General features: G+C 36.2%; 1 protein-coding gene and 1 pseudogene across 2 annotated transcripts; one reads left to right on the top strand and one right to left on the bottom strand.

The window, feature by feature from the left end:
• Positions 1-339: 339 nt before the first annotated feature.
• Positions 340-33,360, bottom strand: LOC149841158 (protein decapping 5-like). 2 transcript variants are annotated; one of them, XM_090003625.1, is made up of 8 exons: positions 32,868-33,360; positions 24,624-24,724; positions 22,802-22,873; positions 21,765-22,670; positions 13,947-14,021; positions 1,115-1,312; positions 911-1,021; positions 340-807 (listed from the first exon to the last, which is right to left on the bottom strand). In XM_090003625.1, the coding sequence occupies exons 1-8, from the start codon at positions 33,013-33,015 to the stop codon at positions 658-660; spliced, it is 1,761 nt and encodes a 586-aa protein (XP_089859751.1). In that variant the 5' UTR covers positions 33,016-33,360; the 3' UTR covers positions 340-657. The 2 variants fall into 2 exon arrangements, with proteins under 2 accessions (XP_089859751.1, XP_089859750.1); XM_090003624.1 differs by having other exon boundaries at positions 1,109-1,312.
• Positions 33,361-64,532: 31,172 nt separating this feature from the next.
• LOC149841159 (protein MIZU-KUSSEI 1 pseudogene) lies at positions 64,533-65,324 on the top strand (annotated as a pseudogene).
• Positions 65,325-72,089: the final 6,765 nt, after the last annotated feature.

Raw genomic sequence — 72,089 nt, forward strand, 5'->3', positions numbered from 1 at the left:
GCTTGTCCTGTAGGAGCAGCTAGTGCACGTCACCTTGTGTTGTTGGGACGCTGCAAGTTCAAATCCCAATAGTATCGTTGTATAACTGGTAGGGGTCTGCCTAACCCCAGCTTGCCTTAAAAAAAAAGTGAGGCCAGTTGAAGTCGTCCATCAAGTGGCTCCAATTGTCTCCAAATATAATGCCATTTCCCCCAATGAAAGAAACAACGAAAATGAATTCCAGAAGAGAAAAATACAACACGGGTTCGAAATTATGCCTGCAAATAGCTAACCCTTCAGCTGCAGATCATTTTGATTTTATGTACATGGATCTATGCGTCAAACAAACAAGACAGATTGGAAACTCCATTTTCATCATTTGACAGTTATCTATTTAACTCGAGAACATCTTCAATAATCTTAATATCTGCAAATGTTCAGACACTGGAACTGGAAGAAATTGACGCAAGGAACACAATAGAACTTATAGCCAACCTAACTGTTCAAATAACTGTAGAAACTAGATCAGATAAGCTTATTTTCCAGACACTATGGAAACAGGATGCGCTTATTCTTTTCTGAGTAGCAGGGAAGCAGGCAGTCAAAATAATTGCTTGGCGGAACAGAAGACATCAGCAGCAAAACCACAATGCCCATCTCCCATTGTCACAATGACATCTATTGACCACGGGTGGACACCATGTGCCCACGACCTCTCCCTCTATAGCCATATTCTCTTCCTCCATAGTATGAACCCCTGAAGTTCCCACGATGACCAGCTCCACGGCCACCACGGCCTCCTCTGTGCCTAGAGAAATCGCCAAAAGTCTGCAAATCGGAATGTTGGAAGGAGATAAATAACAATCTCCAACAGAGTATTGGGGAAAAAAAACATATACAAGAACATAATGAAAACCAAACTAAGAGATACTTCAGAGTCTTTCTTCATTTGCTCAGAGAATTTAGTTCTGCCATTTCGAGGTCCTTGATCCAGTGCATTGCAAGAAAGTGAATCAAAAAAGTCATCCTTGACATAAACAGGCTGCAGAAAGAATCGTACATAAAATCAGAAGCAAGAAATCAACATCAGTGCACCGGCAAATGTAGCAAGTATATTAATGATAGCCACCTTAACCTCAATCCTTGAATGTTGGGCATCATCTTCTTTATCCTCAAGATCATCATCATCAGCATTATCTTCCACTAGATCTACGGCCTTGTCCTTTTGTGCTTGAGTTTTACCAAGATGACCCCATACCTCATCCTTTTTGAACCTTTCATTCATTGCCATGAAATCAAAGTCTTCTGTAAATTGGGTCACAGTACGTGCAGCCTACAAGAATCAAAGAATTGTCTTACTGAGTCTGAACAGGCAATCAATGTTATTAACAACATTCTGCTAATGCATGTTCTGACTATCAGGAAAGACAAAATGGTAAAGCTCAAATATATCATTCGTACTAAATAAAGAATCTGCAATGCCTTTGAATAGATAACAGCGACTGAGTTCAGCAGAAATTCCACCATTCTTTTAGAAGTAATGAAGCCAATACTATATATTTCTAAATATAAGTTCCAGAAGCAGAAGTTATCCGACCATTTAATGACTCAATCATATACAGGCAAAAACCAAGCCCATCCCTTGTTATAAGAAATGATTGCCACTGCCAAAACTCATGCTGACAAATTTGAGCATATGCACCATGACAAAAATTTGCAAACGCAAATAATATAGCTTCTTGGATATAAAAGCCATCAAACCAAGTGTAGGATATAAATGCTAAGATCAAGTGTAGGATATAAAAGCCACCAAACCATTCAACCAAATCCAGTCATAAAGAAAGCCAGCATCCCCAAAAGAAATGATTGATGCATCAAAAGTCGTGCTGACAAATTGAGCATATGAACCATGATATCAAAGTCGCAGACACAAATGGTATGCCCTGCTGTGACATTCTTATTTAGCTTAGAGAAACAATTCCACGTTTCCAATTGGAGAAACAGTAATCAAGAAACTATTAAAAGCAATCAAGTTAACAATATGCAGATTCTTCTGTTAAATATATATATATATATATATATATATATATATTTCTGTTTTATCCAAAATACTCGATAAGGGTATTTTGGTCTTTTCACAATGTAATATAAGTTGTGTACAACCTATGTCACAAGGGTGCGAGTGCGACACGGATGCGGCGCAATTCCAAAAAATTTGGACACGGGGACTCGGCTATATATATATATATATATATATATATATATATATATATATATATATATATATATAAATTCTTAACAACACAAACTTACCAAAATATAACAAGCTTGTGAGTGTGATAAACAACAAAACTTATCATAAATCTGCCTCATCATTTGAATTAAAGGGAATAACAAGATCGAGGTAGTCCATGTTGAGAGTATGCAAATTATGTTCTCCCTCCAAGTCAAAATCTTCTGGATTTACATCTCAATTCTTGGATGGTCCACAACTGCATCAAAAAATGACTATATTAGTATCTAACTTAAAACTTTGAATACAAATATTTAAATACAAACTTTGAATACAAAGAAAAAAAAGTACCTATACTCTTCTTTGGTGCAACGAAAAATTAATCGTAGATTTGAGTGAACATAAACCAAATCCTCTGCTCTTTTACTAGTAAGTTTGTTTCTTTTAATGTTGTGAATTTGAGCATATGTACTTCAATTTCTTTCACAACAAGATGATGTAGCAGGTTGGGATAACAACTTCATTGCAAGATGTTGCAAATTTGGTGTCTCTGATCCATATGTTGTCCACCAATTAAGGGGATCTTCCCCGTCCCTTGCCACGAGTGCTGGTAAAGAATCAAATATCCCAATAGAAAACTTGCCAAACTCACTACTTACAACCTTAAACATGTGAGGATAATTAAAAAGTCTTCCCAAACATATCATTTTATTTCTTGGTATCTCAGGATCTTCATTTGGAGAAACACGACCAACACTTGCTGGGAACTATTTTTTGCATAGTATTTTGGATTGAGAGAGTGTGTCATGCAATACAAAGCAAATGTGTATTGCTTTTATCCCATATTCTCACTAAAACTGAATGTACATGATTGTAAAATTCTGAATCATCAAGTGCAATATCTTTCTTCTCATGTTAAAAAATGATACTTTAAACTTTTTCAATCATATTGTCCCACATTTCATAAATTTTATGAAGCATGGGTACATCTCTGTCAACTTCTCTCAACATTTCCCAAATAGGCTCTGTAAATTCAACAAAATATGTAATTTTATCCCACCAACAATCATCACAGATGCATTTTTTGATAGCTTGAGCCTTGACATCATCTTCAGTACGATAAAAATCCCAATCTTGATCAGCCACCATCATCATCAATGCATTCTTGAGTTGCTTAATTTTTTTCATCATAACAATGAGAGAAGCAAAATGAGTTTCAACAACTTTCAGTAACTTGAGATCAGAATGCCTATTAAATATAAAAAAAGCATGATGATGGTTTACAACAAAATTTTTAATATTTCGAACATCATGTTCTATTTCCTTAATCCATAAACACATTTCACGTGCATGTGTATCATCTTTTGATGGATTGCATATACTCTTAAGTGCCAAATTTAAACTGTGTGCTGCACAAGGAGTCCAAAAAATATGTGAATATGTATCTTCACTTACCAAGTTCATTCCTGCACGACTGCAAACTTGAGCATTGTCAGTAATGATTTGCACCACACTTTCTTCACCCACTTCTTTTATCACTTCGACAAATAATCTCTTTAACTATTCAGCATCTTTATACTCTCCAGATGCATCAACAGTCTTCAAAAAGATTAACCTATTAAGTGAGTAAGCAATGAAGTTTATCAGTGGTCGCCTTTGTATATCAGTCCACCCATCAGAAACAATCGACACTCCATGTCGTTTCCATGCAAATTTTTGGGTCTCTAACAAGTCTTCAATTCTATTTTTTCCCTCTGCAAGAATGACTGTTCTTAGTTTTTCTGAACTAGGAGGCACATAACCACTCAAATTACAATTAGCCAAAGATGTAATCATATCTTTCCAGTATGGACTTCTAGCTACATTAAAAGGAATTGAGCTTGAGTAAAAGAATCGACTAATCTTTTTATCAATTTCTGCTCTTGCCATGTTTTTGAATGACGCTTGTACTGTTTTATTGCTTTCCATCTTTCTTTTCTTTAAAAGCTCTTCTTATATATCACTAGCAATAGGAAAAGACAAATTAATCGAATCGCTTCTCATCTCTGCAATTTTCTTCTTTTCAGCTTCCTCTTGTTCTTTTTTTAATTGCTTTAACATGTCTTTGTCAACCCCAGAACATGCCCTAATTTCTTGACCACGAATATGCAAAAGATGTGCTTTCACACGCGTATAAGAACATGTAAAAACAGTCTTACATAGATTACAATGAAACTGCACATTCCCACCACCACCACTACTAGCTTTTACCCCTTTTATCACAAGCCTCAAAAGTGATTGAGAAACTTCTAATTCAGGGTTAGAACTTGAACCAAATGTATTAACACTACCGCTAGAAGTCGCCATTATATCTGAAAAGTGAAAACTGAAAAGAAAATAAGTAAATAAAATAAAGTTAATAAACACTTCAAAATAATAGTAATAGGAGCTCCAGGTTCGTTCCCCCTGTGCAAATCAGGTTCAAACCAGGCCCTCCTCTGCAAACCAGGTTCGAGATAGGGGGCCTACCCCTTATCTGACGCAAAAAGGAGGGGCAGGGCAAGCCCCTGCTGAACCTTATCAGTGGCAGGGGCTTCACCCTTGCCAAAAAGCTAAAGGCAGCAGGGGAAAAGAGGAGGGGTTGAGCCCCTCCTTATTTCCCTTTTGTTCGGTAGGGGTAAGAAGGAGTGGGGGAAGGAGGGGGCCTGGCTGACAGGCCTTGCCTTGCCACGCCGGACAGAAGGGAAACGAGGAGGAGCCGAGCCCCTCTTGGGGCAAGGCTCAGCCTGTCAGCTGAGCCCCCTCCTTCCCCCACTCCTACTTCTTACCCCTGCGATAAAAGGGAAACAAGGAGGGGCTGAGCCCCTCCTCTGTGAATCGGAGGCACAGGGAGGGACCGAGCCCCTCTTCTGCGAGCAGAGGGTGGAGGGGGGGGGGGGCTGCCTGACATAAGCGAAACGAGGAGGGGCCAAGCCCCAATAGGAGGCACAGAGAGGGGTCGAGCCCCTCTTCTGCGAGCAGAGGGTGCAAGGAGGGAGGCTGCGAGCAGAGGGTGAAGGAGGGTCGACATACCTGTTGAGTGTTGACGGAGGGGGAGACGGTGGCTGACACCTATGCGTACCGTCGCCAGAGTCTGGATCGCCGACGTGGGTATAGGAGAAAGCTACAGGGGCCGAGGGGGAGAGGAAAAATCGAGAGGATAAGCCCCTCCCCCTATCGATAAACCCCTTTTAGGGTTCGTCTGCATATGAAATTTGGATCTGGGTCAAGTCCGGACCCGACCCGGATCCAAAATGTATTTTAAAACTCAAAACAGACATTTTTGGACTCGGTCAAAGTTGACCGAGTCCAAAATGTGGACGGACTCGGCCTCGACTCGTTGACCGAGTCCGACTCGACGTTGATCGAGTTCGGGCCGAGTCTGAAGCCGCACCCGTGTCGGGGTGTGTCGACTCGGGTGCGACACCTCCTTAGCCGAGTCTGTGTGACTTAGTATACAACTTATTTATTTTTTTTTTATTTTCTTAATTTTGAGTTTCTTCTTTTTATTTTCCCCATTAATGGGACCATTGGGGCCTCCACTTGTATAGACGTTGGGGCTCCCCAATGTCTATCTATTGGGAGCCCCGGGGTTTTCTCCCCTCATTCATGTAAAGGTTCTCACACATTCTCTTAATAAAATTATCTCCTTTGCCTTTTGCATTACCCCATTGTGGGTTTATGTATTTGCACTTTATGTGCTTGTAATTTCCCCTTAGTGGGTTTGTGTATTTGCATTTTATGTGCTTATGATTTCTTGTCCATTATTAGACCTTTAAGTGTTATCACCTATGTCACATAGGTGCGGGTGTGGGTGCGGGTACGGATGCGGATGTGGCACTTTAAAAAAGCTTGGGTGCAAGGGTACGTGAAGGATATATATATATATATATATATATATATATATATATATATATATATATATAATATAGATAAAAATGGACTTGATTAGGGTTAATTGAATCTACTTTGGGATAGAAATGGACCTCAGTGGGGTTGACTTCACTTAACATAAAGGAAGTTGTGTCCAAGTGTCGCACCCGCCTGGGTGCAGGTGCGACGCCGGTGCGGTGCCCTGTTAGAAGAGTCTGTCTGACATAGGTTATCACCTGTTATGTGTATTTCCGCCTATTTCCTAACATGGTATCCGAGTCCTGTTGTAATCAAGCTGTTTTTTGGTGCATCGGGAAGCGTATCATTCAAAATTTAAAAAGGTGGTGAAGTATTCGTTACCTTTCCTTTCTCTTATCCTTGGATTTACTCGATATGAATTTTACAATTCTTAAGAATTCCTTGTGTTATTTAGCTCATGCATTACGCATGAGAAAAACATATATTTTCTTTATCATTATGTGTGTATATATATATTCTTTATATTATTTTTTCTTAAATTAAAATAAAAACAAAATGTATGCTTTGAAAATTTTAAAATGGTATTTTAATTATCGTTGAACTTATTTTTCTTATCTTTTTTGCTCATCATAAGAAAACTAGATATATGTATTATGTTTGAATCTTGAAAAATTTCAAAACTCGCCTATATATATATATTATTAACCTTAGATGGTTCGTCAATCATGTTCGTATCTTAAAATAATTTGATAATAATGTTGTATTTCACAAAGTATAATCTTACTTAACTTGTGTGTATAACAATAATAATGACTTTAGGTGTTTTGAACTTATGATTATGTTGTTGACCGCACGCCTTGCATGTAATTTAAATATTGTATTGCATCCATGATGGACATGCATGTTCATGTTTAAAACCCTTGACTTATTGTATATTTAAAATATAAAATTTTATATAATGACTTTAGTACTTTAAATTTATCACTTGCATATATGCTTATGTCCTTTGTATGGGATATGTGTTAAAATGTAAAACTATACATATATATATATATATATAATATTATATTATATATATATATATATATACAATTTTCATTTCTTTCTTTTCTGTAATTTTTTTCCATTATTTTTATTTTTTGTCTTTATTTGAACTAGAATGATGATTGCTAGTCAAGTCCTGTCCAGACTTGACTAGCAATAGAGCTGTTGGACGGACACATTCCAACAGCTCTAAATAGAGTTGTTGTACTGTGTCCAACAATGCTATTGAGTCCTCTTTCAGCTGTGTATATAAAGGGGTGCAACCCCTCTTGTATATTATTTCAATGCTTCTTAAGCAATTGGTTTTTCATATCAATAAAGAATATATTTTTTTTATTTTGTTTCCAGTTATACCCTTTTTAAGGGTTATGCTTTAGTGTCATTCTTGAAACTTGCCCTTGTGAATCTAAGCTCGTGTTTCTAAGATCCCCATTTCATTTCATGGTATCAGAGCCGCGAAAGTACTAAATCTTGAGGAAAAGCTGTCTCGGTTTCCGTGCCTGTTTGCAAAAATGTTCGCCACTTGAAGAGAAGTGTTTTATCACTTCGTTGGGGAAGATTTCACATCTTTTTGTATTGTTTTTTTCTTCTTTCTTTTTTATTTTCCTTCTTGTTTGATAGGTTTAACTCAGTAATGTTGAAAAATGGTTTTTCTTCTTGCTTTACTGACACTGCTTTGTTTGTTAGAAAATTCAATGCAGGGATTGTGATTTTTTTGTTGTATGTGGATGATATGCTCATCACTGAAAGTGATTCTAATGGGGTTAAGAGTATAAAATCAATTTTAAAAGATAAATTTGAAATGTCTGACTTGGGTTTTCTAACTTATTTTTGGGGAATTGAAGTATCATACTCTCATAGAGGGTATTTCTTATCTCAAACTAAGCCTGCTTCTGAGATCATTGACAGGTCAGGTATTATAGATGAAAAGGTTTGTGAAACTCTTGCCATAGTGGGAACTAAAATGAAGGTTGATGATGGTGTTCCTCTTTCGGATCCTACTCCCTACTGACAACTTGTAGGATCATTGATGTATTTGACTATTACCAAACCAGATATCGCTTATGCAGTGCATACTGCAAGTCAGTTTCATCATGCACTAACATCCGTCCATATGAGTGTTATCTTACGAGTCGTAAGATACATTAAGGGTACTCTAAACAAGAGAGTTTTTCTATCATCTTCGTTTGATTTAAAATTAATTGCTTATACTGACTCTGATTGGGGAGGTGACCCAAATAATCGTCACTAAACCACTAGTTTTTGTGTGTTCTTAGGAGATTCGCTAATTTCATAGAGATGCAAGAAGCAACAAAAAGTGTCTCTATCATCGACTGAAGCCGAATATCGTGTCATGACAACTACTACCATGAAAATTGTATGGATTCATCAGTTGCTGGAAGATATGAGGATCACAATCGAAGAACCTACCAAGCTATGCTGTGACAACAAAAATGCAATTTATATTGCTAAGAATCACACTTTTCATGAGCGGACCAAACACATAGAGATGGATTGTCACTATGTTCGTGAGGCATACCTCAAAGGAGTCATTGACCTTCCATATGTCACGTCAGAATATCAGTTGACGGATTTTTTCACCAAAGTTTTGTGTGCTCCACGCTTCAACTTCCTTCTTAGCAAACTCTCGGTCATACTGCTCTAAGTTTGAGGGGGGGTGTTAAATTATGTAATCTAATCATGCAATGTAATATATATATTTTATATATATAAGGTAATACATATATATATATTAATATATATGTATCTACTTATTATATATATAAAATATATATTTCTAACTGTTTAGCCATAGGGGTAGTTTAGTCTTTTTACAACATATTCTTTTTAGAATATGTTTTTGTAATTTCCTTTTTTTTTTTTTGCCTTTTGTAAAAGGTGGAAAGCACCTTGGAGGGGCCCACCATCTGGTCGTTGGACACCTTCCAACGGTCACATTTGTGACCGTTGGAAGGGGCTCCAACGGCTAGAGGTGAAGACTCTCCAAGGACTCCACCTCCTCTATTTAAAGGGGCTCTCCCCTTGTGTATTTTTCAACCTTTTGGGATTATAGCCCAAGCTCCTTTTCAATCTTATGACTCTTAGGTATGCTTTTGCGCATTTGTGAGTTTGTGTTGTGCTTTTGGTGCACAAGTGTTTCCAAGTGTTCTTGTTATGCGTATGTGTACGCATTTGTTTCCAAGAATATTGTAATATTGCTATTAGTATCTTGTTGAAGATACTTTTACAGTTTGTTGGGGTGAGTTGTGTGCACCTCGTTTTATATCATTTTAGATTGTAAACTTGTAGTTTGACTCTAACTGATAGTTATGTGATATCTGATTGTGAGTGTGTTGTATCACTCATTTGTTCTTTGGCCATTGACTTTATTATGAATACTTTTAATTATGTGTATTTGTGATGACTATCTATTTTTTGAAACCAAGATGTTTCGAAATGTGGTTAAAATTGATATTGATTGCATTAGTGTGTTTCTATTACAAGCCTTCTTACCTCGGTTGTCTTTTTCTTTTTTATGCATCTTATCTAAGTGTCATTATATGTATACAAGATATGTTTATTCACACCTTTGTGTGTGATTTTTAGCCCATTGTTGGCTTTGTACTCTTGTTTTAATCGATGATACACTTGTTTTTATGTGTCATTATATGTAGACAAGAGATGTTTATTCACATCTTCGTGTGTAATTTTTAGCCCATTGTTGGCTTTGTACTCTTTCTCTAGTCGCTGATACACTTGATTTTGAGTATCATTATATCTAGACAAGAGATATTTATTTACACCTTCGTGTATGATTTTTTGCCTTTCGTTGGCATTATGCTCCTGTTCTAGTCATTGATACACTTGTTTCAAGCGTCATTATATGTAGACAATAGGTGTTTTTACACACCTTTGTGTGTGTCTTTAGCTCTTTAGTGGCATGTTGTTTATGCTTTTGGTCTAGCTGCTGATACACTTGATATTTGAAGTTTGGAAGACTATGAGGTGATTGCTTGTGATGGTTAAACCAATGTTCTAATTTAAAAAATTCATTCAAATGTTTGAGAATTTTTTACTCTACTCAAAAAATTGTCTAAACCCATCTTCTCTTTCACGAGAAATGATTGTTAAAATAATTTCATGCATCTTGCATTGTATTATTGAAGTTTGCTCTTGATATTTGTGAGAATGTAATTTTTCGCAAATTAGTGTTTATTTGCAAATACCATTTTTCTTTATTATATAAGATTTTTAAAAATCGCGCTTTGAAATTTCTAAACTTTTACTACTTGTTTCTTCCAACACTTGTGTATTGTTACGCTAGGGACGATTTGTTCATAACTAAAGCAACTAGATTTGTTATATTAAATTCATGTTTATTATATGCATTTTATTGATAAAATTAGTTATCTTTTTATTGTTGTTTCATGTGAATTAAAAATGCTTTAATTACATGATGCATATATGTGTTGACATAATTGTATGCATGAAGTTAATTAGCTCTTTCTAAATCTTTTGTAATGCTTAATCACTCTCAATAAAGATTTTTTTTTATGCCTTTGTGCATGTTTGCTCCTTTGTGAGCAATTTCTTGTGCCTTTGTGCACATATCTTTCTTTGAGAATATAGTGAGTTTATCAAATTGTTTTTTAGCTTGATCATCTTAATGATATCTTCACATGGTGCTTGATTGAAATGCGTAGAATGATTTTTATGCATCATTGTTTTATCTCCATGATCAATGTTATAGTTTTTTGAAAAATGAGATGATTCAATATATTTTGTTTGAAATATTCTATTCTTGTTTTCAAATTATATTCGGCAAAGATATTTTTCTTGTATACTTGGAGCTCTTTGGTTTGTTTCATAGGTTCTTAAAGATGAGATGGAAGAATACCTTTGATACATCATGGAAATAGTCAATGAAGGTGCTTGGGGATGATCACCATTAAAGACAGTTGAAGGTTGACATTTGCAAAATTCCCTGATATGCTATAAAAATGACGATTTCCATTGAAGACTTGGAATCCTTACTTTTGCATTTTCAAATTTTCCGTCCTCCCTACGTAAAGTTTGAAGGAGCGTGTTATATATATACATATATATATATATATACGTATTTTTTTGTTTTATCCAAAATACCTGATAAGAGTATTTTGGTCTTTTCACAATGTAATATAAGTTGTATACAACTTATTTAGGTTTTTTTATTTTCTTAATTTTTAATTTCTTCTTTTTATTTTCCCCTTTATTGGGACCATTGGGGCCCCCCACTTGCATAGACGTTGGGGTCCTGACCGTGGGGGGCTCCCCAACCTCTATCTATTGGGAGCCCCAATGACCCCTCTTACTCTATCTTTCATTATGTATATAAAGGGGTTTTCTCCCCTCATTCATGTAGAGGTTCTCACACATTCTCTTAATAAAATTATTTATTTTGCCTTTTGGCATTACCCCATTGTGGGTTTATGTATTTGCACTTTATGTGTTTGTAATTTTCCCTTTGTGTATTTGCACTTTATGTGCTTGTGATTTCTTATCCATTATTGAACCTTCAAGTATTATCACTTGTTATTTGTATTTCCGCCTATTTCCTAACATCTTCGTACTCGTACTGTATGACTAATCACTACATACAAAGTACTCTTTCCAGTAAATCTACATTTCTCTTGTATTGAATAGGCACAAATATATTATCGAGCATAGAAAAATTAATAACTGATAATGTAATTGGCAAGAGATATTTATGATTTAGAATCAGAGATTTTCATGTATCTTTTCTGTAAAAAGCAAAACTTCTTTTCTACTAATGCCTTAGAATGAAATTTTCAACGCTTACTCTTATCATCTTTAATTCAGCAAAGAGAATACCGTTCTTGTATACAGTAAAACTGCATTTATTCTGAAGAAATTTATTACGAAAAAAGGAACTTAGAAACCAAGTGTTGCAGTACAGTACCATTTTAAATTCAACCATCAATCCCGTGCTTATATCGCACAATCATTTCTAAACAGAATAATTGTACATATGGAACAGAAATTTCATAAAAGACAGCTAGAAAAATATAGATGCCATAATATCCAAAGCAAAATGAACTAAAAAAGGAAAAAATGTAATGTTTTGTCTCTACTTCGACATCCTATTCAAAGGAACTTCCAATACACTATAATGCTCACGTCCTTTTGCATTTGAGAGTGAAACATTATTTGGTGTACTGTCCATTTCCGAGAACCAAATGCCATGTTAATGGTTACTGAATTAGATCAAAACTTCAGATATTCAATCCAGCCTCAATGCATAATTTCTATAACCGTGAAAAAAGAGCATTTTAATCTTTTAAAAGTTTCTGACATATCTTCATCGTTTTTCCTTTGCTCTTAAGTAAATCCACTTTCCTTAGAGGTTCCCTTTTCTGTTCTTCCAGTTTAATGTGTCCTCAAAATCTCAGGCCTAAACTATCATTTATAAATTATAATAGTCCAACTTCAATGTTAAAGAAAGAAGAAACAAATTATAATGGTTCATTGTGTCAGCAACCTTTGGTTGGATACTTGTAAAAACAGAAAACTAGATGCTCAATGAGACGCATTGCATTTTTTTTTGTTCCTTACTATTGATTCTTTAATTATCAAGTTATATAGAACATGTCTGTTCTTCATTTTCCCATTTTTAATGAAATAAAACAGTTTTTAACTGCATCTGTTAAACAATTCAAATTTGAAATTGTTCTATTTTTCTTGCAAACTAGTCTATGTTAATTAAAAGTACCAGACTACCAATTGTAGTCACATATCTCCAAAACAAACTTCACACCAAAAAAACAAATATCAAAACTTATTGTTGAGTTTTAACAGAAAAACTTTATCCATGACACTCCAAACTATGCACAAAAGGACAAACACAGTAACACAAGTTTAGCGATATGGTCATGTTTCCAACCATTTGATTATAAGACTTCCACATTTCTCGAGATTTCTACAATGAAGAACCTATCGGTCACATTTGCAATAGGACAATGCACTTTTTTCAAAGGTTTGCTTCACGCAATGCTCAATGGGAAAAAGTTCGCCAATCACTTCTTTTTTTAGGAGGAAAAACAAAAAATGCCTCTTTCTAAGGACACCTCATATGGCCGTTGGACCACTTGTAAGGGTATGCTTCGCATGAAGCCCAAATGTACACACATATTATCAACTGTTTTGGGGCTTTGCCCCAAGTAAAATAGTTAATTTTGGGCTGTAGAGGAGGAGCGGTCAGATAAGCTGAACAAGATAGCCCAAGCCTACTAAAAAATGCATAGTGATGAAAATAGCTAACCAAATTCACATGACGTAGCAGAAATGAAATGCCTAAAGGTTCGCATATTGTTCTAAAATTATATATGTACACTGGTAGTTATCCACAGCAAATTTTAGTACAAGCAATCTTGCATCCAAGAACAGCTTATATGTATCACTTTACTATATCAACACTTACGCTGGAGTTCACATGCAAATTCTCAGCTTTCAAAGTAACCATTCCATACTTCAAGCGTGGTTGTACAGCAGCAATCAAAATAAATAGTACATGATGATAAGTATGAATGTGAACAAAATTAATAAAAAAGTATAATTGCAGAAAGCACAATTCCTCTGACAAACCTAAAACACAAAGCCTTGCAATCTTTAAGAGAGAACCATGATATGACAAAGATAAATGAAGCAGCAATACAGTACCCTAAGCTTTAGTTGTTTTCAGGAATCTCTTGTGTGCACATGCCAAAGTTTTAGAAAAAGAAAATTAATCAAAAGCTCAATGGTGGAACCGGAGAAGCATTACCCCACGTCCCTCATGTCCTCTTCCTCTTTCACGCCCTCTATTGTTAACAGGAGAAACTCGAAGAGCTCCATTTATCTGAAAAATAGAATCCATCCTTTGTTAAAATCATTGTATCTAAATTTATTCAACTTATAATAATTGTACACAACAATATTATGCAATAAGCTATGTCACACAGACACTTCACTTAGCATGTGCATCCTGCATCGACACGATACGACACTCGGACACTTCATGGGCACAGTCAAACCAGTTTCACACGGTCAACATTGTGTCATTGACTTTATCTATTTTCTTTTATAACCGTATTTACTTATTTCATGTTCACTTGCATTCTTTTTCTTTCAAAATTTGTCATCAATTACATTACATTACATTCTATGTCACAAGGACTCCGCAAAGCAGGTGCCGCATCCGCGTCGACGCGACGCGACACGGGTGCGGCACCGGGTGCGATCAAAACGACCCTGGGTGCGGTCAACGCACCCAGGGTCGTTTTTGTCCACATTTCGGCCGTTAAAAAAAAAACCGATGAAAAGGAGTGATTAGGGCAATTTTTTTTTTGCCCAAATCACTCCTCTCCCACGCAGCCCTCTCCTCCCGACGCCCCAACGCCACCTCCGAAGCTCCTCCTCTCCCTCGTCGCAGGTACGTCTCTCTCGCTCTCTGCTTGTGTCGGCAGGGGAGGGGCCGAGCCCCCCCCCCCCCCCCTGCGCCCTCTCTTTCTCTTGTTGGGTCGGCAGGGGAGGGGCCGAGCCCCCCCTGCTCCCTCTGATTTCGGCAGGAGAGGGGCTATTTTTTATCTCAAACTAAACTTGCTTGTGAGGTTATTGACAGATCAGGAATCATAGATGACAAGGTATGCGAAACTCTTAAAATAGTGGGTTCAAAGATGAAAATTGACGATGGGTTTCTTCTAAAAGATCTGTTAAAATACACATGTAATCGATATATATATATATATATATATATATATATATATATATATATATATATATATATATATATATATATATATATAAGTATATTCACCCATACCCGATAAGGGGTATTTCTGTAAAATCGCCCAATAGGGGCAGTATAGTCTTTTTCCTTTATTTTTTACTTTTTCTTTTCTTTTTCCTTTTTCTCTTTTTCTTATTTTTTCTTTTTCTTTTTTGTGCATTAAATGCACTTTCATTGGGGGCCCCAACAAAGAGTCGTTGGGCCCCCAACGACACCTTGTTGGGTCTCCCAATGGTGCCTTTCCCTCTCTCTTCTCTAAACACTCTCTCACTCCTCTCTTGCCTATAAATAAGTGGGGTCTCCCCCTTTGTAATGTGCGGCTTCTTCAAGCCCTTTAGTGCATTTATAAGATTTTATGCTTTCTAGCCATTATTGGCTTTTGTGTATGTCCTCTTTTGGACTTGTTCTTTGATTTCTATGTGTGAATGTCCATTGTAGGACATATATTTCTTTTCCGCATATTTCATTACATGGTATCAGAACCTTGGTTGTGCTCTTGATTCATATTGCTAGTTGTCTTGTTCTATCTCTCTTTGCTTGTCCTCCATTGTTGATTATATAATGGAAGGAGAACAAAAGATTGATCTCTCCTTCAAGCTCAATGGTACTAACTACATGATGTGGGCCGCCGCCATGGAGAACAACCTTAAAGGTAAAAAGCTTTGGGGATACGTTATGGGCACCATTAGGGAACCTCAACTTCAACTTACAAAAATTGATGGTGATCAAGAAAAAGCTCTAGAAGAAAATGCTCGCATGAAGGCTATTGAAGATCACCAATCCAAGGTAGAAGATTGGGAAAGTAAGCATGCAAAAATTCTTGCATGGTTCATGAACAACGTGGAGCTAAAGATTTGTGCCAACATTGCTAAATTCCGCCTAGCAAATGAAGCATGGTTCTTTATGAAAGGTATGTATACCCAAAAAGACCTTGCTCGTCAATTCTTTATCCAAGAGAAAATCCGTACCATTAAGCAAGGTGAAATGAGTGTAAGAGATTACTATAGCACTCTTGGCCCTTTGTGGGATGAGCCATCCCTTCTTGAACCCAAATGGGTATCAAGTGAAGATGTGGAAATGCGAAGAGAACAAATGGAGAAAGAACACTTTTTCCAATTTTTACATGGGCTTAGGCCCGAATATGAACAAGTGAGGTCCTCCCTCCTTCATAGATCCAAACCACTTCCTTTGGAAGATGCCATAGCCGAAATATGCCAAGAAGAAACACGTCTTGGCATGATTAAAGGAGGAGATGAAGTTCTTGCCGTATCTAAACCCGGCAATCATATGAAAGCCTACAAGCCTCCACACTTTGGGAGGCAAAATAACTATAATGGCAATTATAGGAAAGCCATTTGCCATCATTGTCAAGAACCGGGTCATATAAGACCTAATTGTCCAAAGATAAATGAACCTCCAAAAGGTAAAGTTGCTATTATTGAAGAAATCCCGCAAAAGAAGGAGGAGCCAATGAAAGGGAAAGAATCCTTCTCCCTTGCTCAACTATCCGAAGCACTTCAAATTCTACTCAAGTCACCATCAACTTCGGGAGCCGCCATTGCCTCTTCTTCTCCTCCAGGTACGCCTTCTTGGATTCTTGACTCTAGAGCATCTTTTCATATGACCCCAAATGAAAATGAACTATCCAATGTATGTAGCAACTCCAAAAATTCTTTTGTTTCCACCGCCGATGGTACCTCTTTACAAGTTAAAAGTTTTGGAACCTTAGATTTTTCAAAAGATTTTTTTGTGCCAAATGTAAGAGTAGTACCTCAACTTAATTTAAATCTTTTATCTGTCTCTCAAATATGTGATCATGGATGTGAAATCTCCTTCTCAACCAAAGATTGCTCTATACAGGATCTCCAGTCCGGGAAGCGGATCTCAAGAAGATGTAACTCCCCACGTAGAGGAGGTTTCTATTGATTTAGAGGATATTCCTCTTAGTAATGTTGAAAATGGAAGTAATGATGTTGAAAATAGGTCAATTCAAACCTATGCTAGGCGAGGTCAAGAAACTCCCATTAGTGCGTTAGAAAAATATTCTCAAAGTTCCAACATAGAGGAAACCTCTTTAAGGAGATCTAGCCGGATCTCCAATCCACCAAATAGGTTTGTTTCCTATGAGTCCCTAACACCTAAATATAGGGCATGCCAAATTGCATTACACTCTTATCATGAACCATCACACTATAATGAAGCCAAAAACATTCCTCAATGGGTTGAAGCCATGAAACTAGAACTTAGTGCCCTGGAAAAGGCTAAAACTTGGGAAATAACTTCATTACCCACTGGAAAGAAGTCTATTGGATGTAGATGGGTCTTCAAAATTAAAACTAAAAGTGATGGGTCATTAGAACGCTATAAAGCTAGGTTGGTAGCCAAAGGATATGCTCAAGAGTACGGAATAGACTATGAAGAAACCTTCGCTCCCGTAGCTAGAATGACTAGTGTTAGGACTCTTATTGCGGTTGCATCCGTTAAAAAATGACCTATCTATCAATTGGATGTTAAGAATGCATTTCTTAATGGCGAATTAAGTGAAGAGGTCTATATGGATCCTCCACCAGGAGTATCTATTGGTGAAAACAAAATTCTTAAACTAAACAATGCACTATATGGGTTAAAACAAGCTCCGAAAGCTTGGCATGACAGATTTAGCAGTGTAATGACTAGTTTGAATTTTCGTTCATGTTATACTGACACTGCGTTGTTTGTGAAAAGTGCAGGATCTTCAGTAGTGATTTTACTACTATATGTTGATAATATGATCATCACTGGAAGTGATGAACAAGGAATCCATGATATTAAGAAAATTTTAAAAGAAAATTTTGATATGTCTGACCTTGGTTTCTTAAGATATTTTTTAGGTATTGAAGTAGCCTACTCTCCCCGAGGGTATATTCTCTCTCAGATGAAACTTGCTGCTGACATTTGTTCCAAATCTGGAATTTCCGATGATAAGAAGGCAGACATCCCTGAGGTCATCAATGCAAAGTTAAGGTTGGAAGATGGAACACTTCTCGAGAATCCTACTCCCTACCGTCAACTTGTTGGGGCTCTGACATACTTATCCATCACTCGGCCAGACATAGCTCATGCAGTTCACTCAGTCAGTCAGTTTCAACATGCACCTACATCTGTGCACATGAGTGCAGTCTTAAGAATAGTCAGATACATTAAAAACACCATAACTAAGGGAGTTTTTCTTTCCTCTTCATCATCTCTTGATTTAATTGCTTATACTGATGCTGATTGGGGAGGAAATCCTAATGATAGAGTCTCAACTACAGGTTTTTGTGTTTTCTTAGGTAACTCTATGATCTCTTGGAGATGCAAGAAGCAACAAAATGTGTCATTATCCTCAACTGAAGCGGAATATCGTGCAATGGCCACTACAACCATGGAGCTTGTATGGCTTAGGAGTCTCCTCAAGGATATGGGCGTAATCATCTCTAATCCTTCGAAGATGTGTTGTGATAACAAAAGCGCCATTTACATTGCAAGCAATCACACTTTCCATGAGCGAACTAAACACATAGAGATGGGCTGCCACTATGTTCGAGATGAATACTTAAAAGGAACCATAACACTGCCCTACGTCACATCCGAGTACCAGTTGGTGGATTTCTTCACTAAAGCTCTTGCTGCTCCTCGTTTTATGTTTCTTCTCAACAAGCTTTCGGTTGTATCCTCATAAAGCTTGAGGGGGGGTGTTAAAATACACATGTAATCGATATATTTATATATATATATCTATAAATATATATATATAAGTATATTCACCCATACCCGATAAGGGGTATTTCTGTAAAATCGCCCAATAGGGGCAGTATAGTCTTTTTCCTTTATTTTTTACTTTTTCTTTTCTTTTTCCTTTTTCTCTTTTTCTTTTTTGTGCATTAAATGCACTTTCATTGGGGGCCCCAACAAAGAGTCGTTGGGCCCCCAACGGTCACAATTGTGACCGTTGGGAGCCCAACGACACCTTGTTGGGTCTCCCAATGGTGCCTTTCCCTCTCTCTTCTCTAAACCCTCTCTCACTCCTCTCTTGCCTATAAATAAGTGGGGTCTCCCCCTTTGTAATGTGTGGCTTCTTCAAGCCCTTTAGTGCATTTATAAGATTTTATGCTTTCTAGCCATTATTGGCTTTTGTGTATGTCCTCTTTTAGACTTGTTCTTTGATTTCTATGTGTGAATGTCCATTGTAGGACATATATTTCTTTTCCGCATATTTCATTACAAGATCTCACCCCTTACAGGCAACCGATTGGATCATTAACATATCTCAACATTACCAGACCTGATATCTCTCATGTAGTACATGTTGCTAGTCAGTTTCAACATGCCCCTACTACAGTTCATATGAGTGTCATTCTCCAAATTATCAGATACATCAAGGGAACTATAAACAAGGGGGTATTTCTATCTTCTTCCTCTGAATTAAACTTAATTGCTTATAGTGACTCTGGTTGGGGAGGTGACCCAAATAACCGTCATTCCACCACTAGTTTTTGCATCTTTTTAGGAGAATCCTTAGTTTCTTGGAGATGCAAGAAACAACAAAAAGTGTCTCTCTCATCCACCAAAGTTGAGTTATAAAGTCATGGAAACCATTACCATGAAAATTGTTTGGATTTGAAGATTGCTGGAAGATATGAATATACAAGTTCAAGGGCCCACAAAACTATGTTGTGATAATAAAAGTGCAATCTATATTGTCAAAAATCACACATTTCATGAGCACAAGAAGCATATTGAGATGGATTGTCATTATGTTCGTGAAGAATATCTAAGAAAAGTCATAGATCTTCTTTATGTAACATCCGAATATTAACTGGCAGACTTCTTCACCAAGGCACTGTCTTTTTACATATTCTTTTTTGAAAATATGTTTGTAATTTTGTTTATTTTTTGTGTATTTTTATTTTATTTTTTCCTTTTTTAATTCTTTGTTTAGCCATGAGGGGGGCCACAACATATAAGTTGGGGCTCCCTCCAACGGTTATATTTATAACAGTTGGAGAGGCTCCAACGTATATGTTGGAGCCCCCCCATGACTCCCACATTGTATAAATAGGGGTTATCCCCTTTTAGTTTCTTCATGCTTTTTTTAAGCCTTTTGGTGTTCATTCAATAAAGAGGTTATTTATTTTTTATGCCTTTGTGCATATATATATCCGTGAGAGTTCTCCTTGTGCCTTTGTGCACACTTCTTATTTTCAAGTATTGTGTTTTATTACACATACTTTCTTTATAGAGATTTTCACACCTACCTCATGTGTTCAATTCTAAATTAAAGCAGCAAGAAATGAAGACTCAAAATTGAAAAGGAGGGGGTCACATAACCATGCTTGCCATCTTCTCAAAGTTGCATGGCATATGGAGAACCAAAGTATTAATGATAAGAAAGGAGGAGAACTAAATATACATTTTTACCATATTTATATTTTGTTGGTTTCATTTTTAATATTAACTTCTAAAACTAGATTTATTAAATGTCTCAACCCAGACGGTTCAGGCCAAGTTGACTGGTTTAAGGTGAGTTTCAGGCTGAATTGAAGATGGACTTCAGGCCAAAAAAAATGAGTTACTCTTGTTAAGATAAATGTATTTTTTGTACATATTCTTTGTATATATACAATATATATGTATATATATTTATATATATATGTATGTACATATACGTGTATATATATATATGTATATATAATTAACATTTAGTCAACTAAAGTTGACTTTGACTAGGCATTGGGAGCTAGTCCAACGGCTAGTCATTTCAGCCGTTGGAACCAGTCCAAAGGCTAGAGAGTCCTCCCTCTTATCTCTTTACTCTCTTTCTCTCATTCTTCATCTACTTCTATAAATAAAAAGTGGTGTGTGCATGTGTAGTTGAGAGTGATGGATAGTTTAGGTGTGTGTATGAGTGTATTTTGTAGTGAGGTTGAATGTATTTTTTACTTATTAATGAAATTATTTATTCTCAAACTCTTGTATTCTACTTTTGTTTTTTTGTCTTGTTCATATCCAAGATATGGCATTTGGATTTCATTTGCCTAATAAGATTAATCTTTTTGGAGTATCTTTGGTTTTGCACCATTTTGTGACAACTCTCAATTCATCAATCATTCTGTAACTAAACTGGACCGAGTCACCAAGTCAACCGAGTTGACTTAGCAAGTTTGCCAACCTTGGTCTTTTCTTATTTCTCCCATAAATGTCATACTGTTGGGATGTTTCTGGACTTCTGTGTCATGTTACACATGAGTTAGGATGTTGTAAGGTCATCAAGAATGAGTATGATCTAGATATCACTCAAATCGAGGCATACTGAAAGAGTGAACCTGATCATAGGAATTAATCTTCAAACAAACAAATAACTAGCAATGCATCATATGAAACCATTTGTTGGTTCAACACAAAACAAGAGAGAACATTCAGGTATGATCACTTCATATGAATATAAAGAATAATAGCATTATGAAGAAATCATTAAATAACTAAAATACTCTAAAAAATTAATCAATTTATCAATTATCAGTAATAGTATTTGAGTTCATCTTACGTGGACAGAAGAATTCTACACAGCATACCAAATGTAAACAAATATAACAAATCATATCCACACAAAGATGTCCCATTTCCCTACAAACTAGCTTTCTGCAATAATTAGTAATAATCACCCTTAGCACAGATACATTTTCCAAAGATCAATGTGCAAAAAAGGAGAAAATCTCACAAGATATTTCCATGAAAAGAATAATGAAAAGTTGTGGTGGCCCATAATGAACATGATATAAGAGAATCCTGAACCTTTTGATCGGAAGCTTTAGGCAGTGGCAACAGTGGCCCTTTCACATCAGTTGAAATCAAAGCTGGTGATTCTGTTGATGTCGATGATGATACTACCACCTCCACATCCTTTTGCCCTGTATGTGATGACTGATTCAATGAAGATGAAGGCCCAGGCTGCAAAAGTTGATCCGGTGTGATCAAAGAAGGTACAGAAGTTTCTGAACGCGCTGATGTAGAAGTCCCCATAATGGATGACATGGACTGAGACACAGTCTGGTAAGGCAAAGTTGATGCTGGGACTGACTTTGGTCTAGTTGGAATTGGCGTAACAATTGCATTTATTTCTTGAGTAGAGGAAGTTAAAGAAGAAGCCAATGGTAAACCTGCACTTGCACCAGCTGAAGAAAGAGAGATCAAAGGAGCCTTGTTCGAGATGAGACTGGGTGATGTTTCAGAAACTAATGCTGCAACCTGGGCTGGAGCCAATGTTGAAGGCAGGGAAATTGAGGCTGAAATCACAGAACTGACAGCTGGCTGAATAGGATTTGAAAATTCTGGTAAAGTTGTAGAACTTGTCTGCAAGGGTGCATTCAAACCAGGGTATGGTATATGCTGCATGGATTGGGGAATTGCCAAGCCAGGAGGTCGAAAAGGCATGGGTTGCTGTTGGATATGAGGAAGACCATTTGACGGTCCATAAAATCCCTGCCAATACATTGGCATAGCAAGACCACTACCATTTGCATTTGAGGGTGGAGCTGACGATCCCCATGAACCTACGCTGCCATCAGGTTGGTACAAGGGCAAGCCACTTTGAAATGTAGGTCTGGCTAAATGTGCTCCATGAGAACTAAGTTCCACAACAGACCCACTGCCACCTGAACCCATGCTTGTATCTATTGATGCTGGGCGCGAAAAGTGAGACTGAAAGAAAGAGCAAACACTATTAACCTTTCTTCAGATAAAATTATTTGTGAAAACTTTTAGCCATAAATGCACATAAAGTTGCTCTCTTGGAAAAAAAATGCACATAAAATTAAACTTTCTTCACTTGCTTGTATAATAGCAGGGTCATTGTGTATTGGAGGTGTTGCCTGTACAGGTGGGGACGACTTGACCTGTAAATCCTGAAGTAACAGAAAATGAAAAGAAGATTATAATCCAAAAATACAATCATAGAATAGTTCATCACATCATTGTGTATAAGATACAACCAATAGCAGGAAACAATCACACCCATGCGCCTGCAAATGGGAAAACAGTTAACAATTTCAATCAGTTACTATAGAAAATCTTCACCCGTCTACCTCAAACCAAGATGGATCTAATGCATGATACTTCTTTGGATAAGGCATGCTATATTACAAGGTCTCTCTCTCTCTCTCTCTCTCTCTCTATATATATATATATATATATATATATATATATAGTGTCATGAAATTTGATTGGGTGCCATCGCATTTCTAACCAAACCAGGCACAACAGTGCTGACGTACTTTGTTGATTTATGGCCTTCTGAACAAAGAATTGGTACAATATATATAAATATATATATATATATATATATATATATACATTGTGCAATGTTAACAAGTTCACCACAAATTTACACCCTTCATTAAATTTAAATATAACTTATGGTTTTCATCCATTAACTGTCACTATCACAGGCATTTTGGTATTTTTTAAAAACAGTAAATTGGTTCAATTATTAGATGCACTTGAAAATGCACACCTTTTAGTTTTTCATAATGCAACGCAATTGATGCATCAAAACCACCATCTGCTTTTTAGAATGTTAGGGAATATAAATTTGTGGTGAACTTGTCAAAAACCAGAAGAAGCTGTATTAATAGTTCTCCCACCTTCCCCCATACACACGTAATGCATGTGTGTGATGACACAGGCAGTTTGTTCAAATGTCATCATGCACAACTACTAACAATAATATCATCAACACAAGAAAAAGGGATGAATTCTTCCTAATATTGCAGCCCAAACACATTGGTGGAAACACAAATTTAAAGACAACAAATAAGTTAGTATAGAGCATGTCAACCATTCAGTCCTTTAATTCAATTATTAAAAAGAATCATGAAAAGGTGTATCCATTCCACTCCAGAAGTAACTATACTGTAAAAGAGATACATTCTTGTAAATGTAAAGAGACTAATAGAGATGTTTTTGGATCAAGATTACATGTTCTTCTTTATTACCTCTAGGACCTAGGAACTATTTAGAATTATTTATAATTAAAATTCATCCATTAAAAGAGCTTCACAAACGATATTTCTTTTAAAATAGTCACCCACCTAGCACCTTTCCTTTTCTATTTATTTCCCTTCCATAAAATAGACAACTGTAACTGAAAAATTGTAAATGAACAATGAAATGCAATCGGGCCAGCTATGTCATACAGCTATGGGTGTTGGTATATTGTACAACAGAAGTTCAGTTGGTACAGCATGTTGATTTTTCAATAACGATGGTTCGGCTGGGTTGTGTATATTGTACACATAGACATACATAATAAATATACATGATGCAAACGAAGAGTTCCATTACAACATAAAGAGCAAATATGGAACATATGAATGTTTATGAAACCTATACATGATATGCTTGTGTGGGAAAAGCCAGAAGCAGCACTTTGAACTACCCATGATGCATTGGGTGCCTGGAGCTCAAAGCAGAGCCGGTTGCTTAGCTTCAAGATGGGATCGCCTCGAAACATGTATGATAAACATGGGCCAGTCTGGTCCCTTAAGTGAAGCCAAAATGAAAAACAAAGTTTTAAACCTTTTAAACACAATATAACTCCAAAACAGTAAGAACCTCAAAGTCTTCATATCACCAAACAAAAGTCCATATGTGTACCTTGATATCACTTCCACGAAAAAGTATATACTCATAAACTTTGTCGCTTGGAGGAATTTGTGGGCCATCTTTTTTCCGTCCTTCAGTTCCAAATGATCTCACTACAAAGCAAGGACACCATAAGCACATTCAAGCTCAGATTTCATCAGCCATGTGGAAAAGGTGCAGAATAAATGGCACGATGTCACAAAAGCCATGCACAGAATACAACAATCGGATCTCCATATTGATAATGCACGCTTGCATGTATTACAGAAAGATCCAATCCAGCATTTTGGTGCATTTATTGGTTGAAATTTCAAAGCACACAGTGACTATGAGCCTTAAAATGTCACAAAAATGTCCTAGAAACAACAAGCAATTGCTCAATACTCTAAATCAGCAAACATATTAGAAACCCAAAGTTATGAAATAAGCAACATAATCTTAGCAGATTCTACATGGGCCCAAAACCAAGACAACTATGTAAAACATTATGAAATAACTAAAGATAAAATTACTGGCATTAATACATGCATTTTGATATTGTAAAGGCGCAAGCTAAAGAGTGCATGAAGAAAGGTCCAGAAAAAGACAAACAAGAGTGTTATCCCATGAAATAGAATAGTACTTTTAATTGTTACATATTTGCTATACGAGGCAGTGATTGTCCTGGGCTCCTGCAAACAATTGGTGATGGAGAAAATTTACAATCAATTAATAAAAGAAAATTGTAGCTTTAAAACTAATACCCCAAAGGCCCAAACCTATAAGAGGAAACTAAAAAATGAATGGAAGAAGATTGCCAAAGAGGGAAGCAGAATCGAGAAGCAATATAGGAAAGAGAGAACGAGAAGTGACTCTTTTAGAAGTGATTACGCAACAAAGTAAAAAGCATCAAAGCTGTCAAACCAATATGAACTTTTTTTGTTGTTGAGAAGAATGAAATGTTATTAAATAACAAGAAAAGGTGACAAACGGTCACTGTTAGTACATGAGAATCAAAAAGATTAAATTAAGAGATACACAGTCCTTGAAGGCCCAATTTATGAGATGTTAGGTTAGGCCATTTCCTCTGAGCACAAGCATGAATGTCCATTTGAATAGTGTAATGAATGGAAGAAAAGTGCGGCAATTTCCCTTTGAAGATTCTCTTGTTCCATTCTAGCCAACTGAACCACCGAGTTGACAACAACCACTGCTTCCAAACATGCCTCCAGTTCTTATTATTCTTTTTGAAGATTGGTGGGCCAACATCACAATAGTGTCCTCATCCTTACCATAAAGAAAGCATATCTAGCCAGCTGGTATCCTTTCTTCTTCACGTCGGATTGTGCATTAATCTTATCTATAGATAATAACCACGTGAACAATTTGGCTCTAGGAGAGGGACCAAAACCCCATATTGTACCATGTGGAAATGGTTCCATACTGACAGTAAAAGGGAGCAATAGAAGGATGCCAATGTGAATTTGCTAGTCATATCACATCTTCATATATAAGAATCCTCTTCTCCATTTGCCTTCCACTCGGCTGGCATATCCAACATATTCATCCGTTCCTGATATTACCTTTTGCTGAATCCTCTCATAAAGGAGGTGTTCCAACCTTTGCCAAGTACCCATTAGTCACTAGAGCTGCTTTCACCTTTGCAATTCAGTATATGTTGGGGAACAGCAAGTCTAGTGACTGCAAACTGTACCAGGTATCTTTCCAAAAGCTGATCTTGTTACCTTTTCCCATAATCTCCAATGTAAAGGTGAAGTCGTCTAAGACTCATTCCAGAATGTCCAAACTGCTGAACCACCCTTCTAGTTACCTTTGATGACCCAGTTCCATATACCATGTTTGATCTTAATGAGGCGAGACCATGACCTGTCCTCTATCCACAGTTTCCACCATGACTTTGCCATCTGCACTTTATCAGTCGTCTCCAATTTCTTTATACCCAGCCCTTTAAATTGCAAAGGCAGTGAAACTTGTTCCCAGATAAGTATTCACTTTTGTGGGTGTTTGAGCCTTTTCATATAAAGTCCATACAAAGTCCCACACTCTCTTTGCTGGTTTCCTTTGAATTCTGAAAATGGCCAATAGGAAGGAGAGAATAGTGGAGAAGATGTACCTGATCCTTCTAGCAAAACAGAAGGTACCTTGCCATTCATGTGTGAAGCTTAGCCAACACCCAATCCTCCATGTGCTCCCAAAGGTAGTGTTTTCCATCAACCTTAGTGAGGAACGTACCCAGGTAAGGCATGCAGAGTTGGCCCACTTCACACCCAAAGACTATCTCGGCCTGTTTAGAAGTCATGGAAATTGGAATCGACATTGCAGGCCAACAGCACATGTTTTACGTCATAAATCTGTAGACCAGAACTTTTGGAGAAGGCCTTTAGGATGAGACAAGTGCAGTTTAACTCAGAGTTACCGGAAGCGCCTAGGCAAAAGGGGAAGCGCGAAACGTCGCGCTTCCGAAGCGTGAGGGGAAGCGTCCCCCTTTTATGGGAAGCGCGCTTCCCTTTTATGGGAAGCGCGTCCCCCTTTTATGGGAAACGCGCTTCCCATAAATGGGAAGCACGCTTCCCCCACGCTTCCCCCTCGCTTCCCCCTCGCTTCCCCATTTTTTTCATTTTTTCGCTTCCCCCTCGCTTCCTAGGTCGCTTCCGAGACGGTTCGGAATTTTCTTCTAAGTGGTCCCACGCTTCCCCGCTTCCTAAATTTTTGAAAGTGCCTCGCTTCCCGCTCCCGCTTCCCGTATCGCTTCCCGCTCCCGCTTCCTCGACTGGTAACTCTGGTTTAACTGGGTTTAGTGAAGCTTCTCCAGAGACTAATAGATCATCGGTGTATTGTAATAAGGTGATTGGCTCCAAAACTTGGAATTTAAGACCAAAGATAAATCCTACCTCAGTGGGCCTCCCATCATTGCTGCAAAGCTTTCACATATTATGTTGAACTGCATGGCAAGAGGGAGTTACCAGCACTAGTGAACCAGATCCCATCAAACTACATGATACTATAAACAAATCCAAGATTACTAACTAAATCATTATCCTTGCAAGGATAGATTACGTAGGGTGGCCATTGGGTCAAGTACCTACAGGCCCTTCAAGTACCCAACCCGGGACTGGATAGATTTGACCTAACTGTGAAGTCTGAAATCTAATAAGGCACAGACCTGGTCTAGCCCAAATAATGAACCAAGTTGGCTCGACTCTAGGTTAAATGAGTTTTTGATGGGACCCAACATGGCCAGACCTAAGCTTGCCCAGGTTATCCATACATATGGGTCTAGGTCTTAGGCCCAAGTCAGGTAAGACCTAGGTTGTGCCCAAGCCCTACAAGGGTCAAGTCAAGCCGATGGTGGGTCAGGGTTTCTCCTTGGCCCATTAGACTCTAATGGGTGTCAGGCCATGCCAAGGTTGGGTGGGCCCAATGTTAGAATCCAAAATATTACTTTTTAATGTAAGAAATAGCGTATTAAACACATAGAGAAATGCCTTTATCAATGTCATAAATTCAAGCAAAAGGCATCATCAATTAATACCATAATATCTAGTAGGTATCAAATAATAGATGAAATTTAGCATAAAAGTCGACAAATCACACACATAAGAGTATGTAATGGTGTATATGTCCTTATATGATAAGATAATTTTAAGCATTTTTTCCTTCCTTAAATAATTTAACTAAAAAGTCTTTAAGTTTCATCAAAATTATTACGTCTTATTTTTTTCCATTCATCAGCCAAATCCAATTAAATAGAGCAACAAACCATTATTAGAATGAATGTCATTTGTATTTTAAAAAATGACAAATGTGTTCCCTTTTCCTTTTTGACAGTTGGTAAGCATTTATCATCCAAATCCAATTAAAATAGGAAAACCACAATACCCTTCTATAACAATCAAGTTTCCTTAATTGTGCAATCTATTGCCTTGCAATCGAGTCTAATTCACAAGTCAAAAGATTACAGTTCTGATCTCTTGGAAGAGGGTTTCCCATGACACAGAAAATGAACTGTGGAAGCAGCAAGTTTCTAGCATCTGATGTAGCTTCCAAGGAAAAGGACTTCCAAGGATACGTAGAAGCTTCCAATCACCACAGAATGGACTATATATTGAGATTATTCATAAAAATAAGAAATGATAGAATGAGAAGAAAGGACAAATAATAGGTTCATTAAGAAAAAAAAGACTTGCAATAGTCATAGTAACCATCTGCATGTTGTTAAAGCCAATCCTAAAGTATTAGCATGAAGTTTCCTCTCATCAATCCAAAGCAGACAACTTTACCAAATTCTAATCAAGCTTGTAGGCTATCCAATCTACTTCAGACTAGAAAAAAGAGTTATAAAGAATCTAAAAAACAGTTATGGGTACGATATGGCCCTGTATCATACGATACACACTTGTATCAAGATATGGGTGTGTCTCGTATCGTGCCCTTGCATCGATAGGATACGTATCACAGCGTATTGTACGATACAGACAATATTGATACTAATGGTGCAGAATTTATTCGTAACACAGTTACTAAATTTGCAAAGATTTTTTTTACAATGTAGAGTCTTGTAAAAAATAGAAGTGCACTTAAAAAGATATTTTCTTCAAATGAGTGGAATGCATGTCCTCGTTCCCAAAAAAGAAAGCCAAGAGAAATTGCAGATATTGTATTTAGAAGTAAATTATGAGATTCACGTGTTAAGGTATTGTTAATAAGTATACCTTTGGTGAAGGTGCTTCGATTGGTTGACAACAAAGACAAACCAACTATGGGTTATCTTTATAAGGCTATCGATAAGGCAAAAAAAGTCATTAGAGATAATTTAAATGGATAAAAAATTGTATTTGCCTATATGGAACATTATTGACCATAGGTGGACTGGGCAACTTCATCAACCTCTTCATGCTGCAGCGTATTATTTAAATACTGCATTTAGAAATTCTCCTACATTTAAGATAGGCAGGGAAGTCAACAAAGGTCTCTTGGATTGCATTGAAAAGTTGAACCCTAATTATGACATTCAATATCAGATTCATAAGGAAATGAAAATTTACAACAATGCATTGTATGATATGGGGAGACCTACAACAATGTGAAACCATACCAGAATGCACCCAGGTAATTTATTTGTCTATTCCAAGTTTAATTTCATATTGTTATTTAGTTATGATGTTTTGTATGATTGTATGATTTGTATCAGTTATTGTCTTATTGATATTTCATTTTCTTGTCTTTTTAATCATGTGGTGGACCATAGTGACAAACATTTTTTTCAGCAAAATCTTGTTTGTCAAAAACTCGCGAGAAATTAAATTTTTTTCATAAATCTATCATTTTTTCCGGCAAAATCTCAGCAATAAAAAATAAATTAAAAAATGGGAAAATTATTTTTATAAAAAATATTAATAAAAATATTTAAAAATAAAAAATACAAGATTTTTTTTCACGATAAATAGTCATTTAAAACATAAATATCGTGTTTAAATCGCAGTATTTATGTTTTTTTTTCATAAATCTCGCAATATTTTGAAAATCTGGCAAGAAATTGTCATTTTAAACTTTCAGGCAATTTCTCGCGATATTATCGCGAGATTTTCATAAATCTCACGATATTTGTTACACAATGGTGGACTAGGTTTAAAAGTGATGTTCCAAACCTAAGAGCTTTTGTTATTTGCATCCTAAGTCAAACATGCAATACAAGTAGTTGTGAAATAAATTAGAGCATCTTTGAGCATATTCATACAAAGTGAAGAAACAAATTAGAGTACAAATGGCTCAATGACCTCATGTACGTTCGCTACAACCTACGACTGAGGAAAAGCCGCAAAGGTAATTTTCAATTTATAAAATTTATTTGTCATCCTCATGTGTTATTTAATCTTTTTTTATGCATACAAAACTCAACTAATTTTAAATTTTCATGTTATCTTTTAGGCAAATGAAAAAGTTATCATCAAGGAGGCACAAAGAATAGTTTGATTCCATCAGTTTTGAGAACTTAAATGTATTGGATGAATGGGTTCAAGACGAAGTATACCTCCTGAATGAAGAGGACATTAAATGGATATGATTTGAATGTCGAAAAAGGAGGAAAGAACAAGAAGAAGAAGAAGATGATGATGATTGATGGTATACTTCTTAAAACTTGGTTATGTATTGTAATTTGTAGCTGTTAAGTATTCATAAACTTGGTTTTTTTGCCTTTTGATGAATCTCGTGATATGTGCTTAATTGAAGAAATTACTATTTTGTATTATTCTTGAGAGATTTGATGATTGATGATGTGTTATGTAGCTTATAGAGACATAAATGCTTCACATGCGATTTTATGGTTGCATTTCATCATTGTTCTGTGTGTTATGATTTTTTAGAATTTTTGCTAATTTTTATGATTTTTTTTAGAAATTTAATTTTTTTTTTCAAAATTTATGATTTTTTATGATACGATATGATACAATATGTTTCTTATTTTGGGCCCGACTGATACGGGTTACGATACAATACGTACAACCTTGGTCCAGGCACCATCAATATCAACTCTGGTACCATAGTTTGTCACACAAGTCTCGGCTAAAAGGAGCAATAAGTTACTCATAATCATGGTTGTCAGTCGAGGAAGCGGGAGCGGAAAGCGATACAGGAAGCGTGGCACTTTCAAAATTTTAGGAAACAGGAAGCGTGGGACGATTTAAAAGTCAATCAAGAATCGTCTGGGAAGCGAACCGGAAGCGACCTAGGAAGCAAACCGGAAGCGACCTAGGAAGTGAACCGGAAGTGAAAAAAAAGTAAAATAAAAATAAAAATACAAAAAAAATGGAAAAAGGGAGGAAGCACGCTTCTAAAAAAAATCAATGCTTCCCAACGCGTTTCGGAAGCGCAACGTTTCGTGCTTTGGGGAAGCACACTTCCCCCACTAAGCTAGGCGCTTCCGGTAACTTTGCTCATAATACACATAAAAATGCCCTATATTGTGTTTCATCACAACAACACAACTCCACCACCATCTCCTTTTGTTCATAAAGGCTAGGAACACTCCAGACCAAATTTGCCTAGAAGTTGACAATAGCATAACAAGCATACATTCTTTTAGCAACAAAAGTAATTTGATTTGAACAGGTAGAAATAAGAATGATCGAAGGACTGGAATGGCTTATCCATGTGGGATGAATGGAGCTAAGTTCACAAAGAAGTAACAATTACTGCTAGAAAAATTGCAGATCCAAAAACCCGAAATGCAGTTTATCAATTAGTTGGAAGTCTATTGTAGTACACATTATATTATCATGCTTATGCCAGCACTCATAAAAAGTACATGTAAGTTTGATTTGATGCCAAACTAATAGTGCAGAAATAATGACCAAAAGAGAAAATCAATTCAATTGGTCATAGAGAACTCGAAGTGACCATGTTTGCAGGGTGAGCATGCAGACATGCTACCGGGTGAAAAATCCACACAATGCATCAGAAATAGAAAAACACAATACTAATATTGCATACATCTACTATTTCTGATCCCTTTTCTCATGGAAAAAGAAAATGTGTTTCGAACTGGTTTTCAGAATCCACAATAGTACACACAACCAAAAACCAAAGGAAAACTCATGGAGAAAATGAAGTGCAAAGTTTGCTGTCATTACTATTGTCCCTTTTTTCTCTTCTGACACGGGTGCCAATTCTACATTACTCAACTCCAGGCAAACAGGGTTACCCCAAACCCCTACCATCACCATGCAGGGTGCGTAGATGATTCAAACCTAGACTAGGAGGAAGAAAAGAAGCATTTTAAACCAAAAGAATGGGAACAAGTATTCTCAAGGAAGACGGTCATCACCATATCAAGCCCATAAACAGATATTGATGATCAACGTCATGGAAATTCAAATCAAATTTTAGTTCGATTACATAAAGAACCATACAATCAAGCCACAACAAGAGAAAGCTGCTACAAAGAAAGAGAGATCTTAAAAAGATGGGCTCCATCCGACCCACATAAACAACCCGTGCCACACGAGCACCCCAAGTCGAGCAAATTACAATCCTTAAACCCAATTTCAACAGGTGAATCCGGTCGTCCCCAATAAAGAAAGAATGCAAAGCAACCACCAACAAGAAAAAAAAAGAGAAAATTTCTTCTGGGTGCCAAAAAAAGACATCAGGGACAACACAATAAGAACAATAAGAAGAAACCCCAACAAAAAGAAAAAGGTGTGTGTGTGTGTGTGTGGTGGGGGGGGGGGGGGGGGGGGGGGAAGAAGAGGACACCGTTGCGCAAGCCAATGCTGGACTCTTCAGTGTTGATGTTGTAAAGAATGCCCTCGTATCTAATCTCGCACTTGGACGTCAAGCTGATCAAGCTCCCGATGTAGGAATCGGCAGAGCCGCTGGATCTCCCTGAGGAGGCGTCTCCCATCCTTCTCTTCTGTTCTATTCCTTCCCCCCCCCCCCTCACTAAAGACTCTCTCTCTCTCTGGTCTTTGGGCGTACAAACGTCGATCCCACCTGCCCCCTCCTCCTCACTAGAGACTCAGTCTTGTTTTTGGGTGATGCCCACTGTTTCTCCACAATCTCTCTCTCTCTCGCGTCTTTGGGCGTACAAACGTCGATCCCACCTGCCCCCTCCTCCTCACTAGAGACTCAGTCTTGTTTTTTGGTGATGCGGATACCCACTGTTTCTCAACAATCTCTCTCTCTCGTCTTTGGGCGTACAAACGTCGATCCCACCTGCCCATAAAACCTCCAAAATCCTTTGTTTCCTTTTTTCTGATAGAGAACGGACTTCCAGATTACTGAGATGTGTCTGTATCAGCCTGATGGCCAGGCAATCTGGATGGGAATGACGTTCTGACCGTTGGATTTCTGCAGGGTTCGTCTGTTAATGCAAGATTGATGATAGTGTTGCCTAGCTTATATGAGTAGCAGGCTCGTGCATATGTGTTCTTCTTATTGTTATAGATGGAAAGAATCTAATATCACTGGTGCCCATACTTATTAACAACATGTTGTATCTAAAACTGGTTTTTAGACAAGCAAAGATTGAGTTTATGAGCGTGAAATGAAATTGGGCAGCGCAGGGTATTGGTTATTTGATGAATTTTACTTCATTTGCTTGTGGACCAATCAAGTCTATTTTTTTTTTTTTAGTTTTACTCAGAGAAACCGCCCCAGGCGCAGAGACCTAAACACGCTGGCTCAGCCAGCCATACTACGGTCTCTGCCTATGCCGGTGTAAAATTCTGAGGGCTTACCCCTTGACCCCAAGGAATCGCCAAGCTTCAGCTTGAGCAGGAAGGGGGGGTGACGCCCATGGGATTTGAGCCTAGACTGCCCGTCTATCGGTCTAGGCCCCATCCCACTAATCTAAACCCCTCGTGATCTAACTAATCAAGTGTAATTCCAAATGCACAAAGATCCCAGAAATTCAAGGTGGCAGATTAATCTTTGTAAGTCATGCTGCTTCATTTTTTTTTCTGTCGATGCTAAAACTTCACCTAGGGATCTTTTGTATTTCTACACAATTGTTAACATCTCCTTTTCTCCTCCTAATTCCTTCATGTTGCATTCCAAGAGCCACTCACATTGAAATTGAAACATCACTACTTTACACAGTATACCTTGAATATCTCAAATATTGTTGCTTGTTTTCTATTCAAAATACTCTTAAAATGCGAAAATTGTCTTTTATTTTATTTACTCCTTATATATGAATATGTATGTTCGATTGTAGTCTTGCAAAAAATGGTTCTTTAATGGTAAAGACAATCATTTTTCAGGTGTCAATGTATAAGTTCATTCATATGCATCTATTTAACATTAATTTAGTGATAACATTATCAACCCCACAATTTTTGTGGTATAAATTAAGAACTCAATTTGAAGCATAAAGAAAGTTACACATTTTATCTACCTGTGCTTACTTGAGCCAAACCAAGTCGAATACCCTATATTTGTGCTCATTTTTTTTTTTGGATTTATAACCTGAACCCAGCACAAAGACCTGGTCGCACTGGCTCAGCCTGCCATACCTACCGTCATCGTATATGCAGTGTAAAGCTCCGATGCTAGGATCCCTGCCCCAAGGGCCTATGTTATGTGTTGGCTTGCGCAGAGGGGTGACACCCTTTAGAATCGAACCTTGGTTTCCCATCTAGCAGTCAATGCCCCACCCCACTATGCCAAACCCCCTTTGGGGCGCTCAATTTGTTTAAGCTAAACAACCAACTCGTGGTTGGGCTTGTCACTTACACCACCAAGTTTGTGACGAGCCAAGCTGTGAGATGCTCGGTTCGGTTAGCAGCCCTGGTCCATGTCCAATAGATTACCCACACAAAGGCGAAAGGGGGTCAGCAAGTACTATCATATTTTTGTTAAATGTGGGGTGGCAAAAGAAATTTGGCTTCGAATTAATAACCTTTTGGGTGTTGAGAGGTTACCAAAATCAAACTTTCAAATGATTTGAGAAATTGAGGAGTACATCTTTTGGTAATAAAGAGATTTGCATAGCTGGTTTGTATAGTTTCAGGTGGTAATCAGAAAGATATGGGAAATTAGAAATGCAATCTTCAATGATCAGATGTTGATTGAAGACCAAGTTATTCTAGAGTGCTTAATGTTGAGGGGCTACATATCCTACCCTTGTTATTGACATCAAATCATAGTAACACGCTTAGATGGCTTTATGTAGGGAGGGTGGTGTGTGTTCTCCCCTGAAGACGGCCTTTAGCCACAGTGCATGTTCGGGGGTCCCAATGAGCGCCATGTATATAAGCACATGGGGCTCGTATTCCCATGTATGTCAGCACCACTTAGCATCAGAGTCCAGTGCGGTTACAAAGACTTAAGTACCCTTTCCTGTTATTCTCGCCATGAAACGATGGTTCAAGAAAATAACAAAAATGTTCTCCATTCAAAAAAAGGAAAACAACAATTCGAGAAAAGGACAAAAAAGTCTTCCATCCAGAAAGTCGAGGATGATGTTAATTCTTCAAAGTCTAAACGTTCCATTTTCGCCCTAAGCAGTAAACTTTTGCACCATCTGCTGTAACAGAAGCTCCCTTTGACGACACAAACTTTGTCATCGGAGTAACAGCCTTTGTCGTCGTCTCGAGTCGAGGTTTCCGCCTTGGTTTTTAGCTTTTGTTACAACACATTGCCGCATTCTCGTTCCAGCCTTGTGTTACAAAACATTCTCGGGTTCGCGATCGACTGGTTTGATCATTGGTGGGTGTCATAGAGGCATTTGTCGGCCATCTCTTTTTACAATATTCTCTTCTTTTTCGTTGTCGTTAGGCATTATGGAAGAAAGCAATTATGCACAAACATTCCAACAAGTGTCATTAAGGCGTCGTGTGTACCTTTCCATTTCATCATGCTATTGTTGAAGAGTGTATGTCGTTGTGAGTGTCATTAAAGCATTGTTTTGTTATTGCAGGTGGATTTTGTCCTTTCGATGGTTAGAAACTTAACGATATTTGTAAGACGCTAGGACCTGTTGATAAGAATGTTTGGTTACAGATGCGAGGAAGTGTCTCCACTTCATCAGGTATCCTCCATTTACTCAGTATATGCAATGTATCGCAAATTGCGGTTGTAGTAACATACTATTGATTTGTGAGATATTGTTTTGTTTGTTAATATCATTTCTTAAGCTATTATGCTAAATTTTCTTATCGATTTGTAATATATTTTGCGATATGTATATCAATTTGTAAGATATTATGTATTTTGTAGTGTCGACTTATAAGCTCTTATGCTGAATTGCTGTATCGATTTGTAATATATTATGCAATATATATCGATTTGTAAAATATTATGTGTTTTCTAGTATAGATTTGTAAGATATTTGTAGAAAGACTTTTAAAACATGTGCGTGCAAAAATACATTGTTACGCGCTTGTGATGGCAATTTTCGTATTCAAATCATTGCTCATTTAGCGATTTATATTGAAATTGCTTCACAACATCGCAAATATAATTAAATCGCTATCATCAACACATATATACAACAAATCATTTCTTTTATTGGCATGGTAAGTAACAACTCGATGCATAGTATAAGCAAATAACAAATCATCGTTGCTTTTATATTGTGATTCATTCAATCGTTTCTTTGACTTGCTTAATCTTATCGGTATCCGTTGTTATATGCATCTTGAATAAATCGTAGTAAACGTATGCGCTTACTAACACAAATTGATATCTTGCTTATAACAGTGGTGGGTTTATCATCTGGTTGTAATGAAGGTGATCTATCTTAATCATTTGAAAGATATGGAGAAATAAACATTTGTACTAAAGACGCACCTGAAGAAATGAACATGTGCACTAATGATGCACATGATAACAAGGGTGCAGGCATTGATTCACTCTTGACTTGAATGTTCTAGTAGAAGAAATGTAATTCGATAATGAGGTAGACGATCATGACAGTACACTTGATAAAAGTGCAGGCACTGGGAATGTACATGATAGTACACCTGACTATGTTCCCGTAGAAGGAATGCAGTTTAATAATGATGATGTTGCATATAAATTTTACAATGATTATGCCTTAAAATTTGGCTTCAGTGTTATAAGGTATTCTTGGTCAAAAAATGTGCAGGGTGTCATGGTGAGAAAGACATGTTTATTCTAAGGAAGGTTGGAAGAAGTCAAATGAAAATCCAACAAGAAGCATGCCAGAATCAAGATGTGGATGTCCAACGAGAATGGTGTTAAGGAGACTTCCGAATAAAAAATACGTACTTCAAACTTTAATCAGTGATCATAACCATGATTTATCTACTTCATTTATGACTCCTATGTTAAGGTCACATCGTAAAATAACTGAAGCGCATGTTGCAATTGCTGAAATAGCTGATAGCGCCAACATTGCACCAAGAAAGACATATAATTTGTTCACGCACATAGATGGTGGTCGCAAGAATGTGCCATTCACACCTATGGATCTAAGAAACCACTTGAGAAGGAAGATGACAGATAACATGAAGAATGAAGAAATATGTTCTTTGGTTGATTACTTACAGAAAAAAATCAAACATTGACCCTGGTTTCTTTAGTGCAATGCAACTGGATGAAGATGGATATGTTGTGAATATGTTTTGGGCAGATTCAAAGTCAAGAGTAGATTATGAATGATTCAATGATGTGCTTGTTTTTTACAGTGAAGATTAATACTGAACAGTGGTCATTTACGCAGTTTGTCAGAGTGAACCATCACTCACAGAATTGTATATTAGGTAACACTTTTTTGTATGACCAGACCAAGGAAAGCTTTGAGTGGTTGTTTAGAGTATTTACACAGGCAATGAATGGGAAGTAACATGAAGCTGTACTTACAAATGGTGATCACGCAATTGCGGCTGCAGTGTCTCATGTGTGGCCAGATGCACATCATCGCATATGTTTGTGGCATATCTTTCAAAATGCAGCAAAGAACATAGGATACATATTTAATCAAAAGACAGGGTTTGATAAAAAAATTTACAAGGTGTGTACTTGAGAGCGTAGACGAGGTCGCATTTATGTCTGATTGGGAGGAGATGATTCAGATATACGACCTTGAAGATTGTCTATGGTTATAAAATTTATATGCAGAAAAAGAGAAGTAGGCATTGACATATAGAAGACAATACTTTTGTACAGGTAAGATAAGCACACAAAGAGCTGAATATATGCATGTCACACTGAAGAAAACCTTGTATTCATGTTTAACAGTGTTTCATTTTATGGAACAATATAAATTATTTGTAGACGGTCTTAGACCGAATGAGCTTGAACAAGATATGAAATGCTTCAATACACGCCTTGTAACTTTGGGCATGAAAATATTGATGCGACCTGCAGATCTATATACACTAACTGTATTTGAATGAATTAAGAAGGAGGTTATATAGGTCATGAATTGCAACATAGAAGGATGTATGTAATATGAGAATATGTACAAATATCATATTGTATAGGAGGGCGAAGAGCAACCAAAAAGGAAAAAAACACATGTTACGTACAATGTTGATAATGAAACAGTTGAATGTACATATAAAATATTTGAATTCAAAGGTATTTTATGTCGTCATACATTAAATGCACTTAATCAAGAGAAGATACGAGAAATACCTGAGTCATATTTAATGCAAAGATTGAATTGTTGAATACAGATAATGTCAGTCAATCTAGTGTTGATGAGAAGTACCACACATCCTCCCATTATCAATAACTGTGTAGATCATTTATGCATGTTGCAGATTTGGCATCGAAAAGTGAAGAAGCCTATGTATGCATGAGAAAAGCGTCAAGTGAGTTACTTGAAAGCATGCAGTTAATTCACCATCAGTCTGTTGCAGCTCATGAAGACCAGTCGAAGAAAATGACAGCGAACAACGAAGGTGAAAATCATGCTTCCCTTAACACTCCTGAGAAGTTGCGCCGAAGCATAAACATCATCTTTAACAAGTCAGGAGTGAATGTAGATTATGATGAAAAATTTTACCTAGCGAAGGGTATCAAAAGAAAACTTGCATTTGATCGCAATCGTTGGAGGACAAAGGGTAGACTAGAATTGGTTCACAAGAAAAGGTCTAAGAAACAACCAACCTCTAAGTAAAAGCAACCAAGCTCTTCGCATGAACATGTATGTAAATTGCATTACGTGAATTAATATCTAACTTGTGTAATTTCCAACATGCAACAATACCCTACAGATGTAATTTCCAACATGCAGCAACACTTTACAGACGTAATTGCCAATGTTGTAACCTTCAATCCTCTCGACCATTTTTTCTGAAATGATAGCTTCAATTTTATAAGTCTTTTGGTATATAATCAATGTTGGAAAGATGTTTGCATTTCTTGTGAAACTTAATGTAGTGTCTTATATTATTCTGTTTCATGACAGACTCGGATCAATTAGAAAGCGAGCTATGGAACACAAGAATCGCGTGTGAATTCTGTTTAAGTCTTACCATAAAGTTAGTTGTCATGCCTCTTTGCATGACCCAATTTCCACATTGTCGGATTTGTTAAGAGTTTAACAAAACGGGAGGTGAATATGCTTATACACTGGATGGTTTTATTAAGAAAGAGTTTTTGGATAAAGCCATTTTCATGAATCGTGAGCCACAAAAATAGAATTGTTAATATTTTTATGGATCAGTGTTCATGAAAATGGCTTCATCCAAAAAGCTATGAAACAAAGGAATCACATGTAAACTCTGTTTAATAATGTATCTTTCACATGTATAAATCCTTGTAATATGTATAAATCATAGTTAGTGAAAATCATGAAATTCAGGTATGAAAATTGGGTATTGTATGTGAACTCAGTGTTTATACAATTAGTGAAAATCGTTGTCTCATCTAGCCTTCACATATACAAATCGTTATATATAAACTGTATCATCCATATTGTATGGGAGGGCCTCTACAACATCCGATATTGTGTGAGAATAATTCATTGACAAATAAAGTCACACGATGTACAAAATTACTAAAGAACAAATCGAGAATAATTCAATGATACAAATCGATGGAACTTTATAAATACAAATCAATTTCATTCACAAAGACTAGCAAAGACATATCGTTATCACGGTAACTTCATAAATACAAATCAATTTCCCAGCCCTAGGACTAACAAAGACATATCATTATTGTGGTAACTTTAAAACTATAAATCGATGTCATTTACAACCACAATCATTTATGGAAAAACCTATTTTTTTTACCTGACCACAATGGTTTGGCTTAGATAAAATACATGACCATCATCATAAAAAAAGCCGATATCATCAGCAGTAGGTAATTAACGGGATGTCTAATTGTATAAAAAAATAGATGTCTTTGTTTGTCTATGTGAACAATATCGATATGAAATATAGCGATTTACTTATAACGTTTTGTAATTGTTAATTAAATTTATACTTTACTAAGACTACACATTTTGTCGATGCCTGTACACATGCGTAAAACCCTACAAAATGTAAAACCCTAATATAGATCTATATATAAAACCCGACCCGACCTGTTGTCCAGGTCTAAAACCCTAATTTATTTAACCTCTCTTCCTCTTTCTTTTCTGTGGCAGCGCAACTTCTTCTTCTTTTTCCTCTGCCTTCTTTTTCTCTTTCTTCTTCTTCTTCCTTGTATTTTTCTTTCTTCTTTGTTCTGTGTTCCTTCTACTTGTGCTTGATAGATGGGGTTTGGATGTTGATAACGTAGTTGTTTTACACCGTGAGGAAAGATTTATATAATCTTCGATGATGATTATGGTGGTTATCTGCATGATAGACAGGGGGTAATGCAGATGTCTATCTATTTATCTATTCCTACTGTCGGACCCTATATTGTTCGCAAACCATACTTCACAGTTAGAAAAATATCTGTCTAATCTTCGATATACTTCATGACAAATACATAAAAGCAATTTATCATGTAGCCCCTTGGCTCCTTCAAGGAAACGGTTCCTGACCTTTGACGCCTATTGTCAAGAGCACACCAATGCTAGAGTCTCTAAGAATCGGCCTCAGTCTGAGGAAAATGGTGCAGTGGGCTGCCATTACTAATGAGCTTATTTGCTTGGAGAGGTTGTATCCTCAGCATAAAAGGACGCGACGATGAATGATACAGATGTTTTGGTAATCTCTTCTGTAAAAATTTGAGTCTATAAAAGATAGACATGCATTCGACAGAATTGTCCTCTCATAGATATTATAACTAAATACTGATAAATTTTCTATATGAATGTGGTTGTAAATCATGTAAATCATGTAAACCATGTGGATTTGTAGTTACAAAGTTACGTCGAGAACGATATGTCTTTGTTTGTATTTGCAAACGAAATCGATTTGTATTTAAGAATTTAACTCATTTTGTATCGTTGAAGTAAAACTCAAAATCCTTAAACACTCAACTCCAATTGCCTATAAAAGTGATTAGGAAATTTTGTTGACATAGACATTGCCTGTAAAAGCAAATTGCGATAGCACGTAGCCTTCATACGTCATTGTGTAAATCATGACGATACTTATGGTTCACTTAGACAAAGCTCATTGTCTTAAAGACAAACTTCATTTTGTAAATCGTGATGGTATAATGATTTACACAATGATGTCTATGTCGGTCACAACTCGATAAAAATCGCTCTGTGCATGAGTAGAAATCGTGGTAAAAGTGCAATGTCAATGCTTGTACAAATCATGATCGCCGTTTATGACTGTTTGTGCAAATCGTTTAAGCCTTATATAAACGCTTGTTCGTTTTTAATTTACGAAGGCCGATCATTACAACTATTTGTTTAGTGACATTTGTGTGCTACACTGATTAAAATAGATTTATACACTTATAGAAAGTCACGTTAAAGAAAATAACTCATTTTCACTTTACACAACGCTAATCGCTTTTACGATTTTTAATTATGAAGGCCGAACATAACAACGATTTGCTTTTACTATATAATAGTCCAACTTATTTGTCGTGTTTAGTGAAATTGAATTTTTATTTATTTCAACCAAGAGATATTTACATAATTTGTATACATAGTCTTACAAAAATTTTTATACAAAATTTGGTTGTACAATCTATAAAATATGTTAGAAGTCGATGTACATCATATTACTCCTAGGGGGGTCTCGTCATTTGTTGCCTTCTAGGTATTCTTGCCGATTGAGTTTTTTTCTCTTCCGCAATTAGAAACTCTGTCAAATTTCTGCATAGTTCTATGCGAAATCTAGACATATCAACCTGCAACAAAAATGTAATGTGACACCAATATATACATTTGAGTCCCCAATAATAGAGGGTAATAAATAACATACAATGTCGAAATCAGGTTCTTGTCCATTGTATATTGCTTCAATATACTTCATTATAAATACACAATAATCGATGTCATTATTTTGTAAAGGAGCATCGTGTGCTGAATGAAAGATCCACTCGCCAATGTCGACACCCAAAGTGTCTTTGACGAATCCCACCTGAGGTTAATGCAGAAGAAAGTAAATTCTTGGCCACCGTGTAAGATACAATATCCTTATACATGAAAACTTACGAAATGCAAAATGTCACAACGTACACCATTACGTAACTCCAATGAATTGTAGCACCATAGTTGTTTTTCATGTAAATCCATCACGTATAAGACCCAATGTGCTTCAGTATGCCAGAGTGTTGGAATCAATATCTACAAATCGATAGGACAAATTGTGTTAGGACTGTTATGCCTAAACCTTGCACAAGAGGTTTGTTCACTTACCTTTTCACTTGACCAAAAGTATCTGCAATAATCATCGTTACCCTAGTATGGTAGTCCATCTTGAAATCCAATGGAGTATGACAATCGACGGATGATACTTTGTTGAACGAAACAGTGATAATAGTAATGTTAAAACACGAAACAACACAAGTAAATAAAAAAGCAAAATAAACATAAAATAGAATCAATATACCATGAAATAAGGGCTGACAGTGCGTTTAGTATTGGTTGTTGTGTTGCTTTGAATATACTTGACAAAATCAGATATAATCCGTTTGCAATAAATCTGAACTTGTTAACATACATACCCATGACATATGTAAATATAAAACTGAGAGTGATTTCATACGTACAAAATTATTGATAGTGTTCCCTTCTGCATATTCGTTTTGCATCCGTTTGATGTTATCTTGGAGGTCTTTGCTGAGTTTTTGAGCACCGCCTTTTGTGGATGTTCCACTGACAGTAGGATAATATTCAAGAAACAATATTGAAATTTTGTTATACAGTACACAACACAAATCGCATAAATGCCATAAAAGAGACAAATTTTGAAGAAAATCGACATAATGTTTAGACAATATACGCCTAATTCGCCATCGCTGGTTGTGTAGCTGTTGTCTTCTCCTTCCTTAATATCGATACCCCCTTTACGACGAGGCAGGTTATATGTTCAATTCATGAACACATTGTTTATAAAGGAAACATTGGTTTTTTTGTTCCTTGTTCATGAAGCAAAGCTTAGCCACACCAACCAGAACTTGTGCGACATATCATTCATATATAAAGGAAATGTCGTCTCACAGACCGCCAATTTTCAAAAAAATTAATGTCAGTTTTCAAAAAGCGTGAGCAAATAAATTGCATTGCGTATTAATTAAATTAAATAATATCATTTCATCTAACTTTTAAAAAACTAATCAACGTGATAGGACGTATCAGTCAAATCACGATAGCACGTCTTGTGTGGATTTGTTTTTCAAACTCTTTTTTGTCTTTTATATGTTATTGTGTAAATCACGATAGGAAAATGGTTAACTTAGTCAAAGCTCGTCAAAACAAATCACGATAGGACAAATCGTTGTAGTGAAATCAATTTGCAACTTTGACTTAAATCATCATGAAGTTATAAATTGTGATAGGATATATCATTCACATAGACAAAGCTCGTCACCCTAAACACTAAACCCAAATACCTAAACCAAAAACCCAAAACACAAAGCTCGTCAAATCATGATATTATATATCGCTATCGTTCATAAAGATAAACAAAGATATATCGTTGTCGCAGTAGCTTCTTAAAACCTAAAACCCTATACGCTATACACTAAACCCTAATCCCAAAAGCCTAGACACTAAACCTACACCTGAAACCCTAAACCCTAAACCCTAAACCCTAAACCTTACTATCTAAACCCTAAACACTAAACCCTACTACCTAAACCATAAATCCATACTATCTAAACCCTAAACACTAAACCCTAAACCCTAAACAGTGAACCCTAAACCCTACTACCTAAATCCTAAACCCTAAATCCTAAACCATAAACCCTACTACCTAAACCCTAAACTCTGCTACCTAAACCCTAAACCTAAAACCTAAACCCTACTATCTAAACCCTAAATCCTAAAACCTAAACCCTAAAACCTAAACTCTAACCCTAAACCCTAAACCCTAAAACCTAAAACCTAAACTCTAACCCTAAACCCTAAACCTAAACCCTAAACCCTAAACCGCTTAGGAAAGTTTTTGCATGAGTACAAAACACTGTAAAAAATTTGGTATACACAGACTGTACACAACGCTAATCGCTTATAGGATTTTCATTTATGAAGGGCGAACATTACAAGGCTTTGTTCACTGTACACAACGGTAATCACTTTATGATTTTCATTTACGGAAGGTGAGCATTACAACGGTTTTTGAACAGTACGCATCTCTAATCGCTTATAGGATTTTCATTTATGAAGGGCGAACATTACAAAGCTTTGTTCACTGTACACAACGGTAATCGCTTTACGATTTTCATTTACAAAGGGTGAGCATTACAATACTTTTTGAACACTACACATCTCTAATCGCTTATAGGATTTTTATTTACGAAGGGCGAACATTACAAGCCTTTGTTCACTATACACAACGGTAATCACTTTACGATTTTCATTTACGGAGGGTGAGCATTACAACGCTTTTTTAACAATACACATCTCTAATCACTTATAGAATTTTTATTTATGAAGGGTAAACATTACAAGCCTTTGTTCACTGTACACAACAATAATCATTTTATGATTTTCATTTACGAAGGGTGAGCATTACAATGCTTTTTGAACATTACATAACTGTAATCACTTTTACGATTTTCATTAACAAAGGGAGAACATTACAAGGCCTTGTTCACCGTATACATCGCTAATCCCTTTTACAATTTTCATTTACAAAAGGAGAACATTACAATGATTTGTTCACATAGACAAACTTCGCAAAAGGCAAATCACGATAGGACAAATACTATTTGCAAAATAACGTCTATGTCGGAGCCAACATACTTATGGTATAATGAGGCATAATGTCTTCTTCTTTTAGAAACCACACTAATGGCCTGAAAGACTTCAAATTTCTCAAATTATAAGTAGAGATACATGGTCCAACTTATTCACATGTTTAGTAAAATTGAAATTTTATTTCAACCCAGAGAGATTTACATAATTTGTATAAAGTCTTACAAAATTTGTATACAAAAGTTGGTATACACAGTCTACAAAATCTGTTAGAAATCTCTGTACATCATATTAATTCTGAGGGGTCGCGTCGTTCATTGCCTTGTAAGTACTCTTGCCGGTTGATTCTTTTTCTCTTCCACATTTAGAAACTCAGTCAATTTTTGGCATAGTTCGGTGCAGACTCTCGATATATCATCGTGCAACAAAAATGTAATGTGACACCAATATATAAATTGAGTACCCAATAATAGAAGATAATAAAGAGCGTACAACGTCGAAATCAGGTTTTCGTCCATTGTATATTGCTTTAATATACTTCATTATGAATACACCATAATCAATGCCATTACTTTATAAAGGAGCATGGTCAGCACAGAGCAAGCTCCACTCGCCAATGTCGACACCAAAAACATCTTTTAAGAATCCCTGCTGTGGTTAATGAAGAATATAGTAAAATTCGAGCCACCATAAAAGATATGATGCACTTATAGATAGAAACTTACCAAATGCATAATGTCACGTTGTACACCAGTGTGAAAGTCCAATGAGTTGTAGCACCATAGTTGTTTTTCTCATAAATGCATCACATATAAGACCCAATGCTTAACAGTTTACCTGAGTGTAAGAATCAATATCTATGAATCGATACAACATATTAGAAATCGATAAACAAATTGTGTTAGGAATGTTAGGCCTAAACCTTGGACAAGAGGTTTGTTCACTTTCCTTTTCACTTGACCAAAAGTCTTTGCAGTGATCATCGTTACCCCAACATGGTATTGCATCTTGAAATCTAATGGTGTATGGCTTTCGGCGGACGTAAGTCTGTTGAACGAAAGGGTGATAATAGTAAGGTTAAAACACAAAGCAACAAGAGTAAATAAATAAATAAATAAATAAATAAGAGTATCAATATACCATGAAATAAAGGATGACGATCCGTCTAGTATTGCTTGTTGCATTGCTTTTAATATACATGACAAAATCGGATATAGTCTGTTTGCAACAAATATGAACTTGTTAACATACATACCCATGACATATGTAAATATATAACTGATAGTGGTTTCATACGTACAAAATTACTGATAGTGTTCCCTTCTACAAATTCATCTTGCAGCAGATTGATGTTCTCTTGGAGCTCTTTGCAGCGTTTTTGCCCACCTTTTTTTGTGGATGTTTCACTGACATGAGCAGAATATTCAGTAAACGACATTGAAATTGCTTTCTACAGTACACAACATAAATCGAATATACGTCATAAAAGAGACAAATGTTGCAGAAACTAGTCACAAGGTTTAGAGAATATATGCCTGCATCGCCATCGCTGGTCGTATAGCTGTGATCATCTCCTTTGTCGCCATCACTGGCCATCTAGTTGTCATTGTCTTCTTTTCCGACATCGCTGGCCGTGTAGTTGTCATCATCTCCTTCCTCGATATCGATACCCCCTTTGCGATGAAGCAGGTTATATGTTTGTTTCATGAACACATCATTCTAAAGGAATCATCGGTTCATCTGTTCCTTAATCATGAAGCAAAGCGAAGCGACACCCTCCTGAACTTGTGTGATGTGTCATTTATATATAAAAGAAACGCCGTTTCACCTACCACCCATTTTCAAAAACCACACACAAATTAATTGCAATATGCATTAATTAAATAAATAAGGCATCATTTCATCTGACTTTTACAAAACTAGTCAACACGATATGACGTATCAGTCTAAACATCATGTCAATTTGTTTATTGTTTTCTTTTCCGCCATTGTGATATGACATATCGTTCACATTGACAAAGCTCGTAACAACACATCGCAATAGGATAAATATTGTTAAATTATGAAACTTAAAGTATTATGGTTGTAAGTCGATTTGTATTTATTAAGTTACCTAGATTTGTATTTATTAAATTACCTAAATTTGTAGTCTAAACAATGTCTCGATTTGTGTGATGGGTTTAGGTGGGAGAGTGATCCGACCTGACTCGTTGTCTAGGTCTAAAACCCTAATCTATTTAACCTCTCTTCCTCTTTCTTTTTTGCGACAGAGCAACTTCTTTTTCTTCTTTTTTTTCTTACGCCTTCATCTTCATCTTCTTCTTTTCCTTCTTCTTCTTCCTTGTATTTTTTTTCTTCTTTGTTCTTCTGTGTTCCTTCTACCTTTGCTTGATGGATGGTGTTTGATGCTGATACGGTAGTTGTTTCATGCCATGCAAAAAGATCTGTATATTTTTTTATGATGATTATAGTGATTATCTTCTGTGGATACATTGATATATTTATGACACATACGAATATGATGTATTTGTCGTGAAGTATATCGAAGCTTACGCAAAATATAATGACCATAATCATCCTTAATCTTTGCCATCATACTAGAGCAAGCACAAATATTCAACATGATAGACAGGTGGGTGTTGATGACCATCTATTTGATCTATTCCTACTGTCGGACTCTCAATCATTCACAAACCATACTTTTTAGTATATGCCTAATCTTCGATATACTTCATGACAAATATGCTAGTCATGCAGGATGCATCTTCTCTGCCTGTTGGGATCCATACCTTTATCTGCTGCCAATATACATCATGAAAAAAACTTGCAAACAGATAAGGACCTCCATTGGTAGATATATTTGCCTTCAATCGTTCACAGTGACTAGCGAAGGCCACTAAGTAAACTGAAAGTGCTGATGCTGATGTTGATGATGTCTGTTTTGAAGCACATCACTATTTGCACATGGGTTGATGTTGATGATGATGTATGTTTCCTTCTTTGATGATGATGGTCATGTATTGTATCTAAGCCAAACCATTGGTCATGATGTATTGTAACTAAATACTCATATAAATGAATATGGTTGTAATATATCATTAAAATTATTTATAATAATGAGTGCTAAATATCTTATGACTGTTACTAAGAATGCTAATGATTACAACGACTTACACTAATGAAAGTTAAATGCTAAAGCGACAACGATTTATACTAAGGAATACAAAATCCTACAATGATCAATACTTTTGAATGCAAACGATTACAATGATTTACAGTACTGAAAGTTAAATGCTAAAGCCATAACGATATGTACTAAGAAATACAAAATCCTGCAAAGATCATTACTTAGGAATGCAAACGATTACTACGATTTACAGTACTGAAAGTTAAATGCTTAAGTGATAACGATTTGTACTAAGGAATACAAAATCTTGCAACAATCATTACTTATGAATGCAAACGATTACAATGATTTACAGTACTGAAAGTTAAATGCTAAAGCCATAACGATATGTACTAAGGAATACAAAATCCTGTAAAGATCATTACTTAGGAATGCAAACGATTACTCTGATTTATAGTACTGAAAGTTAAATGCTTAAGCAATAATGATTTGTACTAAGGAATACAAAATCCTGCAACGATTATTACTTATGAATGCAAACGATTTACAATACTAAAAGTTAAATGCTAAAGCCATAACAATATGTACTAAAGAATACCAAATCCTACAAAGATCATTACTTAAGAATGCAAACAATTTATAGTACTGAAAGTTAAATGCGTAAGCGATAACGATTTATACTAAGAAATACAAAATCCTGCAATAATCATTACTTAAGAATGAAAACAATTACAATGATTTACAGTACTGAAAGATAAATGCTAAAGCGATAACGATTTGTACTAACGAAGACAAAATTCTGCAAAGATCATTACTTAAGAATGCAAATGATTACTACAATTTACAGTATTGAAAGTTAAATGCGTAAGCGATAACGATTTGTACTAAGGAATACAAAATCCCACAACGATCATTACTTAAGAATGAAAACGATTACAATGATTTACAGTACTGAAAGATAAATGCTAAAACGATAACGATTTGTACTAACGAAGACAAAATCATATAGCGATGATTACTTAAGAATGCTAAACATTTCAACGATTTATACTACTGAATGATAAGTGCTGAAATGATTGTAAATGATTTTAAATGTTTTTAAACCATTTACCTCATTTAATTGTATACCATCTAAAATGAACTTAGTATTATCTTGCTTTACATTAATTCTAGACCACCAACCGATCTTTGGAAAACCACAAATCGCAGGGCCACACTAAGGCCGCACGCCACAATATGCTCCCATGCCCAGGTCTACAAAATAAATATATCAGTAAGACTATAACCTTCAACAATTATTTCTTTCTACTTTTTGATTTTTATTAGTCATTGTGTAATTCGCGATAAGACAAATCATTGCATATGTATTGTATTTGAATCATTATACCAGATATTGTCCCAGAGCGATATATACAATGACGTCTGTATCAGTCAAGTTAACTTGATTTGTTCTTTACTAAGTCTAAACATCGTGTTGATTTGTTTATTTTTTCTTATCCGCCATTTTCGAATGTCATTGTGTAAATGGCAATAGAACGTATCGTTCCCTAGGATAAAGCTCGTGAAGGAAAATCGCAATAGGATATTCAAACAGATTTGGCTCGATTATTTGATGGGTTTAGGTGGGATGACTGTACAGATCGTGATAGAACACCTTCTATAAAAAATAAATCATGATCTCTTATATACAACTGATTGCAAGCCAATCACGATCTCTTATAAAAAACAAATGTGATCACTTTTATTTATGAAGGTCAAACATTACAATGATATGTTCAGTGACACTTGTGTGTTATAATTATTAAAAAAAGAATTAAATAATTAAAGAATGTCACATTACAAAAAATAATTATAGAATTACAATAAATAATTATCAGGATAAAAAGAATCACTGTCGTTTATTCAATGACACTTGATGACTCATATGGATTATGACATACAAATCATCTCTTTCTTTTTCTTGGTGGGCTCTTTATCCTCGGTGGCCTCTTGGTACTCTCGATCTTATTATAAACACTGATCATCATTTCTACCAGTGATTGCATTTGTCTCCCCAAATTGCTCACCTTCTTTTGTAAGTCCTTATTCTCTCTCTCCAACATCTCAAACTTTGTACTGGAGACTACGTTCTCTTTTGTGAGTTGTGTTCGCTCTTCAACGTGTACTGTTACTAAGGTAATTGTTGTTGTAGCCGGAGGAAGATGACAGATGCATTTTCTATGCTGGGATGCGACATGATGGGGGACAAGAGGGAGGCATGGGTTCCCAATATTCTCAATCTTCAGATTTCGACGCATGGGTTTCCAATATTTTTGGAAATAGTTAGGATTATATTGTCTTTCTTTATAATCATACGCTATGACATAAACACCTCCTTTGTTCTAGCTATACAATTGTTCCTTGTAGCGTTCGTGCCAATTCATGTTCCTGGCCCCACCACTATTCATCTTTCTTCTGACTTTCACAAGCTTCTTTGGGATAGACTGTCGCAAGCCAGATTGTAGGAGAACTCGACTACCATGCTGCAACTTGGCTTCATAATTGCTAAACAGCCAAATATCACTGTCAGACAATCTCGCACTTTCATCAACAAGCTCTTGGTCTTCATCCTCCCCATCTCCATACGGTCTCCACACAACCTGTACATTGAAGATTATGGTTTAGGTATAGACGATTATTCATGCTAATGAATGCTAAATATTAAAATTATTTATAATAATGTGTGCTAAATATATTACAATGACTGTTACTAAGAATACAAACGATTACTACAATTTACAGTACTAAAAGATAAATGCTAAAACGATAACGATTTGTACTAACTAAGACAAAATTCTGCAGCGATGATTACTTAAAAATGCTAAACATTTCAACAATTTATACTACTGAATGATAAATGCTGAACCAATTATAAACGATTTTAAACCATTTACCTCATTTAGTTGCATACCATCTGAAATGAACTTGGCATTATCCTCCTTGACATTTATTCTAGCTCACAGACCGATCTTTGGAAAACCATAAATCGTAGGGCCACACTGAGGATGCAACACGATAATATGCTCTCACACCCATGCCTACAAAAACAATATATTAGTAAGACTATAACCTTCAACGAGCTTAGTCTACAAGTACTAAATATGTAATAAACAAATACCTGAACAAATGACCAAAACCCCCCAATGGTTTTTGTACCCTTACTCGCATGGTAAAGTTGACTGTACAAGTGTGCGAGCATAGCAACACTCCATGCGTAGTTGTTGACTTTATCTAAGTCTTCCAGGAACTGCAGCCACAAGTAACTTATTCTCGAACTAGAACAATTGGAAAATAAAGTAAGACAAAAAAAATAAAGAAGGAAGTCATGCAACTCTTGGTCAGCTTTTTTAGATGCACATGTAGCGGACCGACCTTCTCATTTATTATGGAAAGAAGAAATTTTCATCGATATGGAATTGCTTCCACTAGAAATACATTGACTCTAGTTGTTCATCGACATTCCTAGAAGGGTCGTGCACTTTTCCCTTGAGTTATAGTTTAAATCTTGTAATAGGACAACACTGCCATAGCACTTAAGGTCAGTAATCCATGCCACATCTTCTAGGGTCATGGTAATCTCAAAAGAATCAAGCTGGAATGTGTTCGTTTGATGATTCCACTTATTTACCAGGTGGGTCATGGTGTTACAACACGTTTCAAAATAATGATGGTTGAGAAGGTCGGCGAAGTGCATATTTCATAATCGATCTTTTTGATATTCACTCAGTTGTCCATACCACGACAGAACTACAGACCACTGACACCGCCCTTCGAGCTTTGGACCTGGTGCTCTACTTCTCTTCTAACCTCCCTGTAATACAAAATAGCATATTATTCGTATCAATTATAAATTAGTCCCATTTGTACTTCTACACCTCGCTGTAGACAGTAATCGCTATAAATAATAATTGTTGCATATACACTATCACAGTAATTGCTATACATAGTAATCGCTATACATAGTAATCGTTATCACAGTAATCATTATACATAGTAATACATATCATAGTAAATCGTTCACAGTAATCGCTATCACAGTAATCACTATACATTAATCACTATCACAATAATCACTATACATAGTAATCACTTTCACAGTAATACCTATCATAGTAAATCATGACAAACGAGATCGATTTAAGTACCTTGGTCACAAATTTCTCCTCTTCATCCTCTCCCTCTATCCTCTGCCTTTCTTGTTGCTCTGTCACCTCCAACTGCTTTTCTATTTCTTCTGTCCTTCGCTCCATCGCCTCCCTCCTCTGCTTTTCAATTTCTTCCTTCCTTTCCCTTTCCTTCTCTTCCTCCTACTTTTTTCTTCCCCTTTTCTTCTCTTCCTCCTTCTGTTTCTTCATTTCTCTGTCCTTATCTTCCTCGTCCTCCTCCTTCCTTTGCCTTTCCTTCTCTTCCTCATCTTGATGCTTCTTTCTTTGCCTTTCATCTTCCATCTTCATCATTTGTCTTTCCTTCTCTTCTTCCTCCTCCTTCTTCTTCAATTGCATTTCCCTCTCCTCCTCCTCCTCCTTATTCTTTTTTTGCCTTTCCATCTCCTCCGCCTCCTTCTTCATTTGCCTTATCCTCCTTTGATTTTCAAAATATTCCTGCTTCATCAGTTGCCTTTCCTTCTCTTCCTCCTCCTTCTTTAATTGCCTTTCCCTCTTCTTATTCTTTCTTTTCCTTTCATTCTCCTTCTTCTTCCTTTGCCTTTCATTCTCTTCCTCCTTCTTCCTTTGCCTTTCCCTTTTCTCCGCCTTCTTCCTTTGCCTTTGCTTTTCGTTATCCTCTTTCTTCTTCATTTGCTTTTCCTTCTCTTCGTCATCCTTCTTCTTCATCTTTAGTTCTTCCTTATTCTTTCTTTGGTCTTCAGCCTCAATATCTGATATATAATCCTCTGCATAATATAATTTCAACGCTATGTCTCTGTCTTTATCATTCTCAATCTTTATTATATTTTGGTACATTTCATAATGCTCATATAGATAGGAGTGACGAATAACTTCTCTAATATTCATCCCATAGAACAAAGAGAGATTTCTTGTTTAAGAAGCTTTAGACATTGCTAATCTGCACAACACATAAATTTAACCGCATCATTATATGTTACAACCGCCTCCTCAAGTATATAATAATATAAATTATCTCATTCGTTACACAATCACCAACATTACAAATCATCACAATATTTGGCTTCATAAGTAAACATCATTGTAAGATTTAACAAACTTAAGTACAAATTGAGGTAACTTCATAAATACACATCACTAGTGCTTTAAATGTATAAATCATTGTTGCTTCAAACTTACAAATCGTTGTATAAATCACAACCTTCATAAGTACATATCATTGTAACGTTTGGCTTCATATGTATACATTGTTGTACGATTTATCAAACTTAAATATAAATTATGGTAGTTTTATTAAATCGTTATTGTTTCAAACATATAAATCGGTGCTGCATCGAACATACAAATCGTTGTAGAAATATAGCCTTCATAAGTAGACAACATTGAAATATCTGACCTTCATAAGAACAAATCATGCTAACAGTTTTTCGACGCTCAGAAGGTGGATAGGTACAAATCGATTTGTTTTAGTATGAAAATAAGTGTTATTTAGCACAAATAGTAAAACAAGTTATAAGATTTAGCATTCATATTTACAAATCAATTTATTTGCATAACGAAACCTTGGTAATCCGATAGTGGAGGAGAAACACCCAGAAGGTAGACATAGCCAATGGTGGCAATGATGGTGCCACTGCGCAGACAACGACAAATGATGCTCTGACAACAACAAACAATGAAAAAGGGTGCTCCAGCAGCAGCAGATGACGACAAAGGGTGCTCCAGCGGCAGCAGAAGATAGTACAACTGTTACTCCGGTGGTAGGAGACGACGACAAAGTTTGCATCGTCAAAGGGAGCTCCTGTTACAACAGATGATGCAAAAGTTTACTGCTTAGGGCGAAAACGGAACGTTTGGACTATAAAGAGTTAACATCATTCTCGAACCGACGTTTCACTTTTCTATATGGAGGATCTTGAACCGTCGTTTCCCTTTTTTTGAATGAAGGACATTTTTGTCATCTTCCCGATTCGTCATTTCATAGCAAGAATGGTGGGAAAAGGTACTTATGTCTTTGCAATCACATTGGATTACGATGCTAAGTGATGCAGACACACACGGGGATACAAGCCCCACGAGCTTATATATGTGGCGCTCATTGGGACCCTCGAACATGCACTGTGGCTAACGGCCGTCTTCGGGAGAGGGGGGGGGGACATATAACCTGCTTCGCTTTATGTAGGGAGGTAGGTAGTGGCTGCCCCCATGTAGGCTGCTTGAAGGTCTCATTATTCAACATTTGCATTTGAACATCAGAGCATTGTTTATGTAGTTTGAGGTAAGCTCCAAAGGAAAAATGCAATCAATTGGGTGGATGTAGGATAAATCTTTGGTGAGGATGTGCTTACAATATCAATGAGTTGAAACTCTTAAGTGCAAGTTGTTTCAACTCAACCTGACCTTGCATATGTGTTTATCATGGTCTATTTGTCGGAGATCAACTCTTGGATCATGTTTTTCAACTAAAAATACCTTTTTTCTAAGTCAGAAAAAATTGATGCATTTATGGCCGTTGATTTTTTAATCACCAAAAAACTTATACACACTGAATTTCAGTTATTAAAAAGTAGACCCCACCAAACAGACCTATGTAGATCATATCTATAAGGTGAGATTCACTTAAAAAAACGCGAGCAATAAGATATTGTTCATTTCAACTTATCAATACCGTATGCACATCTGCACCAGACTTATCCCGTGAATGTACTATTGAAGTCTTTTCTGTTATTTTTTTTTAATTTAATGTGGGAAAACCATTGTTATGGTTTGGATGCACCCCATTAGAGGCCAGAAGGTTTGACTATGTATGGATCTGAATCAATGTCTGTAATGTAAAACTCTGAGTACTCCCCTCCTGCTCATGGAGAGAGAGTTTTCCATTTGGTTTAAGCCTTGTGCCAAAGGATGTGCACCCCAAGTATTGAACTCTCGACCTTTGAAAGCTTTAAGTCACTCCACCTAGTCAAGCCTGTGAATCCCTTGTGGCCACTATTGAAGTCTTTTGAGAGGATCAAATATAATTGGATCCCCAAGGAATATACTTAGTCCTAGAAAATTTGCTCAGCTAGGTAGCTTGCGAATTGATCTAGAGTGGAAGGAGAAACTCCACGACTGGTTTCCAATAGCTAATGGCTTTTAATGGATTTACCATATAACCAGTTTGCTTATTGAGATAAAAGAAGAAGAAGAAAAGACACCATATAACTGGTAGGGTTTGCCTAACCCCAGCTTGTCTTAAAAATGAAACTGTCATTTAGCTTTTTACCATAGTTTTAGTCCAAGCATGTCTACCCCAACGGCCAAAGTCCAGTGGAGTATACCATAGCCCTAGCCACACCAACTATAGAAGTTTAAAAAGAAACAAAAACTACCTCCACCACCCTTCTTCTTTTGCTTTGGATTTGATGTAGATTGGATTGGGGTTATCAACCGTGTGGAGCAAGCTGAAGAGCTTCTTCCACTAATGAATTGAGGAGTTGGGCTGCCTTTGAATCAAGGCATGGGTCTTTGAAAGAAATGGATTTATTCACCAATTCATCCATCCATTATATTTGTCTATCTAAGAGCGGGTTTCTCGAGTTAGATATGGCTTTCTTCCTTAATGTCAATTAAATAAAATTTCCCTCAAAACTATACAAAATTTCCATCAATTGATAAATGCACATGCAATTTTTTCTTATTTTGAATTTCTTGTTTTCATTGTAGATGTTGCTATCATAAATTAATATTTTATGCTTCCTATGTTTCACACAACCAATTTAGTGTTCATGAACATGGTGTTCTCTTTTTAAACATAGCTTCATTTGTTTTAAATAGAGCTCCCTTGCCATAAGGTAGAAGCTGAATGTATTCCCCAGTGGGTAAGAAGGACCTCAAAGAGTTTTACCACCATAAGCCTAAATAAATAAATAAATATATATATATATATATATATATATATATATGCTAAATATCTTCCTTAATTTTGTATATAGCATCATACTCTTCATTGGTTGGTCATTTCTTATGCAGTTAAAATATTGTTGAATGTCATGTCATAATGTCTTGCAGATTGAAGTTCTTGAAATGCTATAAACACAAAATTATTATTCACCCTCTTATTCTTATCTTAATTTATTTAATGTTGAATATACTAGGCATTTCTTAATTAGGTTATCCCCTTTGATCTAATTTAATCCACAATTCTTTATTTAGCAAGTTCAAGAATGGTTTCTTTGATAACAAAAAATCAGTAGGTAGATTTGTTTGTCTATTGTTATTTATTAAAATGTGTTCACTATCCTTGATAAAATTTTCAAATTTTTGTTCTACATGCAAATTTCCCTATGCATGTAACTATCGGGTTTAGACTTATATTTTGTTGCTATTCGTTTTATATAGATTTGATATGTATTAAAAAGTTACATTTACGGCCAACGGGGGCTCCCCTGTCTAGTAGGAGCAGCTAGTGCACGTCACTTTGTGTTAGGACGTTGCAGGTTCAAAACCTAATGCTAAAGTTGTATAATTGGTAGGGGTCTGCCTAACCCCAGCTTGCCTTTAAAAAAAAAGTTACATTTACTTGTTACTTCTCTTATAATATGCATTATTGATCATACTTTACGAGTTTATTTGATCAAAATTCATCTTTTAATTCTTTATATCATTTACTAAGTAGAGAGAGAGATAGATGATTCCTGTCTTTCTTAAAAAAAAGGTTACTTTGCTATCATTAAAAGTGTGATGTTTATGCCTCTATTCACGAGAAAGAAGAATTAGAAAGAAATTATTCAATTTTTTATTTGAGAATTCTATTTTTATTAGAAAACAGTAATAACAAATATTATTTTAGCACCAGTGCACGTCTCTTTGTGGTGGGACGTTGCAGGTTCAAAACCCAGTGGTACGTTGAATAGTAACTGGTGGGGGTCTGCCTAACCACAGCTTGCCTTTCAAAATTTTATTATTTTAGCAATATTTTCATTATAGATTGCTATGAACAACTAGGCAGACATAAAAAACAGAAAATTGGATAAGAATTGTAAAGTTAAGAAACTGAGACGATCAGCTCGTCATTAGGCTTGGCTCAGAAATTGAGCTCTGCGAGCTGAGCAACAAGCCAGTCAGTTTAAGTGAACCAAGCATGAACATGGTAAGCTCAGCTCAGCTCGTATAGGCTTGTTTTACATATAATACATATATTATATACATAATATGCTATCATATATTGTTTATACATGTATTATACATATACATATGTTACATATTTTATATATTATCAAGATTTAAAAAAACACTAAAAAAAATTCTTTTAGAAAACAAGCCAACTCGTGATCAGCTTGTAAAGCTTGGCTGCAAGGGTGTACCTTTAACGAGCTGAGCCCAAACAGCCCAAGCTCAGCTCGTTTACCAGCCCTACATTCAAACGCCACCTTAAGGATAATTCAGATTATAGTTAAAGCCGAATTGAGAGCTTAAAAAATAAATTTGTTTTTTCATACAGATAAGGCTTTAGTTAGGGTTAATTAAACCGAGCAATTACAATTCAAGCATCAAATTTTATATTATGAATAAACAATGCCTCTATTTTATACTCTAACCCTGTCCTTTAAATCCATTTTAAATGGCATTTGGATGCCACCAAAAACACCATATCAATAGGTCGAGTTTAAAAAGCAGTTTAAAAAGGTTAGAGGGGACCAAAATTTTCACGGGTAACTTAAACCTAGGGGTGTCAATAGGTTGATTTTGACCCGGACTGAACCCGTATCAAACCCTATAAGGTGAGGGTTTGGTGATAAATAAGGTCTGATTAATACATGGGGCCAGATATGGTTTGGGAAATTTCATACCAGACCCAGGCCCAGTCCCGACCTGAGTTCCGACCAAGATCCACAAAATTTTCAATGTAAAAAAGGATAAAAAATATTATTTTACCGGGTATGGACCGGTTATGGATCATGTAATCCTTATAGGATTTGGGGATGGTTTTTATTACAGTTGGTCTGATTGGAGCCGAGTTTGGACCCGGTACCAGTATCTCAATCAGGTCTGGGTCTGGTTCCACCTGGACCCAAGCCCGACCATTGACACCCTTAATTAAACCCCACTTATCAAGGTCTACCCTGGTTAAAGTCCCCATGATTTCTCACCCACCTCACATCAGTTTTTTTTTTTGAAAGGCAAGCTGGGGTTAGGTGAACGCCTACCAGAACAACAGCCACCCCATGTGGCAGAGGGATTCTATCCTGGGACTTCAGTTTGACAGTGAAACTCAGTTGCAATAGAATAGCAAATAAAATGCATCTAAATTTTAAAATATCTAATAAATAAAAAGAAGATATGGAAAAAAAAGATTGTCGTATTAGGTAGAAAGAGTGAGAGTTGCAATGAAAGGCCAAAAGTCTGAAACCAAAGTCTAAAGCTCAATCTCACTTGTTTAACTTTCAATCAATATCCCATACAATAAAGACTCAATGTTTACATATCATGAAGCCATGCCCTCTTCTCAAAGTTACTTGGCATGGGAAAAACCTAGTCTTTAATGATAAGAAAGAATAACTAAAATAGGCATATTTATTGTTTTTACTTCTTGTTGGTTTGTTTTTTAAAAAAAGAAAAAATCTTTTAAAACATAGATTCATTAAATGTCACAACTCAAAGAGTTTATGTCAAGTTTGACTGATTTAGGGCTAGTTAGCTGGTTTAGGTCTAGTTAATGGCGAGTTTAGGAAAAAATAGAAGTCTATCAATTGGTGACTCATTTAGTACCTATTTCGGAATGAAACAAGTTTGTCAACTTTGGTTGTGGTGGCGGTAGTAACGGTAATGGTAATGATAATAGTGATGGTGATAATGGTGGTGATGGCAATAGTGATGGTGATAATGGTGGTGAAGAAGTGGTGATAGTGATTGTGATGGCGGAGAATTGGTGGCAGCTATAAGGATGATGGGGTTGGAGTGAAAGGAAAGGAGTAGTTTAAAATAAAATAAAATCTCACACCTAAGATTTGTTAGTTCTCTGACAACTAAACTGAGTTTAATATTTTTTACGTAACATGTGCTAATCTTAGTTTAGCTGGCGACAAGTTTAATTAAAACCGTATAGGTGAGTTTCACTAAAACAGTGACTTTCTCTGTTTCATGTTTTAGAAGGTTGTCAGAAATGCCCTCAAATTCATTAAAAATTAAGCTGGTGGATATTCAAGAAATATTGTGATACAAAATAGCATTATTTTTAAGGGTAGTATGGTCATCTTTTAATTAAAAAATCCATATCCTCATGCCTTATAGTGAAAAAAAATTTCAAAGTCGTCTCATAAATCAAACTGTACCCTCTTATCTTTGTCATGTAGAATCTAACAATCTGCCAAAGATTGAAATAATATTTTATATAAATTTTAAGCATGAAGTTAACTTTTAGACTCTATTTGACATACCAGTGAAAACCCTCACCTGAAATGTCTTTCCAAGAAACATGATATTCTTTTTATAGTATCAGGGGAGGTGGGTCTCCAAGTAAATTTTTTTCCGAAGTGAGGAACATGGCTAGTGCCACCAAACAATCTGATTATAACTGGTCTGAGCTGACCCGTTTTATCTATTTCACATGACAATCATTTTCTGTGGATTTAGTTTCAAGAGTGTCAGAACATATCCAGATCTGAAATTCTACCACGTGTTTTGAGTTGGATCTTAGATCCTAACCCACTCATTGAAAGCCAGATGTAGTGAAGGGTCAACCCTAACTAGACCCATATCCATCTCGTTTGCAACCTACTGCATCATCTGGTTTGAAGCACGTTATATGTTTCCCCCGGAACACACCGATGCATCTTCGGGGATCCAAATGAGCGCCACATATGTAAGCATGTGAGACTCGTATCCCCATGTGTGTCAACATCAGTTAGTATCAGAGTTCAGTGTGGTTGCAAAGACTTAAGTACCTTTTTTTGCCATTCTTGTCATGAAACGCCGATTTTAAGAAAGAATAAAAATGTCCTTCATACATAAAAGAAAGGATAATCTTAACTCTTTAAAGTCTAAACGTTTTATTTTTGCCCTAAGCAGTAAACTCCTCTGTTGTAACAGAAGCTCATCACAATATTTCACTCTAAACGTTTCAGATTACCCTTTGACAACACACCATATGCTGTAACAGGAGCTCCCTTTAACGATGCACCCTTTGTTGTCTGCTGCCATCAAAGCACCCTTTGCATCGTCTGTTACCGTCGAAGCACCTTTTGTCGTCGTCTGCTACCGCCAGAGCAACCTTTGTTGTCGTCTATTGTCGTCGGAGCACCCTTTGTCGTCGGTTGTTGGTGAGAAATAGTTGAACTATCAGAAGAATCAACACTTTGTCTATTGTTCATCATGATACTAGGATATAAGCATCGAACTAAGTAGACAAATAATAGCAATTTACAAAAGAGATAATCGTGGCAGCATCAAACTGAGTAGACCGAGAGTAATGATTTACAGTAGAAATCATATCAAAGAGTAACAATTTACAGTAGAAATTAGATAAAAGAGTAGCGATTTACAGTAAAAATTAGATCAAAGAGTAACAATTTATAGTAGAAATCAGATAAGTGACGATTTATAGTAGAAATCAAATCATAGAGTAGCAACTTACAATAAAAATCAGATCATAAAGTAGTAATTTACAGTAGAAATCAGATCAGAGAGTAACAATTTATAATAGAAATCAAATCAGAGAATACCGATTTATAATGAAAATCAGATCAAAAAATAGCTATTTACAGTAGAAATCAGATCAAAGAGTAGTGATTTACAGTAGAAATCAGATCAGAGAGTAGCGATTTACAGTAAAAATTGCTACTCTCTGATCTGATTTCGACTGTAAATTGCTACTCTCTAAATTGCTACTCTCTGATATGATTTCTACTGTAAATCGTTACTCTTTGATCTGATTTTCACTGTAAATCGCCACTCTTTGATCAAATTTTTACTATAAATTGCTACTTTTTGATCTAATTTTTACTGTAAATCGCTACTCTCTGATCTAATTTTTACTATAAATTGCTACTCTCTGATTTGATTTCTATTGTAAATCGCTAATCTTTGATCTGATTTTTACTGTAAATTATTACTCTCTGATCTGATTTCTTCTGTAAATCACTACTTCATGATCTGATTTTTACAGTAAATCATTACTCTCTGATCTGATTTCTACTATAAATCGCTGCTCTATGATATAATCTCTGGTGTAAATCGTTGCTTTTTGTCTACTCAGTTCGATGTTGTCACCATTATCTCTTTTATAAATCGCTATTCTCTATCTACTCAGTTCGACACTTGAACCTTGGTATCATGATGAACAATAGACAGAATGCTGATTCTTTTGCTAGTTCAACTATTTCTCACGAGTAAATGATGATAAAGGGTGCTCCGACGACAATAGACGATGACAAAATATGCATAGTCAAAATGAGCTCCTATTATAACAGATGGTGTGTTGTTAAAGGGTAATCCAGAACGTTCATCGTCGAGTTCATTTCCTACTGCAAAGCGATTCTATATGCAACTGATGATACATCCTCTCCAAGCAAACATACTTATTAGTAATGGCAATCCGCTGCACAAATTTTCTCTGACTGAAGCTGATTCTTAGAGACACTAGCAATGATGCACTCTTAAGAATATGCTTCATAAACTTTAGCTCATACACTGTCTTCTTGAAGGAGCCGATGGGCTCCGACTCAGGCAATGATAAGAGTCGCGAGAATGTGCAAAGCTATTTACAAGAGGACATTTTCATCAAACAAATATCTATTTTATGAGAGGACATTTCTATCAAATGCATATATCTACCTTTTTTATATATTATTTATTATAAAATGGTCATACGTAACATTGGCATATGAATTATCACAGGTCCCAAGATATTCATCCGACTGGAACACACAAATTTATCTTTGGGGGAAAACACACAACACCCTCCTCCATCTGGTTGGTGGAATGGAACAATCAAACCACATCATATTGGTCACTTGATGATCTACATGTATCTGTGCTTACACTGTGCAGTATTACACTCATCGTACTCCCCCCCCCCCCCCCCCCCCCCTCCCCTTTTCTCATGTTTTCATGCATGGGTGATACAAACATGTACTGTTGATAATGAAAGCAAAAAGTAAGAAAATTAAAAGGGATTTTTAAGATGACAAAAAGCCGAATTACCCCGTCAATGGCTTCCACGAACCACAAAATTCAAGACAAAAAATAAAACAAAAAAAAGAAGGGAAGTGGAAAAGCAAAATCTGTGATAAACAAATTGAGATAGACCCTTAGTCCTATGCGTTTATGCCATCGCTGAATCTTACAGGTCATTTATAGATGGTACTTCCTACTCATCCAACCTACCATTACTATTTCCTTTTATTTGATAATGATGAGAGTGGCCCAAAGAAAGTGGAACTTTTAACCCCTTGTTCATGTAATATGAAAATGGATAGATGTTGGCTGTGGGGTTCTAGAGCTAGAGACTTCAGAACCGACTTTGCATATCAATCTAGCCAAGAAAATGAAGCCCTTTCACTTTATGGTTGTTCCACGTAGAATTGAGTGACAAAGGTTGTTGATTATTGTTTTTATAATATGATAATATGATAATATGATAATATGATTATAGTAGTTGTGCATCCTCTTCATCATTAACGTGTTTAAAGTTTAAACTTCAAACAGGGACAGCATGCTTGCAGAAGATTGTTGTGTTTCTTTAAAGAGACCCCCCACTGCATTCTGCAGCAAACCAAGATAGAAAAAGGAGAAGGTTGGTGTTAAGAATGGGACACTAGATTTGATCCGGTAGATACGCTTGTTTTCTTGTTGATTTCTTCATGAATGAAAAGTCAATAAAAGGTTGAAAGTTGGTGTGTGTGTGTGTGTTGGGGGGGGGGGGGGGGGGGGGGGGAGACTAGTGAGTGAAGAGAATAGGGTCCAGTTGGTCTAGCTAACTGTTTCCAAGGTAGTCAAATTCAACCCCTTTCGTTCTTCTTGATCACGCTTTGCGCATTTCTCTGCAACTGACACGCAACCCAACAGATTCTCAGCATAGTATATTTGCCATGCTTAACTTAACCCTCCCTTTTTTTCCTCTGGGTTGGTGAGGCTGCTCACCTTCCTTTTTGTCAGGTTTTAAGCCGCGCCAGCAGTACCATCAAACAAACGGCCATGTTCCACTGTTGCAGAGTACCACCACCAGCCCTTAGATCATTTTCATCATTATCGCTCATAATCCCCTTATTCATTTTAAACCTAAGCAACAAATGTTGAAAACCAGCATCATGCTTACACTTTTTAACAGGAAAACTGGTGGAAAATGATGATGTGTCCTGCTTGGTGAGCGGCTCTATGTCATTGTTTAATAAAAGTACACTTAATAATACAATCTTTATGGTACATGTGTATCCAAAACAAGTAAACAACTCACCCATTTAATAGTTGGAAAAATAATTTAATTAAATTTATCTCAGCATGTTTCAATGAACATGCAGCCATGCACTATTCACTACCCCACTACCTTTTCAAAGGAGTCAAATACTATTAAACAAATTGGTTGTTGGTTTCAATGGCATTCCACCGAACTCTTTTAAACTTGGGGGTACTGGGAGGAACATTTTTTAAAGCACAGTTGATCACGGCTCAAAAAGAGTGAAACCAAAAAAGCCCCCAACCCTCCAATCAAAATCCCAACACAGTGAGCCCCATTTGGCCAAACCTCACCACACACTTGTACTTCCCTGCTTCTCAAACACTCTTTTTAAAGCTCTCTGCATCAGAAACAAAGCCAAGAAACAGAGAAAAGCACAAGGGTAATCTTATTTTCCTTTCCTTCTTTTTTCTTCTTCTGTTCTTCTGCATTGTGAAGAAGAGAGAGGAAGTGAATGATGGCAGCAGTGGATCAATCGTCTTCTTCATCAAGGAGGCATTTTGATTGGTACCCACTTGATGAAACAGCCATCGAAACGAAACCCACCATCACCCTGGTCTCCCCCGACTACCCCCACCCCAACCACCACCACTCGTTGGACGCCATGAGCGAGGACGGCGAGGAGACGCTATCTTTGAGGCCTCTAATGAGGAGGCAGACGCCCAAGAAGAAGGTGGGGAAGGTGCTGAGATCTGTGATCAACAGCGTCATCTCGTGCAACCGCTACCCCTCTTCCTCCGACCGGCCTTCCCTCGGAAGCAGGGTCGTCGGCACCCTCTTCGGCTACCGTAAGGGCCACGTCCACTTTGCCTTCCAGAGCGACCCCGGTTCAAGCCCCGCCCTCCTCGTCGAGCTCGCCACGCCCACCTGCAGCCTGGTGCGGGAGATGGCCTCCGGGCTGGTCAGGATCGCGCTCGAGTGCGAGCGCGAGCGTGTTGGGTGCGGCCACAAGAGCAAGGGAAGGGTCCTTTTGGAGGAACCAGTGTGGAGGATGTACTGCAATGGCAGAAAGAGTGGGTACGCAGTGGCGAGGGAGTGCATGGTGGGTGACATGAGGGTGCTCAGGGCGGTTCAGGCCATCTCCATGGGTGCAGGGGTGCTGCCTGGTTCGGGCCCAGAAGGTGAGCTCATGTACATGAGGGCTCGGTTCGAGAGGGTGGTGGGTTCAAGAGATTCTGAAGCCTTCTACATGATGAACCCAGATGGGACAGGCGGACCTGAGCTCAGTATCTTCCTTCTCAGAGTCTGATTGATTGGTCTTCTTTTCTGTTGATATTCTATCTGAAGTCAGTGCTTTCTGTGTTGCTTCTCTCTTTCAGCTTTGTTGGTGTTTTTTTACCGGGTTTCTAGGTGTTGGTGGGGGTTTATAGAATCATAGACTGACTCTTTGTTGAGTCGTGTATTTGGTGTATCTACTGACCTGCCTCTTATTTTCAAGGAAACAAAAGAAAGAGGTGAAAGTGAGGAACGTGAGAAAAAGTAAAAAAGTGTAAAGCTTAAGAGCTAGAGAAGATTATGTGTTTACATACACTGTTTTTATCGTGTTGCTTTGAAGCTTGAACTCCTCCAAAGGTGTAGGAAGGATAGGTTTTATATGTAATATTGCAATGTTTTCTCCAAGAGCTTGAACATGTTCCCGATTTCTCCCCAGCAAAACAGTCTTCCCTCTCTTGTTTTTTAGCCACGATTGTCACCAGTTTATCCTCTAACCATCCTAAACACTTCAATAGATCATAGCTGCAAGTGTTTTTTGGTTAGTCTGAACCTGTAGATGTGTTTATCAATCTGTTTTTACTAAAAAAACGTGATTTGGACCAAATAAATTTTAAAACAAATTGTTTATTTTGTTGGAAATATCAGGTCATTTTTTTTTTATTTTTTAATCTATTTAAAACACGTATGTGAACTTAGAAAGTAGCTAAGCTAATACATGCAATGATTTTTTCTTTTTCTTTTTCTTTTTATAAAAAAGAAGGTAATCTATTCATAGAGGCAAATCTAAGCAGGGCCAAAAATATAAATAGAATTTTCTGCCATTACGAGAAAAAAAAGTAACTGGTTAGATGGTTAGGAGATAAAACTGCTTACCACCTACCAATATCTCTTGTTTTAAGCATTTCTATCCTCAGTGAAGGATGGCTTTCAGGAAGGACTACTCATTTTTTTGGTTCTGGTTGAATAAAATCAGCTACTCTGAGATGGGGGTGGGCTCCCTTGTTTTTGGGCAATACCATGTATAGCCAGAAGTCGGAACCTATTTGTTGGCAAAGTCCAGAGCTGAGTGTTGCCTGCTCTGCTCTGCTCTGTGGGATTATCAAAACTTAATTGGCATGCCTTGTTCAGGAACTGGGTCATCCAGTCTCTTTTGTCCTCAAACCAGGAAGTTGTCTTGTCTGTGAAACCATAAAACCTCCTCAAGAGAGGTGTTCCTTTCGGTTTTCTTTTATTTAATTCAAAGTCAGAGGAAGTTCTCTAACTTACGTTCCTAGGGCTTGTCCAGGAAAAAAAGACAAAACACTGGTAATGTTTGTTCCATAACAAGTGTATTAAGTCCAATGTTTGTTTGGAACTTATTGAGATGCTGCATTCCAAATATCCGTTGTTGAACGAAATGAACAAAAAAGATGGGACAAAACACTGGTAATGTTCGATCCGTAACAATTGTAGCAAGTCCAATGTTTGTTTGGAACTTATTCAGATGCTGCATTCCAAATTTCCAGTGTTTGATGATAATGTGTAGACAACTTGGACAGTCATGGATAATGAGTCAGATTACTTCATTTTAAATCGTATGATATGATTCGTCCACTATTTTACATGTTTTAACAAGTTAATTATTGATTTTTTGCCCGGATATGAATCTAATTACGAAAGTATATCTAAAATCATGGAATTTTTTCTCAAATATGGATCTCAAATTGGATTTAAATACTAAAACATAAAAAAATGTATGTAAAGCAACCACACAACTTTTTTGATATTTCAATGTTATAATTGGTATCTAATATGGATCTAATTACAAACGTATGCTTAAAATGCAAACACCTTAAAAAAATTAAAATGAACAAACCTTTAACCCTAAAATCGAATTACGGTTCAAACAATCGTATTTAGCATTCATTCCCTAAAAAAAAGGCAAAACAGGGTTTTAGATCTAATTACAAACATATGTTTAAAATGCAAACACCCTAAAAAAAAATAGAATGAACCAACCTTAACCTTAAAATCGAATTACGGTTGAAGCAATCAGATTTATCATTCATTCCCTTAAAAAAAAAAAACAGGGTTTTGTATACAAAACCTTAATATCTAAGCATGCATTCACTCAATCTGTTGAAACAATAGGGTTTAAAATGCAAAAACCTTAAAAAAAAATAGATAAAACAAACCCTACCCCTGAAATTGGATTAGGGTTGAAACAATCAAATTGAACAAATAGAGAGAGAGAAAGACTGTTACGTTCACAATCGCAGATGATTGGAGAGGGTAGACAGAGGATTGTCAGAGGTTCGACACTCGTTAGGAGGCATTGATCACAACAAACAGTCCTAACAGGGGAGCTTCAGGGTTAAGAGTGAGAGAGGCAACGAGAAATGGTGGTGAGACAACGAGAGAGGGGCATCGCTCCATGGAAGTCAGAGGATGGCAAGGGAAGCACCGAGGTCAAGGGTGAGAGAAGCCGTGATAGAGAGTAGGGGTGTTTGAGGGTGAAGTAGCGAGACCGTGGGAGCGTCGGGGATGAGGTAGCGAAAGATGGTGGTCGCTCGTCGAAGGAATGTTGCGGTAGTTGCTCACCAAAGGAGTGACGATAGTCATTTGTCGGGGTTGGAAGGGAGGCAATGACAACAAGAGGGAGAGAGGCGAGAGGGTTGTGTGTTTTCTCTGAAACACAAATTTGCGTGTTTCGCTGTGTACGAAGAAATATCTTGGGACCCACGATAATTCATATGCCAATGTTGCCCACGATGACTTTATAATAAAATAACATATAAAAAGGTAGATATGCTTTTGATAGAAATGTCCTCCCGTAAGATAGATATGCATTGGATGAAAATGTCCTCCCGCTCCCCGTATATAGATTTGCATGTTTCGCCTTTGTTTTTAGCTTGTGTTACAACACATGACCGCCTTCTCGTTTTTGCCTTGTGTTAGAAAACTTTTCTGGGTTTGTTCCTACCTCATGGAGATAACTATAAATCGAACGACTGGTTCGATCATTGGTGGGCATCATAGGGGGATTTGTCAGCCATCTCTTTTTATAGTCTTCTCTTCTTTTTCATTTTTGTTAGGCAGTATGAAAAAAAGCAATGACGCACAAACATTCCAATAAGTGCCATTAAATCGTGATGAGTACCTTTCCAGGTCATTATGCTATTATTGAAGAACATATGTCATCGTGAGTATCATCAAGGCGTTGTTTTGTTATTGCAGGTAGATTTTAGCGTTTTGACAGTTGGAAACTTGAAGATATTTGTAAGGTGGTGGTATCTGTTGACAAGAATGTTTGGTTACAGATATGAGCAAGGGCTTCTACCCCATCCAATATAGTCTATTCACTCAGTATATGTAATGTAATGCAAATCATTGTTGTAGTAACATGTATATCGATTTGTGAGATATTGTTTTGTTTGTTAATATCGATTTGTAATATATTATGTTGAATTACTATATATCAATTTGTAAGATATTATGTGTTTTCTAGTATCGATTTCTGAGATATTATTTTGATTATTAATATCGATTTATAATATATTATGCATATATTGATTTGCAAGATATTATGTATTTTCTAGTGTTGATTTATGAGATATTGTTTTGTTTGTTAATACCGATTTATAATATATTATGTTGAATTGTCGTATATTGATTTGTAAGATATTATGTGTTTTCTAGTGTCGATTTGTGAGATATTGTTTTGTTTGTTAATATCGATTTATAATATATTATGCTGAATTGTTGTATATTGATTTGTAAGATATTATGTGTTTTCTAGTGTCGATTTGTGAGATATTGTTTTGTATGTTAATATCGATTTGTAATATATTATGTTGAATTACCGTATATCGATTTGTAAGATATTATGTTGAATTGTCGTATACCGATTTGTAATATATTATACTGAATTATTATATATCGATTTGTAAGATATTATGTGTTTTCTAGTATCGATTTGTGAGATATGGTTCTGTTTGTTATTATTGATTTGTAATCTATTATGTTGTTGCTTTGATATTGTGATTCATTCAATCATTTCTTTGACTTGCTTAACTAATCGTTAGTCATTGTTATATGCATCTTGAATAAATCGTAGTAAACATATGCGTGAGCTAACGCAAATTGATATTTTGCTCATGACAGTGTTGGGCATATCAACTAGTAGCAGTGAAGATGATGCATCTCAATCATTAGAAAGTCATGGAGCAACGAACATCTGTATTATCGATGCACCTAAAGAAGTGAATATATGTGCACTAATGATGCACATGATAAGAATGGTGCAGTCATTGGATTCACTCTTGAGTTGAATATTTCAGCAGACGAAATGCAATTCGATAATGAGGTAGGCGATCATGACAATGCACTTGACAAAGGTGCAGGCACCTCAAGTCTACATGATAGTACACTTGACTCTGTTCCTGTAGAGAAAATATAGTTTAACAATAAGGAAGCTGCATACAAATTTTACATTGATTATGCCTTAAAACTTGGCTTCAGTGTTAGAAGGTATTCTTGGGCAAAAAATGCACAGGGTGTCGTGGTGAGAAAGGCATATGTTTGTTCTAAGCAAGGTTGGAAGAAGTCAAGTGGAAATCCAAAAAGGAGCAAGTCAGATTCAAGATGTGGTTATCCAGCGAGAATGGTGTTAAAAAGACTTCCGAATGGGAAATATGTAGTTCATACTTTAATCAATGATCATAACCATGAATTAACTACTTTATTTATGACTCCTATGTTAAGATCACGTCGTAAAGTAACTAAAACACATGCTGTAATTGCTGATAGCACCGACATTGCACCAAGGAAGACATATAATTTATGCATGCACATAGATGGTGGTCGTGAGAATGTACCATTTACACCTATGGATCTAAGAAACCACTTGATAAGGAAGATGTCAGACAATATGAAGAATGAAGGAATATGTTCTTTGGTTGATTACCTACAGAAACATTCAAGCAATGACCCTAATTTCTTTAGTGCATTGTAACTGGATAAAGATGGATATGTTGTGAATATATTTTGGGCACATTCAAAGTCAAGAGTAGATTATGAATGCTTCAATAAAGTGCTTACTTTTTATACGATAGTGAAGATTAATACAGAACAATTGCCATTTGTGCAGTTTGTCGGAGTTAACCATCACTCACGGAGTTACATATTAGGCGGCACTTTTTTGTATGACCAAACCAAGGAAACCTTTGAGTGGTTGTTCAAAGTATTTACACAGGCAATGAATGAGAAGCACCCTCGAGCTGTACTTACATATGGTGATCATGCAATTGCGGCTGCAATGTCTCATGTATGGCCATATGCACATCATCGCCTATATTTGTGGTATATCTTTCAAAATGCAGCAAGGAACATATGACACATTTTTAATCAGAAGGCAAGGTTTGATAAAAAGTGTCTGTGGTATATCTTTCAAAATGCAGCAAGGAACATATGTTTGTGGTATATCTTTCTATAATTCTTTTTTGTAATTCTATAATTCTTTATTGTAAATCGATAATTTTTTGTTGTAATTCTATAATTCTTTGTTATAAATCGATAATTCTTTGTTGTAATATTATAATTCTTTATTGTAATTCTACAATAGAAATCATACTATAAATATCATAAAACTCGACACTAGAAAACATATAATATCTTACAAATCGATATACAATAATTGAGCATAATATATTACAAATCGATACGGCAATTCAACATAATAGCTTACAAATCAATATTAACAAACAAAATAATATTTCAAAAAATATAGAAATTCCTATCGATATGGGAACATATAACCTCCTATTGATATGAAAATGCATATTGATAGCATAAAAATCAATGTTAAGAATCAACATATAAATCATTATTAAGAATAAAAACAATATCTTAAATTGATATTAGGAATCAACATATAAATCAATATTAAGAATCAGAACAATATCTTAAATCGATATGAAAATTCTTATTGATAGCTTAAAAATAAATATTAAGAATCAACATAGAAATCAATATTAAGAATCAAAATAATATCTTAAATCGATATTAAGATTCATAAAAATATCTTAAATCGATTTGAAAATTCATATTGAAATATTAAAAACCGATATTTAGAATCAAAACAATATCTTAAATCGATATTAGAAATCAAAACATCTTAAATCGATATGAAAATTCCTACTGATATCTTAAAAATCGATATTTAGAATTAAAACAATACCTTAAATTGATATTAAGAATCAACACAATATCTTAAATCGATATTAAAAATCAACATACAAATCGATATTAAGAATCAAAGCAATATCTTAAATCAATATAATATCCTATAAATTTATAATAGACATCGTGTTAGGAAGCAATATCTGCAAATCGATGATAAAATATCTTACGAATAGAGAGGGTAATTCCTATTAATAGCTTAGAAATTAATATTAAGAATAAGAATATAAATCGATATTAAGAATCAATTTGTAATATATTATGCAATATTATATCAATTTATAAGATGTGTCGATTTGCAAGATATTTGTATTATGATTTTGAAACGTGTGCTTGCAGAATTTACATTGTTGTGATTTGTGCGCTTGAGGTGGTGATTTGTGTATTCAACACACATGTGCCAGGTGTGTAGTTTTGGTTTTTGAATCAATGTAAATTTTGTACACAGTCTTACAAAATTTGTATACACAGTCTACAAAATCTGTTACAAATGTCTGTACACAAAAAAATTGTCATGTTCGACAAATTGAATGTTGAACAAAAAATTGCTCTCTCTCTCAGCAGTAGAACGTAACCTTCT

This window comes from Nuphar pumila, chromosome 4 (assembly GCF_984573655.1).
Source record: "Nuphar pumila chromosome 4, dmNupPumi1.hap1.1, whole genome shotgun sequence".
Taxonomy (NCBI): Eukaryota; Viridiplantae; Streptophyta; class Magnoliopsida; order Nymphaeales; family Nymphaeaceae; genus Nuphar; species Nuphar pumila.

Coding starts and splice junctions, on each gene's coding strand:
- LOC149841158 (XM_090003624.1), bottom strand. CDS start 33,015: ATGGGAGACGCCTCCTCAGGGAGATCCAGCGGCTCTGCCGATTCCTAC. Junction 24,725..32,867: donor CAGCATTGGCTTGCGCAACG/GTGTCCTCTTCT, acceptor CTTGCTTTGTAG/TGAGATCATTTGGAACTGAA. Junction 1,022..1,108: donor ATTCAAGGATTGAGGTTAAG/GTGGCTATCATT, acceptor TTCTTTCTGCAG/CCTGTTTATGTCAAGGATGA.